Source organism: Nicotiana tabacum, chromosome 17, assembly GCF_000715075.1.
Source record: "Nicotiana tabacum cultivar K326 chromosome 17, ASM71507v2, whole genome shotgun sequence".
Lineage (NCBI taxonomy): Eukaryota > Viridiplantae > Streptophyta > Magnoliopsida > Solanales > Solanaceae > Nicotiana > Nicotiana tabacum.
The window spans coordinates 126318961-126391049 of NC_134096.1; the positions used below are offsets into that span (position 1 = coordinate 126318961).

At 39.8% G+C, this 72089-nt stretch overlaps 2 protein-coding genes across 3 annotated transcripts; one reads left to right on the top strand and one right to left on the bottom strand.

The window, feature by feature from the left end:
- Positions 1-10222: 10222 nt before the first annotated feature.
- LOC142172100 (uncharacterized) lies at positions 10223-11119 on the top strand. The gene is made up of 2 exons (XM_075235874.1): positions 10223-10550; positions 10758-11119. The coding sequence occupies exons 1-2, from the start codon at positions 10223-10225 to the stop codon at positions 11117-11119; spliced, it is 690 nt and encodes a 229-aa protein (XP_075091975.1).
- Positions 11120-21032: 9913 nt separating this feature from the next.
- Positions 21033-28347, bottom strand: LOC107783485 (protein REDUCED WALL ACETYLATION 3). Of its 2 annotated transcripts, none has more exons than XM_016604460.2 (16): positions 27874-28347; positions 27187-27278; positions 26706-26846; positions 26565-26621; positions 26413-26485; positions 25499-25657; positions 24977-25126; positions 24626-24881; positions 23949-24064; positions 23777-23863; positions 23568-23656; positions 23337-23399; positions 23114-23170; positions 22353-22449; positions 22080-22238; positions 21033-21482 (listed from the first exon to the last, which is right to left on the bottom strand). In XM_016604460.2, the coding sequence occupies exons 1-15, from the start codon at positions 27907-27909 to the stop codon at positions 22083-22085; spliced, it is 1629 nt and encodes a 542-aa protein (XP_016459946.1). In that variant the 5' UTR covers positions 27910-28347; the 3' UTR covers positions 21033-21482; positions 22080-22082. The 2 variants fall into 2 exon arrangements, with proteins under 2 accessions (XP_016459946.1, XP_016459947.1); XM_016604461.2 differs by having other exon boundaries at positions 26706-26843; positions 27874-28344.
- Between the last annotated feature and the right edge of the window lie 43742 nt (positions 28348-72089).

Consider the following 72089-nt stretch of genomic DNA (forward strand, 5'->3'; position numbering starts at 1 on the left):
CTGGATGTGAACCGCCACTGAAGAACTATAAATACCTTCTCATTTGTTCATTCAACTTTACATACAAACCTTCTGTCCTCGTACTTTGAAATTTCAACACTTTCTAGCACTTATACTTTGGTTATTTTGAGATCCTTTACAAGAACCCTTGTTCATTTCTATCTCAAGCCATCAAGTGTACTCCTTTAACTTCCTCTTTTCCCTCACTTTTCCTATATTTTCAAAGAAATAGCGAAGACTTAAAAAACCGTTCCCCAAAAAGAAACTCCATCTACCTTGCGGCTGGCTACCGAGAAGACCGTTCCGCATACTACTGTCGAGGAACCAGTACCGGAACCCCCATTAAAAATGTTCGCCCCTGGAGTATGCTCAGTAACCGCCGATTTCAAGGTCGAAAAACCTTCCCCAGTACAAGGGCGGTGTGAGAAGGTCTCGAATTATATATGCTCGATCACTGAAGAGGTCCTCCCTATGGTAAAAAAGGATTGTAACTGGGTCGACAAGAACGTGGTGGTTCCCGAGCCCGATGAAGACATCACCACCCACGTCGAGGGATATTTAAGTGTTTACACTTATCCTTTTACACTGGACCCATTGGATTCGGTCATCATCGACTTCTGCAAAAGATACGAGGTGTGCCTCGATCAAATTCACCCTTCATTTTGGAGGATCATGATCCTTCTTCGGTTCTTCGTGAGCAAGATCGATGGATGCCCGTTCACCTCGACCATCTCATGAACCTATACAGTCTCCGAATTTTATTTTTTTTAGGTGGGGGGGGGACTGATCAAGCTCGTACGTCGGACTAGTAAAGCCCCATTCTCGAGCATTGATGAAGATCAGAATCGAGGCTGGCTAGGTCGTTTTGTCCGAGTGAGGACCTCGGACTTGATCCCAACTAATCGCATGGAGTTCCTTGAAAAGTGAAATATATCATGTAAGTAAAATTTTCCTTACAAAATTTTATTTTATGCTTTTTTCCATCCTTCTCATCGGTGTTTTGTGGTGGTGTAGCTGCCGCTCGGGTCCCGAATGCAGTCCCTCGACTCAAGGAGTGGGTCGAGGGCATCGTGTTACAAAGGTCGTATTCTGAGCGTTCATGGCGCGATCTTTCAAAGGTCCGGTGAGAGGCCCGTTCTCATGGTGAGATTCCTTTCTCGTGTAAGTAACATTTGAGTTCCTCTCGTTAAGTTTTCACTTGTTTCATTTCCTTTTGCAGGTTTATCCAAGGACGTCACACTAAGTCCTCCATCCGGTGGCGAGAACTTCCCCGCCGAGTCCCTTCTTCTGAGACAGAGTGGAGAGAAGAAAAGAAAGAGGCCCTTGATTTCTCCGAGCTCGGAGAAAAAGAAAACAAAGCGAAGGCTGGTGTGCAAATCCAAAGAAAGCACGAGCGCTTGAGCACCATCTTCGGATTCACTCTATCGGTTAAGGGATGAATCCGAAGAAGAACAAGAAGAAGAATCCTTCAATTTGGTGGCCTGAGTGTCATTACGACTCGAAGGGCAAGGAGCCTCCGAACCGGAGATAGATGAGGCCGATCCGCCTCAAGTTAGGGAGGTCGACGAGGGGGCCGTGGCCGAAGCTTCTCGGGATGTGGGTAACGCCCGAAGAAGGCACTTGGTGTGATAGACATCACTGAGTCGCCTTCGTTCACTATGTCCATGTACAACGAGGCTTAGACGGTGAAAGAACGTCCCAACGAGGGGGGACACGGAGCGGACGACCCCTTCCGCTGCTTTTTTGATGGCATGAAATCTACCGCCATGGAGGATGTCACCGGATTGGGTGACATGGAGGTGCCGAAGAAGAGTCCGTCTTCGGGAACAAGCGGGCCTTCTTCAAGCCCGAAACTGGTCAACTGGTTCCTAGCTCAGAGTGTGGATCCTGACCGGAAGCGATCGATCGTCATCTCCATTCCAGAGAATACCCGGGTCCTTTCTTCCCCTGTAGAGGTGGCCAGCTACCTTCGGTGTTTGGTGACCGAGGAAGACCAAGCTAAGATGAACGAGGTGGATGCGCCCTGCCTATTCAATGAAGCAAAACAGGTGCTAAACTGGGTAACTTCAAATATCTTTTGATGACTTCAATTCATACTTAGAGTAATTTGTAGATAATCCTAACATTTTTTCTTTGTGTCTGCAGGCCTCGGTGCTTCATCATGAGACCTTTCTTCGATATCAGGATGAGCTGAACCAGCTTGAGGTCGAGGTCTGAGGGCTCACTGAGAAGAGAAATACTTACAAACTTTTCAGCGAGCAGCGCGAAGGGGAGGCTAAGAGCCTCCGAGCTGAGCTGAAGGTGGCTCGGAAGGAGCATGCTGACCTGGTCGAGCAGGTAACAATATTTGAGGTTAGTGACGACGAGCTAAACTCGGTGACTAATGGTCAGAATTCGCAGGTCCAATAACAAATCGACTGGATCGCCCAACTTCGAGCTGAGATGGATGTTGTCAAGGCCTTTACCGATGAATGGAGAGGCAGGATGGACCGTCTAGCCTTGGAAAAAGAGACTACTCGAGCGCATCTAACTTCGGTTGAGACCCAACTTCGAGCGGCAAAGGAAAAGGCCGAGGTGCAGGCCAAAAAGGTTGAGGAGCTCCAATCTTAGCTAAGTGCGTCCGTCTCTGATCGAGAAAATCTTGCCAAGGAGCTCAAAACGGCATAGTCGGTAGTCGTTGTGGTTAAAGCTGATGCCGACGAGATGGTGGCTCAGTATAAGGCCGATGCCGAGAGGGCCCAGGATCGGACGAAGGATATTGTCGAGCATGCAAAGTGGCAATCCCGTAGGGAGGCCCTCGAAGAGATTCATGCTCGAGGTTTCGACTTGTCGGCCGAAATCAAGAGTGTTAAAGGGCTCGAAGCCAAGTGTAAGAAGTTGTCGTATTTCGAGGATAATAAAGGCTATGAGGGTTCGAGCGGATCCGAGGGTGGAGGAGACTCCGAAGACTTTGGCGACGAGGCTGGCTCCGGTGAAAGACCAGGCCTTTAAGTGCCTTGTACATTTTTCTTTATTTTTTGTATATTTGCACTTTTGTATTTATGTACTTTTTTGTCAAGGTCGTTTGGCCTTTATAAAGACTTTCATGTATATATAATACAAGGCTTCCTTTTCCCTTCGACAATTTCTGATTTTTGTTTTTCCTTTGCTTTATTCTTTATGTTCGCAAAGTGATCGTTTGAACCCGGATAAAGGCGGCCCTTGGGCTCGATACCTTTTAGGGGATCGAATGTTGGAAATTCAGAAAGAAAAGAAAATTTTTAAGGGACAAAACGTTTATCCGCAAAGTAGAGACTACCTTTTATTTTTGTGCGTAATATATATGATTACATATGCATACAAGATTATGGTTAGGGCTCGAGAAGTCTATGTGGTCATGGTTTATTCAACCGTCTGGCCCTTACTGTAAATCCTATCGATCGAGCCGAGACCATTCAATCAAAAATTTTTTGCTAAAGTCGTTATCCGAGGGCGGTTTAGCACCTGTTGTGCTTCATTAAAAAGGCAAGGCACGTCCATCTCGTTCATCTTAGCTTGGTCTTTCTCGGTCACCAAACACCGAAGGTAGTTGGCCACCCCTACGGGGGCAGAAAGGACCCGGGCATCCTCCGGAACGGAGATGACGATCGACCGCTTCCGATCGGGATCCACACTCGGAGTTGGGAACCGGTTGACCAGTTTCAGGCTTGAAGAAGGCCTGCTTGTTCCCGAAGACGGACTCTTCTTCGGCACCTCCATGTCACCCAATCCGGTGACATCCTCTGTGGCGGTAGATTTCACGCCATCAAGGCGGAATTGTTTGCCCCTTGCCTTTGGCACCTTGATATTTTTTTTTTTGTATATTTGTACTTTTGTATTTTTGTACTTTTTTGTCAAGGCCATTTGGCCTTTGTAAAGGCTTTCATGTATATATAACACAAGGCTTCCTTTTCCCTTCGACAATTTCTGATATTTGTTTTTCCTTTGCTTTATTCTTTATGTTCGCAAAGATCGAAATGCCTTAGCATGAACTAGTTAGGTCATGTTCGGTGGTTAGAACATGCCTTGACTTTGACATTATTTTGTTTAATGCATCGTGGGAGTTCGGTATGACCAGAATGTTTCCCCAAAGTACTAATAATTTTTTAGATTATAGTTTGCTGAGGGTAGCCTTTAGAACCGGTTTAGAAAATTTTCAAGGCCTTATTTTTGGTTACGAGTTTCGGACGTCTTCGAGCTGTTTTAATATGGTCGTAGCCTTTTAGTTCGGGTGTTGCCAAGTGGTCTTGTCTCCTCGAGTTATCCGGACTTGTCTAAGATAACAGTCCCCGATTGGAGATGGCCGTAGCCTTTTAGTTCGGGCGCTGCCTAATAAATCTTGTGCCCCTAAGCTCTGATAGCCCGGGCCGTCTGAGTATGTTTCTAGACGGCAGTCCCCGAGTGGGAGTGATCGCTTGAACCGAGATAAAGGCGGCCTTTGGGCTCGATACCTTTAGGGGATCGAATGTAGGAAATTCAGAAAGAAAATAAATCTTTTAAGGGACAATATATGTATCCGCAAGGTAGAGACTTCATTTTATTTTGTGTGTAATATGTACGATTACAGATGCGTACAAGTTTATTGTCAGGGCTCGAGAAGTCTATGTGGGAACGGTTCATTTGACTGTTTGGCCTTTACATTAAATCCTATCGATCGAGTCGAGACCATTCAATCAAAAAGTTGCTTTTCTTTCTAAAATTGTTATCCTAGGGTGATGCCCCCCAGTGTTTGGGGTCGATCATAGAGAGGCCTCAAATATTGTTGTCAAGGTCCCCAATACCCGTTCGTAACTGGCCTTCAATTCTAAGTTAGAACGATTTACTATTGCCCCGTTAAAAACCTTGCCAGAATACCCATTTGGGACAAAATAGGTTCAAGGAAAAAAGAGTGCAACGCGCGCATTCAGGCCTAAAAGTTTTGTAGTTCTTTGACGGTCGCCTGTAAGCATTAGTTCAAAATGCAAATAAGTAAAATGAATGAATGGGGTCGTACCTTAGCAGTAATATTGCTTCAAGTGAGTTATGTTCTAGTTGTTCGGTAGTTGCTCACCGTTCATTGTTCCGAGTTTGTACGATCCCTTACCGGTGATCTCGGTAATTTGATAAGGACCTTCCCAGTTCGACCCCAACTTTCCTTTGTTCGGGTTCCGGGTACTTAGTGTGACCTTCCTTAATACCAAGTCCCCGGCATTAAAATGTCGAAGGTTAGCTCTTCGATTGTAATACCTCTCAATCTGCTACTTTTGGGCGGCCAACCGAATAAGGGCGGCTTCACGCCTTTCATCTAATAGCTCCAGGCTTGTATTCATGGCCTCCTTGTTCGATTCCTTTGTTGTATATCAGAACCTGAGATTTGGTTTTCCGACTTCAACCAGTATTATAGCTTCGGCGCTGTATACCGGCGAGAATGGGATGGTCCCGGTACTGGACTTCGAGGTCGTACGGTATGCCCATAGGACTTCGGGCAGGATTTCCTTCCATTTTCCTTTGGCGTCGGTTAACCTCTTTTTGAGGTTTTGCAGTATGGTTTTGTTGGTTGATTCTGTTTGTCCGTTCCAACTAGGGTGGTAGGGTGTTGATGGGATCCTTTTGATCTTATGGTCTTCGAGAAACTTGCTCACTTTTCTGCTAATAATCTTTTTCCTGTTGTCGCACACAATCTCGGTCGGCATTCCCAACCGACATATAATATGATCCCAAATGAAATCAATGACTTTTTTTTCTATGACCTTCTCATATGCCTGGGCTTTCACCCACTTAGAAAAATAGTCAGTCATAAATAATATAAATTGAGCCTTATCGGGTGCCCATGGAAGGGGGCTGACGATGTCCCATTCCCCACTTCATGAAATGCCATAGTGACAAAACCGAATGCAGTAGCTCCCCGGGTTGGTGAATCATCGGAGCATGTCTTTGACATTCATCACATTTTCGTACGAACTCCTTCACGTACTTTTCCATATCGATCCAGTAGTAACCGGCTCTGATTACTTTTTGAACCAATGATTCAGTGCCCGAATGATTTCCATAGGTGCCTTCGTGTATTTCCCTCAGAACGTACTCAGTATCACATGGTCCAAGACATATCGCGAGTGGGCCATCGAATGTTCTTTTGAACAGGGTTCCGTCTTCGGACAAACTAAATCGGGCTGCCTTCGTACGCAGGGCCCTCGATTCTTTTGGATCCGAAAGCAGTTTTCCGGCCTTCATATATTCTATATATTTGTTTCTGTAGTCCCAAGTTGGGCTTGTTGAGTTAATCTCGATATGGCCTTCTTCCACCACCAATCTTATGAGTTGTACGACTGCCCCCGAGTTGAACTCGTCGTCCTCGACCGATGATCCTAAGTTAGCAAGGGCATCAGCCTCACCGTTTTGATCCCGAGGTACGTGTTGCAAAGTACACTCCTTGAACCGATGTAATTTTACCTTAAACTTATCTAGGCACCTTTGCATTCATTCTTCTCTGACCTCGAACGTCCTATTAACTTAGTTCACCACGAGAAGAGAGTTGCACTTAACTTCGATCACCTCTGCTCCCAAACTTTTGGCTAGTTCGAACTTGCAATCATGGCTTCATATTCGGCCTCGTTGTTAGTCAATTTCACAGTCCTAATAGATTGAGATGTGAGACCCCAGGTGTTTCTCTCTTCTCTTACGTAATATACGTAACGTGGCGTGGTTATATTAGGTATATATGATTGGGTATAGCACATTGGGAGAATAAGATTGAAAATGTGTGGTAATATCAAGGAACTAAACTAAAGCTTTAAGTCAAAGGAATCCCTTAAACAAAGGTTCATGGTTAAAGAAATGGCTCGGGTAGCACCCCGCGCGTTTGGAAGGTTTAAGTTAACTTGCACCTGTGGGATAAGACTAAGAGTATATAATATGCTAATAATAATGTGTTATAAGGTATTATAATATCACACTGGTCACATGTTAAGTTTTGGAGTCAAGCAAGTTGCGAAATAAAGGTCAGCAAAAGTTATCGTAAATTTCTCTAATAGATTTTCTTAACTTTGGGTCAAATGTATCAGATCATTTTTCTCAATATATAAAGAGTTATGGGACCCACAACCTACAAAATCGAAGGTCTACGAGTCTAGTTTGCAACCAAAGAAATCTCACATCAAACCTACATTACAGTAAAACGTTATGACTATTTTACCGCGGACTGTCCGGGCTGAAATCGGGTCGCGAACCGGGTCGGGTCAAACAAGTGGTATAAGTCAGAAAATCCGACTTCTAAGACCCCAAAACATTTCATCTTCGTCCCAAAATAGTGAGAAAGCTTAAGAGAGGGTTTCATGGTGTTCTTGAGTGATTAATGTGCATTTTTAATGATTTCTATCATTAAAGTTTGCCCCCGTGCCTAGAAGCGCAATCTCTACGCTTTGCAATCGTTTTCCCCTTCTATTAGCTGTGTTTGGAGCTATTTTTGGAAGATAGAAAATTGTTTTTCTTGCTGGTTCTTTAGGATTTATACTTGGTTTGCCAAGGTAATCATCTTGGGACTCTTTTATGATCGTTTTTACAAAGTTCTACGGGCATTTCGTCAAGTTAGGGTCATATGGCAAATCTGCCGATTTAAACTCATTTATGAACTGTTTATAGGTGCATATAAGCTGCATATATATATAGTGGTTTTGAAGCTTAGGACGTAAGGAACAACTTTCGTGAAGGAACTACAGGCATTCGGATGTTCGTTGGAGAGGTATGTTAAGGCTAAGCTTCATCCCTCCTTTTAGCACGAATTTTGGGAAATTCCTAAGACGCCAAATGTGATATTTTACTATTCTGTTGCTAGAAAGACCTTCTGTGAAAGGCATTGGTATCGTAGCTGAAGTATTTTCATGATGCTATTAGGTTGATATTCCACTCGTTTGGTTAAAATGGGTATTCGACATCTATATATGTCATTTTGTCGGCTTTCTTAAATATATGTCTATATATATGAATTCTTATCCGTCTTTGGGTTGTGTGACTTAAAAATAAAGGCATTTAGTATTTGCGGTCGGTCCTTCTTCCTTGTTAAAGTGTATTTTAAAATCTCTAAAGTGACACGTCGATTTCAAAATTCTCAAATATAATTTTTATGTTTAAACTACTAAAACATTTGATTTTTTTGAAATACTTTCTTTTACTAATTATCAAGAAATCAGGTATAAGGACTAAGTGAAGCACCTTAAGCTTTTTATGAACATATTCAGAGTTAAGTTATCTTTCTAAAAGTCGAGTTAAGTTTTCAAACTTATTAAAAAAGATATGAGATTCCACGAGACATTTGTATGCGATACGAAGGTGATTATGAGATTATGAGAATAAGAGTACCAATGAGCCAAGGTTGGCTAAGTTCTTGTTATGGCCTATTATGTGCATTCAAAGTTCATATCATACATGACATATTATGCATGGACTTCGAGCTATAATCGGAGGTAAGGGGCCTATTTGCCCGAAAAACTATATATATTGTACAGATGGCCACAGGTTGGCAATATGATACCGGTTAGCTACCGGGAGAGACCGCCATTGCTAGCATTTGGTTGGGTATGTCATGCATTTACATCAATATATATGTATTCACGACATACGATTACACGAGCATACCATGCATATTTTATTACTATGAGGTCGGATGTCGGCCATGGAGGCTATCAGAGTTTCAGTGTCAGGTGGTATCTTTATTACCTTTTTACATCAGCTATGTATGATTCTACTTTCTGCCTTACATACCAGTACATTTTTATTCGTATTGATGTCCCGTTGCCTGGGGACACTGCATTTTTGTTTCGTGCATGCAGGTCCAGGTAGGGACTCTAATCGACCCCTCTGCTAGGATTTCGGGGTTCAACTGTGAGTTGGTAAGCTCCACCTCTTCTTGGAGCTTTCATAGGATGGTTACTTTTGTCGTACAGTTTGGGTATAGTTGGGGCCTTATCCCGACAGTGCTTATGACACTCTTAGAGGCTATTGTGGACACAATATTCTGGGTTTCTTTTTTTTTGCTGCTTTCAGTCTCCAGCCCATAGGCTTGGCATGTATATATAGGTGTGTAGGCATGTATGTCTTCAGTCGCGGCCTCGTCGGCCAGCTAGTATTTTATTATTTTGGCTTGTCTACCTATGTTTGTATGGCTTATTGTTATTCATGTCATAACCTTACGGTCCAGGCTTAGTATTTCAGATGTTGTGCTGCCCGATCTATTGGACCCCCAGTCTAGTTAGCTAGTATGTTTAGTGGCTAACTCGATCGAATACAGTACCGAGTGCCAGTCGTGCCTCCCCTAGTTTGGGGCATGACAAACTTGGTTTCAGAGCAGGTCGTATCCCAGGGAGTCCACAAGCCGTGTCTAGTAGAGTCTTGCTTATGGGTGTGTTGTGCACCACACTTATAATCAGGAGGCTATGAGGCATTTAGGAATAGTTACATTTCTTTCAATTAATAGATCGTGCTATAGAGCGAAGTTATAAGAACATATGAAATCTAGATCGTGCTTTGTGTTTCCTATCTAACAGGCTACCTATGCTCAGGAGATGGCACAACGAGAGATAGGTATGGATCCGGGAGAAGGTACCAGTCATTCCCCACCGGGTCAGAGGGATAGATTTCCCTTAGAGGCTCGCAGTGAGTCTCCAGTACCCCTAGTTTCAGCTTCCCCAGCACTTGTTGGAGCCCAGGGAGATGCAGTACCCCCAGCCTCACTAGTTCCATTGGTACCTGAGGCAGCTAGAGACATAGGACCTCCAACACCTATTGTTCCCCCATCAGAGACTGGGGAGCAAGGGATGAGGGAGTCTGTTCAGTTGCTGACTAGGATGGTTTCTATTCATGAGCGACAGCTAGAGTTAGGAGCAGATGCCCGGGGAGATCGGATAGGAAGCTCGACGGTACGAGAGTTTCTTCACTTGGCCCCTCCATTATTTACAGGATCCAGTTCCACTGAGGATCCCCAGGACTTTATAGACCATATGTATAGAGTATTGAGGGTGATGCATGCCTCCGTCATCGAGGCTGTAGAGTTGGCTTCTTTTCGACTACGTGATGTAGCCGTCCTATGGTATGAGGCATGGGAGAGATCTAGAGGACCTGATGCTCCGCCAGCAGAGTGGGAGGACTTCTCTGAGGCCCTTTAGCCCATTATTTGCCACGGGAGGTTCGGGAGGCCCGTCTTGACCAGTTTCTTAGCCTAAAGCAGGGGGATATGAGTGTGAGGGATTATAGCCATAAGTTTAATTCTTTGGCAAGGTATGCACCAGATATAGTACGTACCATGAGGGCTAGAGTTCATCATTATGTGGATGGTTTGGGGGATCATCTGATTAGAGACTGTAGGGTTGCATCCCTATCGGATGATGTAGATATTTCCCGCATACAGGCTTTCGCTCAGACTACAGAGGACCTTTCCCGTCGGATTCGTGATACTCGCAGGAATAGGGAGCAGAGTAAGAGGGCTCGTACTATGGGGTCTTATATGGAGCCACGAGTTGATTTTAGGCCCCCACTCCATCGATATCCACCCCGGTTAGCAGGTAGTTTCCCACCACACATGCAGGGCCAGCGATTTGATCGTTATATTCAGTCAGGACCGGGGTAGAGCTCAGGCCAGCCTGAGGGCTGTCGACAGGAGCGTTCTGCACAGATGAGACAGCTTACTCCTCCATGTACTCAGTGCGGTAAGCTGCATACCGGGCAATGTAGACAGGGTTCGAGTACATGTTTTCATTGTGGGCAGACAGGACATTATATTAGCCGGTGCCCGGGGTTAGGCAGAGGTACACCAGCTCAGCCTTCAGGATTCACAACAGCCTCTTCGCCCTCAGTCCGTGCTCCCCGACCAGGTCCACAGTCTACTCAGGGCCGTGGTAGGGGGAGAGGTGGAGGAGACACCTCAGGTTCTAGTGGTGGCCAGAACCGCTTTTATGCACTCACTGGCCGACAGGATTCAGAGGCATCCCCAGATGTTGTCACAGGTATATTGACAATACATTCTCATGCCATTTATGCATTGATGGATCCCGGCTCTACATTTTCATATATTACTCCATTTATTGCTGGTAAGCTTGACATGAGATCTGAGTTGTTGCCACAGCCAGTTTAGGTGTCTACGCCAGTTGGCGACTCTATTAGAGCTAATCATATCTATCGAGATTGTACAGTGTTAATTAATGATCGTCCAACCTCTGTTGATTTAGTTGAATTGGTTATGCTAGACTTCTATGTCATTACGGGTATGGATTGGTTGGCAGCTTGTTATGCTAATATTGATTGTCGTGCAAAGTTGGTCCGATTTCATTTTCCTAGTGAGCCTGTCCTTGAATGGAAAGGTAATGCAGCCACGCCCAAGGGTAAGTTTATTCATACCTTAGGGCTCGGAATTTTATTGCTAAAGGTTGTATATACCATCCGGTTCATGTTAGGGATATAGATAAGGAGCCAACGACTCTTCAGTCGGTTCCTATTGTGAATGAATTCCCGACGGTATTCCCTGACGAGCTTCCAGGAATTCCCGCCGAAAGGGAAATCGATTTCGCTATAGATTTGCTTCCTGATGCGCAGCCTATATCCATTCCTCCCTACAGAATGGCTCCTACAGAGCTAAGGGAATTGAAGGAACAACTGAAGGACTTGCTCGATAAAGGCTTTATTAGGCCAAGTACATCCCTATGGGGTGCTCCGGTGCTCTTTGTTCGAAAGAAAGATGGGTCCTTGCGGATGTGCATTGACTATAGGCAACTAAATAAAGTCACTATCAAGAATAAGTATCCTCTTCCACGGATTGATGACTTGTTCGACCAGTTACAAGGTGCCAAATGCTTTTCGAAGATCGACTTGCGATCCGGTTATCATCAGCTACGAGTCAGGGATATTGATATCCCAAAAACAACATTTAGGGCGAGGTATGGCCATTTTGAATTCCTTGTCATGTCTTTCGGGCTTACAAATTCCCCAGCAGCCTTTATGGATCTTATGAACTGGGTATTCAAACCATTCTTGGATGAATTTGTGATTGTGTTTATTGACGACATCCTGATATATTCACGATCAGAAGCCGAGCATGCGGACCACTTGCGAGCTGTATAGCAGACTCTCCAGGACTACAGGTTATATGCTAAATTCTCTAAATGTAAATTTTGGCTAACTTCTGTAGCTTTTCTTGGTCATGTTATTACCGGCGATGGTATCAAGGTTGATGGCCAAAAGATTGAAATTGTGATGACTTGGCCGAGGCCCTTGAATCCGACAGAGGTTCGTAGCGTTTTAGGCTTGGTAGGGTATTACCGAAGGTTTGTGGAGGGATTTTCCTCTATCTGTGCACCATTGAAGAAACTGACACATAAGGGAGCTAAGTTTCAGTGGACTGAGGCATGTGAACAAAGTTTTCAGGAACTAAAGAAAAGGCTTACTACGGCACATGTCTTGACTCTTCCGGATGGCACCGAGGGTTATGTTATATATTGTGATGCCTTGAGAATTGGCCTAGGTTGTGTTCTTATGCATCATGGTAAGGTTATCGCGTACGCCTCCAGACAGTTGCGAAAACATGAATAGAACTATCCTACGCATGATCTTGAGTTAGCCGCAGTTGTATTTGCCCTAAAGATTTGGTGGCATTATCTATATGGGGTTCATATTGATGTTTTCACCGACCACCAGAGCCTTCAGTATTTATTTAAACAGAGGGAGCTGAACCTACGACAAAGAAGATGGCTAGAATTACTAAAGGACTATGATGTTGATATTTTATATCATCCCGGCAAAGCTAATATTGTTGTTGATGCCCTTAGCCGGAAGTCCATGGGCAGTCTAAGCCATGTTGAAGCTGATAAGGTCAAGATGACCAAATATCTATGCCAGCTAGCTAGTTTGAAGGTGCGTTTGGTGGATGCAGAGGGTGGACGCATTCTCGTTCAGAATACGGCAAAATCTTCTTTTGTTACTGAAGTGAAAGAGCGACAACACGAGGATCCTGAGCTTATAAAACTGAGGGAAAGTATTCCACAGCAGCGACAACCTTTATTTGAGCTAACTGGAGATGGAGTCCTTAGATACCAGGGTCGCTTATGTGTACCGTCAGTAGGAGAGCTCCGTGCCAAGATTCTTTCGGAGGCCCATTATTCTAGATATGCAGTTCATCCCGGAGCGACAAAGATGTATCGGGACCTTCGACAGATCTATTGGTGGAATGGAATGAAAAAAGATATCGCGGAGATGGTAGCCCAATGTCCCAACTGCCAGCAAGTTAAAGCCGAACATCAGAGGCCTGGAGGCCTAACTCAGTGTATTGAGCTTCCATTATGGAAATAGGACATGATAAATATGGACGTCATCATTGGTTTTCCTCGCACTCCACGGAGGTATGATTCTATTTGGGTAATTATTGATAGGCTTACAAAATCTGCTCATTTCCTGCCAGTCAGGACGACATATTCAGCCGAGGATTATGCCAAGCTTTACATTCGAGAGATTGTTCGCCTTCACGGAGTGCCATTATCTATTATCTCTGATCGAGGGGCTCAATTTACAACATATTTTTGGAAATCTTTTCAGAAAGGTCTAGGCACGCAGGTAAATCTTAGCACCGCTTTTCATCCGCAAACTGATGGACAGGCAGAGCGTACTATTCAGACAGTTGAGGATATGTTATGTGCCTGCGTGCTAGATTTTAAAGAAAGTTGGGATGATCATCTACCTCTTATTGAGTTCGCTTATAATAACAGCTTCCAATCTAGTATTCAGATGGCTCCTTACGAAGCACTATACGGGCGGAAGTGTAGGTCGCCGATCGGTTGGTTCGAGGTCGGGGAAGCAGAGTTGCTAGGTCCTAACTTAGTCCAGCAAGCAATGGAAAAGGTAAAACTTATTAGAGACCAGCTGCATACAGCACAAAGTCGGCAAAAGTCTTATGCAGATGTTCGACGACGAGACTTAGAGTTTGATGTAGAAGATTGGGTTTTCCTGAAAGTATCGCCTATGAAGGGCGTCATGCGATTTGGAAAGAAGGGGAAGCTCAGCCCCAGGTATGTTGGACCGTATAAGATTATTCGGAGGATTGGTAGGGTGGCGTTCGAGCTTGATTTGCCTTTAGAATTGGAAGCAGTCCATCCTGTGTTTCATGTATCTATGTTGCGGAAGTGCATTGGAGATCCTTCACGTATTACGCCCATTGAGGATATTCACATTGCTGAAGACTTATCTTATGCAGAGGTACCAGTAGTTATTTTAGATCGGCAGGTAGGGAAGCTTCGAACTAAAGAAGTGGCTTCCGTGAAAGTGTTATGGCAAAATAACAACATCGAGGAAATGACCTGGGAAGCTGAGGAGGAAATGAGGAAGAAGTACCCCCACCTATTTACGACTTAAGGTGAGTCGCATTTAAATAATTACCAATTATTTCTTTACAACAACTTAATTGGATTTTAAATGACTTGAAAGTGCAATTTAAATTTTTTTTTATTGCGAGATAGCTATACGAAGCCTAGTAGTTGGAATCTTCAGAATTTGATTTATGCTTTGCAAATGTAACAAATAAAGCCTCGCAAATAACGTATTAGCGGACAAGAAATGAAACCAAGGAATTGACTTGACCCATTCGCAGACGAATGTTCTTAAGGGGGGGAGACTGTGAGACCCCAGGTGTTTCTCTCTTCTCTTACGTAATATGCGTAACGTCGCGTGATTATATTAGGTATATATGATTGGGTATAACACATTGGGAGAATAAGACTGAAAATATGTGGTAATATCAAGGAACTAAACTAAAGCTTTAAGTCAAAGGAATCCCTTAAACAAAGGTTCATGGTTAAAGAAATGGCTCGGGTAGCAACCCGCACGTTCGGAAGGTTTAAGTTAACTTGCACCTGTGGGATAAGACTAAGAGTGTATAATATGCTAAGAATAATGTGTTATGAGGTATTATAATATTACACTGGTCACACGTTAAGTTTTGGAGTCAAGCAAGTTGCGAAATAAAGGTCGGCAAAAGTTATCGTAAATTTCTCTAATAAATTTTCTAAACTTTGGGTCAAATGTATCAGATCATTTCTCCCAATATATAAAGCGTTATGGGACCCACAACCTGCAAAATCGAAGGTCTACGAGTCTAGTTTGCAACCAAAGAAATCTCACATCAAACCGACATTGCAGTAAAATGTTATGACTGTTTTACCGCGGACTGTCCTGGCTGAAATCGGGTCGCGAATCGGGTCGGGTCAAACAAGTGGTATAAGTCGGAAAATCCAACTTTTAAGACCCCAAAACATTTCATATTCATCCCAAAACAGTGAGAAAGCTTAAGAGAGGGTTTCATGGTGTTCTTGAGTGATTAAGGTGTGTTTTTAACGATTTCTATCGTTAAAGTTTGCCCCCGTGCCTAGAAGCGCAATCTCTACGCTTTGCAATCGTTTTCCCCTTCTATTAGCTATGTTTGGAGCTATTTTTGGAAGATAGAAAATTGTTGTTCTTGCTGGTTCTTCAGGATTTATACTTGTTTTGCCAAGGTAATCATCTTGGGACTCTTTTATGATCGTTTTTACAAAGTTCTACGGGCGTTTCGTCAAGTTAGGGTCATATTTCAAATCTGCCGATTTAAACTCATTTATGAACTGTTTATAGGTGCGTATAAGCTGCATATATATAGTGGTTTCGAAGCTTAGGATGTAAGGAACAACTTTCGTGAAGGAACTACAGGCATTCGGACGTTCGTTGGAGAGGTATGTTAAGGCTAAGCTTCGTCCTTCCTTTTAGCACGAATTTTGGGAAATTCCTAAGGCGCCAAATGTGATATTTTACTATTCTGTTGCTAGAAAGACCTTCTGTAAAAGGCATTGGTATCGTAGCTGAAGTATTTTCATGATGCTATTAGGTTGATATTCCACTCGTTCGGTTAAAAAGGGTATTCGACATCTATATATGTCATTTTGTCGGCTTTCTTAAATATATGCTCATATATATGAATTCTTATTCGTCTTTGGGTTGTGTGACTTAAAAATAAAGGCATTTAGTATTTGCGGTCGGTCCTTCTTCCTTGTTAAAGTGTATTTTAAAATCTCTAAAGTGACACGTCGATTTCAAAATTCTCAAATATAATTTTTATGTTTAAACTACTAAAACATTTGATTTTTTTGAAATACTTTCTTTTACTAATTATCAAGAAATCAGGTATAAGGACTAAGTGAAGCACCTTAAGCTTTTTATGAACATATTCAGAGTTAAGTTATCTTTCTAAAAGTCGAGTTAAGTTTTCAAACTTATTAAAAAAGATATGAGATTCCACGAGACATTTGTATGCGATACGAAGGTGATTATGAGATTATGAGAATAAGAGTACCAATGAGCCAAGGTTGGCTAAGTTCTTGTTATGGCCTATTATGTGCATTCAAAGTTCATATCATACATGACATATTATGCATGGACTTCGAGCTATAATCGGAGGTAAGGGGCCTATTTGCCCGAAAGACTATATATATTGTACAGATGGCCACAGGTTGGCAATATGATACCGGTTAGCTATCGGGAGAGACCGCCATTGCTAGCATTTGGTTGGGTATGTCATGCATTTACATCAATATATATGTATTCACGACATACGATTACACGAGCATACCATGCATATTTTATTACTATGAGGTCGGATGTCGGCCATGGAGGATATCAGAGTTTTAAAAATTAATTATTTTTAAAATGTACATTTCACACTTAGTCATATTCGTCCATTGTGAGGATATTTATGGGATCGGGGTTGCCCCCCTGCAGCAGGCCTTACAGGCTTTGCTATTTTATGTATCGGGGCTGCCCGCCTGCAGCAAGCCTTATAGGCTTTATTATTATACTGATCGGGGATGCCCGCCTGCAGCAGGCCATAATTGCTTTATACATTATTATTATATGGATCGGGGCTGCCCGCCTGTAGCAGGCCTTACAGGCTTTGCTATTTTTATGAATCGGGGTTGCCCGCGTGCAGCATGCCTTATAGGCTTTATTATTATACAGATCGGGGCTGCCCGCCTGCAGCAGGCCAGAATGGTTTTATACATTATTATTATTATATGGATCGGGGCTGCCCCACCTGCAGTAGGCTTTACAAGCTTTGCTATTTTATGGATCGGGATTACCCGCCTGCAGCAGGTCTTATAGGCTTTATTATTATACGGATCGGGACTGCCTACCTGCAGTAGGCCATAAAGGCTTTATATCACGCTTGGGTTGAAGGAGCCCCTCCAGAGTCTGTACACACCCCAGTGAGCGTAGATGATTATATATATATTCGGGATGGATTTCCTAGGGCATGGACTTGACTTACTTATTTATATTGTAATGAATTTACCTAAATATGGATCTTGTCTGTATCATTTATATTTGGGGATAAATTACCCCAAGGCTGGATTGGCCTTATACGGTACTGAGTGACTGACTGTCAGTCGATGTGATTTATATACGGGTTGGAACACCCCTGGGCTGGATTGTCCATAAACTGTACCGAGTGACCGAATAATTTGTGACCAGTATTTACCTGAGGTCTTTCTACTGAGATGTCATATTCCTCATATCATGCAGTGTTGATCTATTTTACTTGTACTGAGTTTAACTGTTGAACTTGAAAGCATGCCTACATTTTTGTACCATTATTTATACTGGACTGTACCTGCGGAGTTCATCACTACTTCCAGCCCAGAGGTTAGTATTGTTACTTATTGAGATAGTTGTACTCATACTACACTCTCCACCTCGTGTGCAAATCCAGGTGCTCCCGGATATGGCGGCTGCTAGATTTCGAAGTTAATTCTGTTGGGGACTATCAAGGTAGCTGCTTGACGTCCGCAGACTCGATTCCTTTCCTGTTTAATTATTATACTGTTCTATATTTACAGACAGTGATTTTTTTTCGTCAGACTGTGTATTCATATTAGATGCTCATGTACTCAGTGACACCGGATTTTGGGAGTGTTATATTTAAAATTATGAGTTTCTTCCGCTGAATGTAATTATTTTATTTTCAAACTTAAAAGATATGGTGGTTTATTGAGATTGTTGGCTTGCCTGGTATTGAGATGAGCGCTATCACGACATGTGAGATTTTGGGTCGTGACAATATTATGCTAACTAGCAATTTTTAGAAAAAAGTTAATTGGCATTTTAGTATAAAATCTAAAAATATTTTAGACAAATCCAATCTATATATATATATATATATATATATATATATATATATATATATATATATATAGTGTGTGTGTGTGTGTGTGTGTGTATATTATTCTTGACCCCACTCAACACAAGCTAGCTTACATGCTCAACTTTATGAACCTACTCCTACACCCATGACACCATACATGGTGTCCCAGTTTTGTTTCTAGTATTTATTGTTATGAGGACTAATTAACTGAAATTGAACATTCGAGTCTTTGTATCTTTTGAATTATGATGAGAAAATTCATACAATGGATAATACATAACTAAAATCATAATAGATAAAGTCAAAAATAAAAATTTATAGTACAACGAAAGAATTTCAAATATTATAGTAAAAATTTAAAATATAATTAAATTTCTCATATAGTAAATTTTAATAATGAAAGCATTTTGAACTATAGAACCAAAGTGTAACAATCAATTAAATTTTAGGAGTAAGAAATTCATATTTATCTATGTTTTTATAAGGAGGTAATAATTAAGCAAGAATATTAAGTCTAAAGATAAATTAATAAAAAACTCACATGACAATACGACAATATTAAGCGACGAATAAAACAATAACGATAATATACCAACGCATGGCGTATCATACAAATATATCAATAATTAAAAAACCGATAGCTTTAAACCAAAAAAATAATAAAATCGTAATTTCGTATTGAATATAGATATTGTCTAAATTATAGATGAAACACTAAATGAGGATAACCAATCGATTGAAAATTGTACAAAGTGAGGGATAGAGATAATGTGTGGATATTTATAATTTGAATTAGTTTAAAATAAATAAAGTAAGTTTAAAAGTAATATTGATACATTTAGACAAATGGAATAAATTCTTCAAGAAAAATAATTTAGGAGTAAGAAAAAAAAATTATATATATACACACACATATTATATTACAAAAAGAGCAATTGACAAAAACATAACACAAGTGACGAGCTAATAAAATATTATATAGCAAACAAAATAATATTAAATATAGTAGATTATGTAATAAAGAAAAATGAAGAACTAAAAAGTGATTCGATAATTGTAAGAATCGTTTTCTAATTTCTTAAGATTCTTAGGTATGTTTCACTGGATAACAAAAAGGTAGTTAAAATCTAATTCAAGCAATATGATATAATGTGCTCAAACAAGTTAGCTCACATAATATAATTAATATTCTCCGCGCATCGCGCGGGTACCAATACTAATTTTTTTTATCTAAAAACTACCTTTTAAAAAAAGTTTTTAGCTTATTAGTGATCATTTGGAAATATCAGATAGTAATTAAAGTACACTTGCAGCTTTTATTCTTCCATATTATATCTAGTATATTTGTTTTGGAAGACTCACAGAAACACAAAATTATATTAGAATTTCCTTCTCCTTTTTACATTTCCTGGATCTACCTATCCCAAACCAATTTAGAATGATAATAAAAACATTCTTTAACCGAACGGAAAAATTATATAGCAGATGCATAACGTAAGAAAGAAGAAGGCAAATTTTTTGTATTATTTTGAATTTCTTGTTAATATATTGCTATTTTTAAAAAAAAATACATTATTGTTACTTTCCACTAAATTCTGCCGAAATTTTAGGCTGATTGTCAATGTTTGGAGATGTTTTGTGTAATTTTAATACGGCATCAACTATATGTGAATTAAAAAAGAATCTGAAAGTAACATCAGAATCATAGAAGTAATCTTCATCTTGATTTGTTTGCTTTTTGATATACTGCAACTAGCTTAGTCAAAATAATTTTAATTCAGATTTGGTTAATAACTTATCTCAATAATGTGCTTTTGATCTTATTGTACAGTCATCCAGTGTGTGTTATTACTTAGCTCCCCACAGATTTTTATAGTTAATAATCTATTATCTTGATTTTCATCAGTTATCAAATAGTCTAGAAGAGTGAGGAATTAGCAGAGGGCTTTATACAACATTGGGCTTCAATCGGTTCATAATTGGGTGAAATTCAAAAATAGCCAGATTTATAAGTGATATTTGAAAATGGTCACAATTTCAAAAGTAATCAAAATTTAGTCACTTTTCATGTAAAGAGTCAAAATCCGAAAAATATTCCAGCATAATATACTGGAGTTCGAATTTTTTACATGTGAACTTCCAGCATAATATACTGGAGTTCCAGCATAATATGCTGGAAGTTCATACACAAGTACTCCAATCTCCAGTATAATATACTGGAACTTTTCGTGTGCTGGAGTTCCAGCATAATATGCTGGGAGTTCATACACAGGTGCACCAATCTCCAGTATATTATACTGGAACTTTTCGTGTGCTGGAGTTCCAGCATAATATGCTGGGAGTTCATACACAGGTGCACCAATCTCCAGTATATTATACTGGAACTTTTCGTGTTGCAGCAAAATAGTGGCTATTTTTCAATAACTTTGCAAACGCTGACTATTTTTCAATTACCAGTCCGAAAACTGGCTAGCCCGTGCTATTTTTACTTCATAATTGGCTCATAACTTTTCAAAAGTGCATGTAGCCCAATTAGCGAGTTAATACGTAGAAATGACAAATGTCGTTGTCTTGAAGTTAAAATTTTTAATTTAAAACAAAATAAATATTGGCTAATTCATAAATAGATATTTGTGTACTTCCCAATTTCGATGTAGTTGTTAATTGTTAAATAGTTTTCACTGTCATTATATTATTGTTGCAAGCATGTTGAATCAAGACAATATCTCTGTAATCCTCTACAATTTCGGACCATGGAATAGCAATCTGAGACGTTGAAAAATGTCTCCTTCAAGACTTCACAAACGATAAAAAAAAAAAAAAAAAAAAAAAATTGTTCTCATAGAAAAAAAACAATTGCATAAGTTATGAATCATTCAAGTCTGCTGATTAGAGAACACAAGTAAACTTATCATGCCTACATTTCTTTCTCTTACACTGATTAATTAACGTGGAAACATATATGACTGTGAAAGGTAACGGCAAAGAGAAGAAAAAATTGAATACACTTGGCAATTGATATCATACAAACTGGTTGTCACGCAGGTTTTCGTTGAATTTCGAAGTAAAATCTGAAAATAATTCCTTGTACTTGAATTTAGTAACTGCAAGTGATACTCCACAAAACTGTTGGCATGCTTTGCAAGCTAGCTTTGAATATCAACATCTCTATACCATTCAAGAAATAATATAGACTGATTCTCATTTCCACATATAGTTTATATCTTTCTAGAGTAATCTACGACTGTGTCATCCGAGCTGTGGCCATACAACTTGTCTCAGAATGAAGCTGTTCAGACAAATGGTTCTACCAAATTATTCCAAGCAGGAAAGTACACACTAGGATGATTCATGTAATTATGTATTGCTAGAGATCATATACAATTTGTTGAGGGAAGGGGAATGAGGTGACAGAGCAGATGCCATCAACTATGCATTGTCAAATAGAATAAGAACTTGACATGGAGGAAAATGTTTTCCATAAAAAAAGTTCAATGGGGAAATATTTTATCTTGAAAAATGATTTCTGGATCATTTTCAATGTTTGATTAAATATAAGACTCGGTAAAATATGATAACTGTATAAGAAAGGTATAAATAGTGTTTTGAAAATATATTTGATTACTAAAGGTTGATAACAATATATAAGTGTTGGTTGGTATGAAACAAATGATATGGAGTAGGACATGACATATCTGTAAGTAAAAGAAGACATTTTCTCCCTTTAGTAGAAAGTAGTGTCCTTAGAAAAACATTTTGAAAATTCAACATAACCAAACACTTTTACATCATTTTCTTGAGAAAAATACTTTTTAGCGAAAACATTTTTTCATCATACTAACATACCACACTTTTTTTTTTTTGGATCAGTTGGATAAGTACTTACACATCAATGAGGGATCTGAAGAAGAATAAAGGAAAGGCAATATATGCACACAGAAATCACAACCCCAGCAATGAAGTTGTGAAGCAGCTTCTGATTGTCTCTCGTAGGTACGAAAACTGTCTTGAGTGTGTTGGTTAGCTCAAAGAGCCTATATGATATCTGCAAAAGAAAAGTTGTAGGCCCGATTGAGAACACAGATGGAGAGAAAATGGATCAGATGAGATCATAACTAAAAACGTTCAGGACAAATGAAAAGAGAAACCATAAGCTTACCAAAACATAAATTGCAGTGACAAGCATAAAATTAAGCATAGGATAGTCTGGAATAAAGGACAGGAGCCACTTAGGCTGTCCATTCGGCATATTTGACCTGCACATGAAATCAGGAAGCACTAAGAACTCAAAGCATGCTGACCTTATCAACACAGCCAACATCTATTAAACATTCTCTGACAAGATGCAAGCATTGAAGAAAAATTACTCTAGAGGCATTATAAGGAAACTAGGTAAAAATCATTACAAGGAAACTTTAGAGACAGGCTGGGAAATAAAGTATATTATGTAAGATTAAGGATGTCAGTCATTTACAGATATGGAATTGGTACAGTAATACCCCTGTGAATTTTAACCACACGGGAAATGCTTAAGTTTAGCATATTACTTGGGAAACATCCCAAGGTGATAGAATGTTTTGGATAGATCACAAATGATTAAATTGAGGGGGCAACTATTGAATTGCTCGAACAGCCTCCATTTAAAAGTTTAAATTGTTAAGAGAGGGAAACTTCTGTTGATATATTTTTGAGTTTGACATGTACCCCCTTATGTGCAAGCTGATTCCTTTTCTTAGGCCAAGCATGTGGAACGTGTTGATGGGTGACAGTGAGACTTGAATGCAGGAACTCATAAATACCAAATTAAACTGTGCGAATTGGCCCATGTAAAAGCTCAATTATTAAATGTGGGACTTCATTTATTTATTTCAGTCTGAAACAACAATCATTATACTTAGAAGAACAGTAAAATCCACACACCTCAGCCAGATGTGGAACTGGGAGATATACGTTTCCAATGTGACTTTGCCCAGCCACCTAGAAAAATTGAGCACTTAACCGTTAAAGAAGAGGAAATAAAACACAGCTCCAACTATGTTTAAAACAACAAACGAAAAGATTAATCTGATGGACAGGAAAAGGAAGGGATAAGGTCTATGAATGAGCACCAACACTAAAACCAAATGGGTCAATAGAATCTTACGCAAAGAGAGTCAAAGAGAAATTCCGTAGCTCCTGAGTAAAATTCCGCAAGCAGATGTAAACACTGAAAAAAGGAAAATTAATGAGAAAGTAGCACAAGACTTCAGGAGAGAAATACAACATACTTTCTTTGGTTCGGCATATTGTAGGCAAGCAATAGTTGGTGTTGTATACAAGTTCACATTCAGAAATAAAGGGCTAAAATAGAATTTAAAGAAAGTTTAATACACACGTTATGGGAATCCACGAGGTGTAGGGGTGGAGCTTGTTGTATGCGGTCTTGTCCAGCTTGTATATGTATTCATACCATAAGTACCCAACCTAAGGAAGACGGAATGAAAACTTTACGAATTGGAGGAAGAAAAAAAAAAGGAAAAAGAGACACGCTGCAGCAGCAAATATAGTTGATGTTATGTTAGAAACAAGATAAATCCTACTCACAGCTACAGCAACTGCAACAACTGATGACTTGATTGTTCGTCTCCGCTTAGGTTCAGACTCCTCCAGTTTCTCCATCCACTTCTCAACCTGAAAGGATAAGATATTCCAAATATAAGTCTTACAGAACAAGTGAAAGACAAACAACTAGGAATTAGAGTTTTATTAACATTACATTAGGGTGAAAGTAGGCATATATCATGCCAATAATCCATATATAGCGGTCCAGTCCAGATCTGAAATGCCATTCATACAAGCGAGGGAGATCTGGCTTGGCTGGATCACTGTATCCTACAATTTGAGAAAGTAGAAAACTATAATCAGGTGATAAGGGCTTACACAAGAATCCATAGAATGATACAAAAAGAAAGGATGACAAGAAAAAGGGGGAAAAGATTCTTTAGCGCTCATACTATTACTTGAAACACAAAATACACTTGAGACAGTTGTTTAGCATTGACACACAATTACATATGTGACTTTTCTTGCATATAATGAATGAACCTAAGATAAGCACCTCTTAGCATGAATATTGGTCCATAATTTTGTTCCATATAGGTGATTTTCATGAAGACATCAAATCAAATTCTGCAACTATTTCTGAACCATGTCACTTACGGTGATATTAGTTTTGAGAACTACTTATAACCGAACTTATAATGATGGCATTTGCCATTACTTGGAGCCATACGTATTTGTCTTAAGCATAATATGGCATGAAAGAGTGGGTAGCATTTTCCACAACTTAGTTGAAGAGACTTGCAAACCGAAGTTCCTTGTCCAAGCACACAAAACAGTAAATACTAACAGCAATTTTGGAGAAAGAAAAAGAGTAAGTGCACCGTAACCAACCTAACATAAATGCGAAAGGACCCCAAAGAAATTCAAAAACTCCAGGAATCTCCCAAATCAGGATAACCACGACAAAGCACATAACTAGCTTCAGAGCCATCACTGATCTTTTCTCGTTGTAGTTGTGGCCAATGCCAAGGGCTCCATACACCATGAGAGTAAAAAGTGTGTGCATTGGGCAGATGTAATACAGCATATAGTCATTGTTAAGAACAACACAACAAAATATAACGAAGAAATTCAGCCTCCACATCATCTGCACACAGGACAAAGTTTACCCTATTAACAACACTGAACCTAAGAAATGTAAGATACCATTTAAGGTAATAAAGTATTAACACATAATATTACCTGAGCAAACCGAGCCAGACTAAAATCTTTTCTGATGTAATAATAGGAGAAGTTCCCAAAACCAGTCATCCAAACATATGCAGCAATGAAAACACGAATGGCATTATATATCTCTGTTGCAGCAAAATAATGATACATCAAAAAGAGGACCTGTTTCAAACAAAAGGATAGATTATTTAGACTGTGCAAATGTGGAGACCATCACAAACTGTAGGAGTATATACAAAGAGCAGTCCAAATGTACAGGAAATAAAAATATACACATGAAATGTTGGGATACTTGAACAGAAAAATTCTGAGTATTCAAAAGAGAATCTGCATGATTTACTGCTTCTTAATATAACACACATTGAACAGAGATGTTGTGCAAGAATCAAGTAACTACTTTGTAACACACTCACTGGAGAGACAGAGGAACAAAGGGTGCAAATGGAAGGTATTTCCCTAAAGAACTGTCCATATTTACTTCTCACAAAACTGAAGAATAAGTAGATCAAGAAAAACGTGATAGAAAACACTTGCCTGCATCCATCCTTTCCACTCCTCTGTCTGATGACGGTTAAGATAAAGCAAGGATTTTCCAGATAATGCTGATGTGTCGTTGTGTTTCTTGAAAGAAGTCATTGCTGAAACTATGATCAGAAGACAATACAGAAAGAGGAAGAGGTCCCGATTGTAGCTCTGATCAAGGAAAACAATATCAAACAGCACATTGTTACTTTGAGCTGCACTTGCTGGGTTGCAAATATACATCTTATACATCCACAATGGAGTTCGCATACTTAAAAGTATAACTCAGCAATGATGCAGAAATCATTGGACATCATGTCCTTCATTCTAGTCAATTACCAATGCAGATCCTGTACTAAACTCTCAATACCAAGAACTACATACAAAACTAAGGGGATGAGCACAAGAAAGCAAAGAAGACAACAATTTATCAAGAATGAGTTTGATGCTTGTGGTAAAACATTTAAACATGGAAAATTTGAACTTTCCAAAATAAACCAATTATAGTAGAGAAGATCCAAAATTTTCTAGAAAGTACGAATGAGTTTACACATTAGCATGCATATCATATATACGCTAGTACATCTTCTCTAGAATAATACTAAAATTAGTTCCTTTGGAGCAAAGCATGCTAAAGTTTTGATAAGATATTTTGAAACAACATTAAGACAAAAGTTACTCAGCACAATTTTCACATCCAACAGTTCAATCAGGATATCACATACAGGGGTGAATAATGCCCAAGATTCCGAAGTAACAAATCATTTAGGCTGAACTGGCTGTGTATATTTAACACAGTATGCAGAGAACACATTACTCTAGGCGCACCACAAAGTGCTCATGCGCCATTATCCATGAGGTTAGTCAAAAGCATGATCTAGCAAGCATATCATGATGCATTATTTTTCAGTTAAAAGATTATGAACCTTAGTAGAATCTGCGAAGAAATTTGTGCGGTCACAGATATAGAAATAAAAAAGGATTCCCCCAAATTCGGACCTGTATGAGATTGAAGAGAAACAGGTTAGTATGAGGAAAAAAATGCATCCTGCATACTGAAAACAACCAAGAGACTCACATTGCCCTTAAAGTTGCTCGATTTTCGAGCAAAAAGGAGTCCTCCATTGTTAGAAACCTATAAAATAATTAGAAAAATGTTTAACGAAGAATGAATTAAGAAAGTTCAAGGAAAATCAACCAATCTGCACAGTGCACTGACCTAACTATATTTGTTTTTATTGATGAACTTGACAACTTCGTAGATGCAGAATTTGACAGACCTCCTTCCAGCAAGACAGCTCGATCTTCTTCCTTGATTGTTGCATTTTCCAATTCAACTAGATTATTATCTGAATGACTGCTGTCACAGGGAAGCCAACAATATAAATAAGACAACTAATAATATAGGATAGTACAATTGCTCCTATGGTTTTTGTATAGCTAAAACAACCAAAGCTGCTTTCAGAAATCAAGTAGTCTAATGATACTGCTCACTAGTGATTAACAAATAGCAGCCATTTCTCAGTATTCTACAAAGCTCCATAGTGAAGGGGATATATGAGCTTGCAATACTTTTTCCTTTTCCTTATCGGATGGAGATCAATTGGGTGGTTATTTCCATGTAGAAAATTGTGTAGGTCAACTTAGTGGGGAAGGGGGGTTGGTCTACTTCACGGCAAGTATTGAGTTGTTTCACTTACACTTTAGACGGGAACAACCACTTCTTGTACTCCAACCACTCAGAGTATAACCATGCAACAAGGACGGGGATAAATCCAAGCAGAAATGACACCTGAGACATGAAATGGGAAATTGTTCAGTAGATTCTACGATAAATTTGCCTTAAACGGAATAAAGAACAAAACAATCAAACTAAAGAACAAGATGAATAATGTTCGACATTGCGGCAGCGCAAGTGCAGTACATCTTACTCCAAAAAAACTAATACGCAAAGATAATTCCATAAGAACAGCCATTTCGGCCTTCAAATTCCATCTTCGTTAGCAAAACATGAATAATTTGTTTACCGACAGTTAATAACCCCCAACAGCAACAACAATAACATGCCTTCTGCTCTTTACTAGAATAAACATAAAAACTCAGAGTTTCCGAAATTTCACAGGAAATGAATCTCCTCATATCAGTGCTCTTAGATCAAAATTCATTTTAACTACTAATACACTTCTTTGAAGTTGTACACTCCCGTAGTTCAACTCCCCAACGGATCCGGAACCAAAAGAACTCACAATTATTACTACAATCCCACATTTCCGTTGTTTAACTCTTATTTAAATGATCCGAATCCAAAAGTAAACTTCATTTAACTTCAAAAAGAAAAAATCAAACACATCACTATAAAATGAAACGATCAACACAAGCATTAGTACCTGTCCAGGCGTCAGAGGTCCGGAAACTGCCGCCATTTTCCAAAACAAAAGAAATGTATATAGGGATCACCGACAAGTGAAATGCGCTGAAATAGGAGAGAGAACAAATGGAATGGATATTCCCGCCTGATTGAAGCTCAGCAATGAGAATGTGTATTCACATACATTATATGTACGTATATTGACTGGGAGACGATGAGATTATATATAACAGGAGAAGAATTTGGTTGAAACCTCCCCTATTATGGAATAAAATGGAGAGATCTGAAGCAATGAAGAAGATGAAGAAGGAGAAACCCCAGTAGGGGGTTGGGTGAAGTGGGTGGGTGGGGGTGGGGTGAGGTGGGGTTGGGGATGTAACGACGTCGGTCGCTACGCGTTTCTGTATTTTGGTTTTGGATTCAGATTTTATTCAGAAGAAATGTCTGTGTCCCTTTTTCTTTTCACTACCAACCGTTGATGGTAGCGGTTGTGGTTTTGGGGGATGGGTTTTCTTTTTCTTTTTCCCTTTAATTAGTTGCTAGTACATTGTTTTCATACGCGTTAATTAGCTGTTAAGGTTTAAACTTAGAAATTGTATTAAGATTACCACATTCTATTTACTCTCATTCTATTTACTCTCAATACATTGAAGATATTAAATGGATAACTTTCTTAAATTCATATATATAGGATTATATATATATATATATATATATATATATATATATATTTAGCCTTCTTAAGAGATATATTAGACCCTCAATCATAAAAATTTAAACATGTTTCCTTCTCACTTAATTAGAACAAAACAAATTGGAAAAAGAAAATCTTTTGAGAGGAAATAGTTCTGACTATGTTAGATATGTAATGAGGATCTCGTTTGATTATGATATGCATTGAACAAAACTTAATTAAGTAAAATACTGGAGATAAGCTGATTGAACTCTACCACATGGACAATTAATTACTGAGATATCATCATATTTAGAATTAATTGTTGTCCTTTTGTTTTAAGAAGTTTAATCACGAGTGCACTAATAAGCAAGCCAATAATTAAGTCGTACTCCCGCCTGCTCATATACAAAAAATCATTATCGTTACTGAATTCTTTGTGGATTTGGGCTACTTGCATTCCCTATTATTCTAATATTGCCATTTAAGATAACAAGGCTCACTTGGAACAGAGAATATATAATTCTAATGATAAGCTTAATGCAGTGCATATAAGCTCATTAAATTAACATGATTAATCCATACTTAATTTGCTCTATGAGTACAAATAAAGCAACCACTTTGTTAGGTGGCTTAAAGAGATACTGAAAAGAGATTTTAAGTTTTTTTGGAGTTGTTTTTTAAAGTTTAGAGTTGAGCTAGTAGTGAATGTAAACTTCTGCCCAAAGGTGAGGGAAGTTATTTTTGTGGAAAATGTACTCTTTCAAAAAATATTTTTTTGGCAATTAAACACTAGCAAATAACTTACTTTTTAAGATTTTGTTTTTCCTTATGCTAAACACACTATACCCTTTAAATCATTTATCAAAAAGGGGTGAACTACATTGGATTAATCGAGGAAGAGCAATGCGGCTGTTGCAATTCAATTAGTGAAACCAATCAAATTGTAACGATTCGGCCGGATGTTTTGAGTATTACAACCATGTTTCCTCATTTACTGCTCAAATTATACTTTACATGTGACTTGCCGGGATAATTGGTTCGGGTCCGGTGAGGTTTTGGAATGAATTGAAACACTTAGTTCCAAGGTTTAAATCTTAAGTTAAAATAGTGACCGCATATCGACTTATGTGTAAACGATCCGGAATGGAGTTTTGATGATTCCAATAGCTCCGTATGATAATTTTTGGACTTAGGAGCATGTCCGAAAAATTATTTGGAGGTCCGTAGTGGAATTAGGCTTGAAATGCCGAAAGATGAATTTTTGGGAAGTTTGACTGGGGGGTTGACTTTTTGATATCGGGGTCAAAATCCGATTCTGAAAATTTGGAATAGGTCCGTAATGAGAAATGTGACTTGTGTGCAAAATTTGAAGTCATTCTGGATTGATTTGATGTGTTTCGGCACAAGATATAAAATTTGAAGTTTCAAAGTTCAATGATTTCGAATTGAGGTGTGATTCGTCGTTTCGATATTGTTATGTGTGTTTTGAGGCCTCGAGTAGGTCTGTGTTATGTTATGGGACTTGTTGGTATGTTCGGACGGGATCCCGAGTGACTCGGGTGAGTTTCGGACGAGATTCAGAGCATTTTGGAAGTTTGGGCTAAGGCTGAAATTTTCTGTTACTGGTGTCTTCGCACCTGCGGAAATGGGCTCGCAGGTGCGATGGTCGCAGAAACAACACTCAAGTCGCAGAAGCGAGGGAGTGCTGGCTGGGAAGGCATCGCAGGAGCGGAAGCCGGGGCGCAGAAGCGCTTGCGCAGGAGCGGCCCAACGCGCGCAGAAGCGCGATCGCAGGTGCGGTCCTTGGCATCGCAGAAGCAATGAAGGCTAGCCAAGCGAGGGTCACAGGTGTGACCCCTTTTCCGCAGATGCGGAAATCGCTGGGATAGAACCTTAAATTCGAGGGTTCGACATTTTCACCCATTTTCGAATTTTGGAGCTCGAGTTGGGCGAGTTTTGGAGAGGAAATTTTCCACACAACTTGGGGTAAGTGTTCTTAACTCCCTTGTGATTATATTCCATGAATTAATCTTCATTTTTGATGTAAGATTATTGAATCTTCAAGAGAAATAGAAGGAAAATTTCTATAATGTCACAAAATAAATTTTTCAAGTTTCAATACCGATTCGGAGTCGGAATTGAGTGAAATTAGTATGGTTGAACTTGAAATTGAATGGGTTGTCGTATTTTGTGAGTTTCGTCGGATTTCGAGATGTGGGCCCCACAGGAGATTTTTGGGGCTAATTTCAGATTTTTGGAAAATATTAATATTTTGATATGGAATTAATTCCTATAATTTTTGTGGGCTATTCGAGCCGTTTGGAAGTTGATACGTGCATAATAGAATTTCTGGAGCATTGCTTAGCTTGCTCGATATTGGATTTGACTTGTTCGAGGTAAGTAACTCTTCTAATCTTGGAGTTGAGGGTATGAACCCTCAATATATGTATTTAGTAAATTGTTGGGAGGTGACGCACATGCTAGGTGACGGGCGTGTGGGCGTGCACTATAGAAATTGTGACATAATTATTTCTGTGGAATTTTGTAGTTAAATAATCTGGGCATTTTCCGTGCAGTTTTATGTGTTAAAGAAATTGAGCTGAAAAGCATATTAAAAATCATGTTGAGGCTATGTGCCAGTATTATTGGGACCAACGGAGGTCATATTGCTGTGAACTATTTGTTTAAATTGAAAATTATACTCAGTCATATTCATGTCATTACATATCATATCTCGGTCTCTGTTATTATTTATTGATACATCATATCATCATTTTGGGATATTCTCATGACATTGTGAGCCCATGAGAGAGAGACTAGAAAGATTGATGACTGAGGGAGGCCGAGGGCCTGATTGTGAGTATATTTTTGGGATCGGGCTGCACGCCGCAGCATGCCATGTTGACTTTATATATATTATATTATTGCACGTGAGTTGGCCGTGCAGCACGTGAGTTGGCCGTGCGAATCCTTATATTATTATTGCACATGAGTTGGCCGTGCAGCACGTGAGTTGGCCGTGCGGATCCAGATATTTATATTATGGCACGTGAGTTGTCCGTGCTTATAGCGCTTGGGCTGTAGGAGCCCCTCATGAGTCTGTACACACCCCCAGTGAGCGCAGTCGACTATAAACAGGGATCGGGCTGCACGCCGCAACAGGTATTATATAACGCTGAGTGATTGAGTGTGCTGAGCATACTGAGAGAGAATGCGAGAGAGTGAGATTGAGTACTCTGAGAGTTTGAGTACATGAGTACAATCTCAGAGATACATTGCATTGATATGCACACATGACATATATGCATAGAGATGTGTTTTTCTCATGATGTACGGTATCACATTATTCATGATTTCTCACACATGTTGACAGATAGGCATAGTGATGCATTTGTTTTACACGGGTTATCTGGAAAGAAAATTAAACATATATTATTGAAAGGATTTTGGGAAAATTATTCATATTTCTTTTGGAAATTTCGGTAAATGATTTGGGTTTTTCACTGATGTACTTGAAAGGAAGAACTATTATTTTTGAAATCATGATTTTGTTGAGCATTTCATCTCTGAGATTACTTCTGGTATTATTTGCTTTATGTTGTTATGGACTGTTGTGGACTAGTGATTTTGGACCCGACCTTGATAAAAGCTCGTCACTAATTTTAACCTAAGGCTAGATTTGTTACTTACTTAGTACATGGGGTCGGTTGTACTAATATTACACTTCTTCACATTGCGTGCAGATATTGGCTATTGTTGTTTCTGTGCTCGATGGTTGCGAGATTTGAAGATGTACTTGCGTTCCTGTTGTAGCTGCCTCTTGTTCAGGATAAAGGCTCTATTTATGTATTATTCAAACAGACTATGTATTTATTTTATTTCTGCTTTATATACTCTATTCTTAGAAGCTCATGATTTGTACTACCAGTTCTTGGGAAAATATAATGATTTCATATATTTTCTTTAATAATTGTCTCGTTAAATTACATTGGAATTGGATAGTGAATAGTTGGCTTACCTAACGGGTTGGGTTAGGTGCCATCACGACTAGTTGGATTTTGGGTCATGACAAGGTGGTATCAGAGCTCTAGGTTCATAGGTTCTACAAGTCATGAGCAAGTGTCTAGTAGAATCTTGCTGATTGGTATGATTGATGTCCATACTTATCTTCGAGAGGCTACAGGGCATTTAGGATATATACTTCCCATCTTTCTTTCTTTATCGTGCGGAATTGATTCAGCTTGAGACATAACTCTTTGAATTCCTTTCACGTATTCGTATGCGCACATGAGAGCTCAGTATCAATTGTGCATTGCCGGCTTGTGATTCTATGAATGAGGTTCGAGATATGTATTCTGTGTTTTGGTGATGGGCTAGTCTGGAGGACTTGAGGCCAGGTTTAGACTGCAGCTTAAGCTCGGCAGCTTTAGTTATAACTTGTACATTTGGACTCATATGTACGGTAATGTCCCTACATGTGGAATTTGTAGATCGATGAGCGGTAGAATGGCCTTGTGATGAGTACGATGTAACTGCGGGATGTGCTAAGAGGAATTGAATGTGACGAGAAGTATTTTTGTAAATGTAAAGGAAAGGCCATTGGGTGCTTGATTTTCATTTTGATGTGACGTACAGTCTTGAGTATGAATATTTTGAAGGATCTTTTACATTATTAAATTTTGGGACAAATTAAACTCTCATGTCTGGTTAATGAGTTTGGACTCAGATAGACTAAGTGATTGCATAGTGATTGTGACTGCGAAAGGGTATAACAAGATACCAGTTTGAGACTAAGCAGGTGGGTTATCCCCTACGGAGTAATCTACGTAGGTGTATTCCTTATGATGTGAGTAGAGAGTTTTTTTTTCTGCCGACGGGGCGTATGTGTGGAGATTTGAATTTGAATCTGGATGAGAAAGTTGACTTGAGTGTCAAGAGAATGATTGCGAGCTTAGCAGATAATTTGGGGTATTTTTATGGTTGGTGTTGCATGAGTTTGAGAAGAAGTTTCATTGAACTGACTGTGGCATTATGACAGTAATAGAGTATTGGTATTGTGAGTTATGGAATGTTTTAATCTATGGCTTTGAGCCAAGTGAGGGAGTCTGCTATTGACAATTTGATTTCATGGTTAGGTGTTAAATTTTAATTTTTGTCTGAGGCATACTTGTGGGTTGGTTATGACTTGCAGAAGTTGAGATCGAGGATGACTCGAATAAGAAAATTCCTAGTTAAGGATTATATTGCACGTATGAGTATATGAAATTCCTGGGATGAGTGAGTTATTATTGGTGAGTGATGTAGTGCGCACGGAGTATGAATTTGATATGTGGTGTTAAAGTAGAGTTACTTCTTTGAGTGTTGTTGTGCTAATGGGGCACATGTCTTTTGGCCCATTTGGACGGTGTAAGGTGGATTTGAACAAAGGGGGCGACTCTCGAGAAAGTTCTAATGGATTCGAGATTAATATGTAACAATTGAAAATTTTTGGCGTATTTGTTTATGGCTAAAATCTGAGATTTAAGTTGGATGGTGTCGAGACTTGTGGCATTTTTGTATATCATTATGGATTTTATATTTCGGTATCAGAAAGGTGAATGAAACGGCCTTAGACTCAAATAAGGTATTTTCAGAGTGGGTGTTTCAGTTGTGGTATTTATAGAGGTAATTATGATGTGGTAAAACTCTACAGATGTTTTGGTGGCAATATTTTTGGGTTTGGTGACCTACGTGGTTTGGTCGAGTTAGAAGAATTTAGTTCTAATAGATTGGTTATGTGAAAATGGATTTCAAAGTGTTCTTGATGGTTTCTACCATGGATTGAACTGGATATTATCTACTGGTGTGGGAAACGTGTTGTGTATTGTGATTTCCTCCTTGAAAGAAGCAAGAGGAAGGTTTCTATCTAACCAGGTATGTAATTTGCTGGTGACTCGGAGTTGATAATGGAATTCTTGTGCTTGTCACATGATGTCATAATAGATGTGATGTGTTGTGCGGGATTAGGATTTACATGTACAGGGTGACAGTTCAGTCTTGAAGAGAATATAACGAATGTTGGACAGCATGGTCAGTTTCAGATATTTTGATGAGTGTTATAACTGCTTGGTAATTCGTGAGAAGAGTGCGCATTTCAGAAAGCGCGTTGTGTTTTGACTTACGAATGTAAATCGGTATTGCAGTACTCACCTGGTTGATAGACTGTTGATATTCAAATTATTGCTATTGTAACGACCCGGCCGGTCATTTTGAGTATTACAATCCCGTTTCCCCATTTACTTCTCAAATTTTACTTTACAGTTGTTGTGTGAATTGCCGGGGTAATTGGTTCGGGTCCAGTGAGGTTTTTGAAGGAATTGGAACATTTAGTTTTAAGGTTTAAAGCTTAAGTTAAAATAGTGACCAGATGCGAACTTATATGTAAACGACCTCGGATTCGAATTTTGATGATTCCAATAGCTCCGTATGGTGATTTTGGACTTAGGAGCGTATTCGAAAAATTATTTGGAGGTCAGTAGTGGAATTTGGCTTGAATTGCCGAAAGTTGAATTTTTGAGAAGTTTGACCGGGGGTTTGACTTTTTGATATCGGGGTCGAAATTCGATTCCGGAAATTTAAATAGGTCTGTAGTGTGAAATGTGACTTGTGTTCAAAATTTGAGGTCAATCGAACGTGATTTGATAGGTTTCGGCGTCATTTGTAGAATTTGAAAATTTGGAAATTTATTAGGCTTGAATCCGTGTGTAGTTCGTATTTTTTAGGTTGTTAGGTATGATTTGAGGTCTCGAGTAGGTCTGTGTTATGTTATGAAACTTGTTGGTATGTTCGGACGGGGACCCGAGGACCTCGGGTGAGTTTCGGATGGTTAACAGATTGATTTTTGAATTTGGAAGACTGCTAGAAGTTAAGCCTTCAGGTGTAATCGCACCTGCGGAAAAGTAGTCGCAGGTGCGAGCTCTCAAGTGCGAGCAGGAGTGTGCTGAAGCGAGGTGCGCATGTGCGGAAGATGCTTCGCAGGTGCGCAATCGCACTTGCGCGAGAAGGAGCGCAGATGTGGGCAGAAAGCTGTGAGGCATTCGTCGTAGGTGCAAGGGAAAATTCCGCACCTGCGTGAGCGCAGATGCGGACGGATGCGCGTAGAAGCGGAAACTGGGCAAGCGAGTAGAGTCCGCAAATGTGACGTTTTGCTCACACAAGAGAATGCACAGGTGCGCAAATCTTGTCCGCAGATGCGGAAATCGCTGGAGCAGAACCTTAAATTAGAGGGTTCAACATTTTCATCCATTTTTGGATTTTGGAGCTCGGGTTGGGCGATTTTGGAGAGGAAATTTTCCACGCAACTTGGAGTAAGTGTTCTTAACTTCCTTGTGATTATATTCCATGAATTAATCTTCATTTTTGGTGTAAGATTATTGAATCTTCAAGAGAAATAGAAGGAAATTTCTATAATGTCACAAAACGAATTTTTCAAGTTTGAATACCGATTTGGAGTCGGATTTGAGTGAAATTAGTATGGTTGAACTTGTAATTGGATGGGTTGTCGTATTTTGTGAGTTTCGTCGGATTTCGAGATGTTGGCCCCACGGGTATTTTTTGGGGCGTAATTTCGGATTTTACGAAAAATGTTAGCGTTTTGATATGGAATTAATTCTTATAAATTGTGTGGACTGAGTCAAATTATTGTGACTAGATTCGAGTCGTTTGGAAGTTGATACGCGCAGAATGGAATTTCTGGAGCATTGCTTAGCCTGCTCGACATTGGATTTGTCCTGTTCGATGTAAGTAACTCTCTAATCTTGGAGTTGAGGGTATGAACCCTGAATATATGTATTTTGTGAATTGTTGGGAGGTGACGCACATGCTAGGTGATGGGCGTATGGGCGTGCACTATAGAAATTGTGACATAATTATTTCTGTGGAATTTGTAGTTAAATAATCTTGGCATTTTCCATGCAGTTTTATGAGTTATTGATATTGAGCTGAAAAGCATATTAAAAATCATGTTGAGGCTATGTGCCAATATTATTGGGACCCCCAGAGGTCATATTGCTGTGAATTATTTGTTTTAAATTAAAAATTCATACTCAGCCATATTCATTTCATTGCATATCATATCTCAGTCTCCATTGTTATTTATAGATACATCATATCATCATTTTTGGGCTATTTTTCATGACATTGTGAGCCCGAGAGACTGGAGAGATTGATGACTGAGTGAGACCGAGGGCCTGATTTGTGCGGATATTTATGGGATCGGGCTGCACGCCGCAGCATGTTGCATATTTATAGGATCGGATTGCACGCCGCAGTATGTTTGATATCGGCTGAGGGCCTAATTGTGAGGATGAGTGTGGATCGGGGCTACCCGCCTGCATCATACTTTATTATTATAGCACGTGAGTTGTCCATGCAGCACGTGAGTTGTCCGTACAGATTATAGCGCTTGGGCTGAAGGAGCCCCTCCGGAGTCTGTACACACCCCCAGTGAGCGCAGGTACCTACTAAGTGCGAGTGCCGAGTGCCGAGTGCCAAGTGCTGAGTGAATGGGAGGCATGAGTGATTGTGAGGTATACCTGAGTGGCAAGAGTGATTGTGAGGTATGCCCGAGTGGCAAGAGTGATTGTGAGGTATGCCCGAGTAGCACGAGTGCCTGTGAGGTTTGCCCGAGGGGCTGTATATGAGTGATGTTCTGCCGGAGGGGCTGTTTATGATTTTATCACTGAGTTGCATCGCATTGGCATGCACACATGACATACAGGCATAGAGATATATTTTTTTTCTCATGCTGTACAACATCACATCATTCATGATTTCTCACGCATTTTGACAAATGGGCATAGTGATGCATTTGTTTTATACGGGTTATCCGGAAGGAAAATGAAACATATTATTTATTATTGAAAAGATTTTTGGAGAAATTTATTGTTTACAAACTATTCATATTATTGGCAACTTCGGCAAACGATTTGGATTTTCACTGATGTATTTGAAAGAAAGAACTACTATTTTTGAAATCATTATTTGGCTGAGTATTTTATCCCTGAGTTACTTCTGGTATTTTTTGCTTTATGTTGTTATGGATTATTGTGGACTATTGATTTTGGACCCGACCTTGGTGGAAGCTCGTCACTACTTTCAACCTACGTCTAGGTTTGTTACTTACTCAGTACATGGGGTCGGTTGTACTGATACTACACTTCTGCACATTGCGTGTAGATGTTGGATGCTGTTGTTACTGTGCTCGATGGTTGCGGGATTTGAAGATGTACCTGCGTTCTTGTTGTAGATGCCTCTTGTTCTGGGTAGCCTTAGATTTATAAAAGCTCTGTTTATGTATTATTCAAACAGACTATGTATTTATTTTATTTTCGTTTTATATACTCTATTCTTAGAAGCTCATAATTTGTATTACCATTTCTTGGGGATTGTATAAGATCATGATCTTTATTCACTTAAATTGCTTTAATAATTATCATTGAAATTGGTTAGTTGGTAATTGGCTTACCTAACGGGATGGGTTAGGTGCCATCACGACTAGTTGGATTTTGGGTCGTGAAAGCTATGTAGCACGGAATAATTATGAAAGTATTCCTCATGGGATTATCGTGAATGGAAGATGTGTTAGTCATTTTAGTGCTGGAGTTGGGATCAGTTACGGTGATTCACGTGTTCGATGAATTTGGAGACTGAGAGTTCTCAGAAGTATATTGTTTTGGGTTGTGGCCTATTTGAGGTGAGTATTTTATTTTAACTCAGTGGATGCACTAGTTGCGTTAATTATTTATGATAGCTATGCGCTATAAGTGTGCATATATCTGAGGTTTGAGATAATGTGCGGGCATTGGGGCAGGTATTTATACTCGAAAGAATGCTCAGGCTATGATTTGCCTAGAGTTAACTATTAAGCATAAAGTTATAATGTTTCTCATGTTCTTACCTTTTGTCACGACCCCAAATTCCCTCCGTAGGATGTCGTGATGACACCTAATCTCTAAGACTAGGTAAGCCTATCAATGCGAAATAATAATAAATATCTGAAATAATTAAACTACAATTCAAATAATTTCAACTCCCAAAATCCGGTAGATATAAGTCACAAGCTTCTAAGAATTTATTCTCAATGTCTCTATATATCAAGGTCTAAATAAAATATAAGGAAGCAACATAAAATGATAGAAGGGGACTCCGGAGTCTGCGGACGCTGGCAGATATACCTCGAAGTCTCCGTGCGCAGGTAACTTACTGACGTCTAGGCTGGTAAAATGTACCTGGATCTGCACAAAAAGATGTACAGAAGTGTAGTATGAGTACACCACAGCGGTACCCAGTAAGTGCCAAGCCTAACCTCGGTAGAGTAGTGACGAGGTCAGGTGAGGCCCTACTGGAATATAATAATGGCATGGTAAATTGTTTAACAATATAGTAAAATAAAATGACATTGGAAATGAATCAAGTAGTATGTCACCATTTAATTACGCAAAATAATGGCAAATAATATTTCGTGGAAACAAAATAGAATTTCCTTTCAACATTAAGAAAATCACAACAAATAATCAAGGTAACTGCGGCCATAAATCAATATCAACAAGGGCACTCCCGAGGTACCGCCTCGTAGTCCCAAATCATAAATAAATTTACAATATCTCATTTCCTTATCTCACTACGGCCACAATTTATTTTAAAGAAAATATTTTTCCTGAAATAGCATCCTGCGTTTTAGCCATCCTTATCACACCGCATGACTTCTAGTAGTTTCCCCTACTAGCCACGCGTATCAAGCCACCCTTATCTCACCGTATGCGTTTCAATACCCAGACCTTATACCACCGCATGCGTATCAATATCACAATATATCACACTTTGCACCTCAAGTGCTCAAATAATTTATCTTGTCAAAATAATTTAACAATAATATTTTTCCACAATAAAGAGCTCACGGCTCATGCCAAAATAAATCATCAATAATATTTTCCACAATAAAGAGCTCACGGCTCCATCACAATGAGTACAAAAATCTTACAAAAATATTCAAGAATAAATAATTCAGGAAAATAATATTTAAAAATCTTTAATACGTTGCATTCGATATCAAATTTAAAAATGTCAAATACTTCATATTAACAATGTTTAATTTAAAGAAAATCACCCTTCAAATAATACACCGAGTAAAAGAAACCAACTTTCAACTAAACAGGTATAACAATTAGCAGAAAAAGGTCAAACAATTTAAAGTATATATCTCAGACCAATGATGAAGAATATAACAAGATAAAATAATTTAATAAATGCGCAACAGTGATCTACACAATTTAAAAATATAATCTTTCACATTTAGACCGTGTACACACTCGTCACCTCGCGTACACGACTTTCAACACATTTCAATAATCACATCAATATCAATTCTAGGGAAAAATTCCTCCACACAAGGTTAGACAAGTCACTTACCTCGACTTGCTCCAATTTAACCAACTAGTATACTTTTTCCTCGATTTTCCGATTCCGGTCGACTCGTATCTAGTCATAATTAATTCGATACAGTCAACAAAAATTATAGAATTAATTCTATAAGAAAATACTATATTTTTCAATAAAAATCCGAAATTAACTCAAAAATAGCCTGTGGGACCCACGTCTCGAAATCCGGCGAAAGTTACGAAATATGAACGCCCATTCAACTACGAGTCTAACCATACCAAAATGACTAAATTCAAATAACAATTTGACCCTCAAATCCTCAAATCTATCCAAGAGGGCTTTCAAATTTTTCCAACTTAAATCACCAATTAAATGTTAAAAAAGTGATGGATTCAGGTAATCTAACCAAGATTGAGTTAAGAACACTTACCCCAATATTTTTTCTTGAAAATATATCAAAAATCGCCTCTGCTAAAGCTCCAAGTTGTTAAAAATGGCGAATGGGACAAAGCTCCCCTGTTTCTATAATTTACAGATCTGTCCAGGCTGACCTCGATCGTGGAGTCCGATCCTGGACCACGATCATGGGAGTCCGATCATGGGGAGTCCGATCATGGCCCTCGACCCTGGGGCTCGATCACAGCCATCGATCCTGGCTATCGATCATGGCTTCAATCTTTATGGCCTTCGATCACTGGCCTTGGTCATAGCCCTCGATCTTGGGCCTTCGATCAGTGGCCTTCGATCACTGGCCTTCGAGCTTGCCTTCGATCATGGCCCTCGAGCCTTGCCTTCGATCATGGCTCTTGAGCCTTCCTTCGATCATGGCTCTTGAGTCTGCCTTCGATCATGGATCTCGAGCCTGCCTTCGATCCTCGGCTCGATTTCTAGCCTTCGATTTTTGGGCTCGATTGCACAGCATAAGAAAATTTGCAACAGTTGTTTAAGTCCCATTTTTGATCCGTTAACCATCCGAAACTCACCCGAGGCCCTCGGGACCTCAACCAAATATACCAATAAGTCCTAAAACATCATACAAACTTATTTGAAATCTCAAATCACATAAAACGACGCTAAAACCACGAATTATGCTCCAATTCAAGCTTAATGAAACTTAAAATTTCCAACTTCTACATTCGATGTCGAAACCTATCAAATCAAGTCCGATTGATCTCAAATTTTGCACACAAGTCATAAATGATATAACAGAGCTGTGAAAATTTTCAGAACTGGATTCCGACCCCGATATCAAATAGTCAACTCCTCGGTCAAACTTCCAAACTTTAAATTCCTATTTTAGCCGTTTCAAGCCTAATTTCACTACGGACTTCCAAATAAAATTCCGATCATGCTCCTAAGTTCAAAATCACCATACGGAGCTGTTGAAATCATCAAAATTCTATTCCGGGGTCGTTTGCACATAATTCGATATCCGGTCACTATTTGAACTTAAACTTTTAAATTTTTCATCAAAATTCCATATCTCGGACTAGCGACCTCGGAATTTGATTTCGGGCATACGCCAAAGTTTCAAATCATGATATGGACCTACCGGAACTGTCAAAATACTAATCCGAGTCCGTTTGCTCAAAATGTTGACCAAAGTCAACTTAGTTGAGTTTTAAAGCTCTAATTCATATTTTAATCCATTTTTTTCACATAAAAACTTTTCGAAAAATTTCATAGACTGCGCACGCAAGTCAAGTAATGATAAATAGTGCTTTTCGAGGTCTTAGAATACAAAATTAATTATTAAATTTAAAGATGACATTTTGGGTCATCACACCTTTGTTGAAAACTCTTAGGGCTACACTTGTGGTTACAAAGAGGCTAATTCTCTGAATAAACGGGGTAGTTACTATTTCTGCATTAAATTGCCGATTTGAAGTGTGATAGCGGTCTTTGCACATGCTTACACTATGGCATTTATACCAGTACAGAAGCATGAGAATCTTATTTTATTATCATATACACGTGTACTTGTTTAATTGCTCCTGTATGATATGCTGGGACTAGAGGCATGTGACCATGCCGGACGATTCATATTATTGGCACGTGAGTCATCCATGACGTGTGTGGGAATTTTATTTCTATGATAATTTATCTGATTCATTAATTTCCTTCCTCTACAATTGTGCACATGCGCCTACGGTTATCCTTGTCACAAAATTTGAGGAGTTGGTTGTAACATTGTGGTTGTGGTAGTGCTTGTTGAACTTGCAATATAGTTCTCTTCATTGAGGCATCTCCCATATTTAGGTACACGGATTGCGCAGTGGTGGCTGGAGCTATATTGATGTGGCGTGTCTGTGGGATAGTTGTGTTTAATAATATAAGGTTATTGGACCTAGAATGAGTACTATCAGGTTTGAAACGATATATTCGGGAAGATAATATTAAAATTCGGTTTAGAAAGTGATTATGGTTCTGGTTGGGGCGAGAGAGCTCCACTACTTGTTGATCTGATAAGGGGTCTTGAGATTTCTTTCACTACTAGAAAGTGATTATGGTTCCGGGTTACTTTGGAGTAGTTAATATGATAGAAAATGGTGCGGCGAGCATGCGAGTTGTGTAGTATGTTAAGTGATTATATCTGGGGTTATGGTTATGGCTCAATACAGCTTGTTCAAACTCATACAGCATGTTGATGTGAGATTCAGGTCTTGAAAAGAAATTCTGAATGTTGGAAATTGAATTCCAAGGTTTATGGGCTAAGGGTGAAGTAATGATTTTTAATTATGTTGTGTTGTCAAGCCTATACAATTTACACGGAATAGGGTGGCGTGGGATCACCCGGGGTACGTGTGTGGTAAGATGGAACAGTGATTTGATGGCTTGGAAACAACCCTTGGCACGTTCAAGGACGAACGTATGTTTAAGTGGGGGAGAATGTAACGACCCGGCCGGTGAGTATTACAATCCCGTTTCTCCATTTATTGCTCAAATTATACTTTACAGTTGTTGTGTGACTTGCCGGGGTAATTGGTTCGGGTCCGGTGAGGTTTTGGAATGAATTGGAACACTTAGTTCCAAGGTTTAAAGCTTAAGTTAAAATAGTGACCGGATGTAGACTTATGTGTAAACGACCCCGGAATGGAGTTTTGATGATTCCAATAGCTCCGTATGGTAATTTTTGGACTTAGGAGCGTGTCCGAAAAATTATTTGGAGGTCCATAGTGGAATTAGGCTTGAAATGCTGGAAGATGAATTTTTGGGAAGTTTGACCAGGGGGTTGACTTTTTGATATCGGGGTCAAAATCCGATTCTTGAAATTTGGAATAGGTCCGTAATGTGAAATGTGACTTGTGTGCAAAATTTGAAGTCATTCTGGATTGATTTGATGTGTTTCGGCACAAGATATAAAATTTGAAGTTTCAAAGTTCAATGATTTCGAATTGAGGTGTGATTCATCGTTTCGATGTTGTTATGTGCGTTTTGAGGCCTCGAGTAGGTCCGTGTTATGTTATTAGACTTGTTGGTATGTTCGGACGGGGTCCCGAGTGATTCGGGTGAGTTTCAGACGAGATTCAGAGCATTTTGGAAGTTTTGGCTAAGGCTGGACTTTTCTGTTGTTGGTGTCTTCACATCTGCGAAAATGGGCTCGCAGGTGCAATGGTCGCATAAGCAACACACAAGTCACAGAAGCGAGGGAGTGCTGGCTATGAAGGCATTGCAGGAGCGGAAGCCAGGGCGCAGAAGCGCTTGTGCAGGAGCGGCCCAACGCGCGTAGAAGCGCGACCGCAGGTGCGGTCCTTGGCATCGCAGAAGCGATGAAGGCTGGCCAAGCTGTTCTTGCATATGCGAGATTTTTCCCATAGAAGTGAAGGCCGCAGGTGCGACCCCTTGTCCGCAGATGCGAAAATCGCTGGGACAAAATCTTAAATTCGAGGGTTCGACATTTTCACCCATTTTCGGATTTTGGAGGTCGAGTTGGGCAATTTTGGAGAGGAGCTTTTCCACACAACTTGGGGTAAGTGTTCTTTACTCCCTTGTAATTATATTCCATGAATTAATCTTCAGTTTTGATGTAAGATTATTGAATCTTCAAGAAAAATAGAAGAAAATTTGTATAATGTCACAAAACGAAATTTTCAAGTTTGAATACCGATTCGGAGTCAGAATTGAGTGAAATTAGTATGGTTGAACTTGAAATTGGATGGATTGTCATATTTTGTGAGTTTCGTCGGATTTTGAGATGTGAGCCCCACAGGTGATTTTTGGGGCGTAATTTCGGATTTTTGAAAAATATTAGTATTTTGATATGGAATTAATTCCTATAATTTTTGTGGGTTAAATCAAATTAATTGTGACTAGATTCGAGTCATTTGGAAGTTGATACGTGCATAATAGAATTTCTGGAGCATTGCTTAGCTTGCTCGACATTGGATTTGGCTTGCTCGAGGTAAGTAACTCTTCTAATCTTGGAGTTAAGGGTATGAACCCTCAATATATGTATTTAGTGAATTGTTGGGAGGTGACGCACATACTAGGTGACGGGCGTGTGGGCGTGCACTATAGAAATTATGACATAATTATTTCTGTGAAATTTTGTAGTTAAATAATCTAGGCATTTTCCATGTAGTTTTATGTGTTAAAGAAATTGAGCTGAAAAGCATAATAAAAATTATGTTGAGGCTATGTGCCAGTATTATTGGGACCAGCGGAGGTCATATTGCTGTGAACTATTTGTTTAAATTGAAAATTATACTCAGTCATATTCATGTCATTACATATCATATCTCGGTCTCTGTTATTATTTATTGATACATCATATCATCATTTTGGGATATTCTTATGACATTGTGAGCCCATGAGAGAGAGACTAGAAAGATTGATAACTGAGGGAGGCCGAGGGCCTGATTGTGAGGATATTTTTGGGATCGGGCTGCACGCCGCAGCATGCCATGCTGGCTTTATATATATTATACTATTGCACGTGAGTTGGCCGTGCAGCACGCGAGTTATCCGTGCGGATCCAGATATTATTATAGCACGTGAGTTGTCCGTGCTGATCCAGATATGATATTATAGCACGTGAGTTGTCCGTGCTTATAGCGCTTGGGCTGTAGGAGCCCTTCATGAGTCTGTACACACCCTCAGTGAGCGCAGTCGACTATAAACAGGAATCGGGCTGCACGCCGCAGCAGGTATTGTATAACGCTGAGTGATTGAGTGTGCTGAGCATAGTGAGAGAGAATGCGAGACAGTGAGATTGAGTACTCTGAGAGTTTGAGTACATGAGTATAATCTCTGAGATACATTACATTAACATGCACAAATGACATATATGCATAGAGATGTATTTTCCTCATGCTGTACGGTATCACATTATTCATGATTTCTCACACATATTGACAGATGGGCATAGTGATGCATTTATTTTACACGGGTTATCTGGAAAGAAAATTAAACATATCATTTATTATTGAAAGGATTTTGGAAAAATTATTGCTTTCAAACTTATTCATATTATTTTTAGAAATTTCGGTAAACGATTTGGGTATTTCACTGATGTACTTGAAAGGAAGAACTATTATTTTTGAAATCATAATTTTGCTGAGCATTTCATCTCTGAGATTACTTCTAGTATTATTTACTTTATGTTGTTATGGACTGTTGTGGACTAGTGGTTTTGGACCCGACCTTGATAGAAGCTCGTCACTACTTTCAACCTAAGGCTATGTTTGTTACTTACTTAGTACATGTGGTCGGTTGTACTGATATTACACTTCTGCACATTGCGTGCAGATGTTAGCTGCTGTTGTTGCTGTGCTCGATGGTTGCGAGATTTGAAGATGTACCTGCGTTCCTGTTGTAGCTGCCTCTTGTTCAGGGTAGCCTTAGATTTATAAAAGCCCTGTTTATATATTATTCAAACAGACTATGTATTTATTTCATTTCCGCTTTGTATACTCTATTCTTTGAAGCTCATGATTTGTACTACCAGTTCTTGGGGAAATATAATGGTTTCATATATTTTCTTTAATAATTGTCTCGTTAAATTACATTGGAATTGAATAGTGAATAGTCGGCTAACCTAACGAGTTGGGTTAGGTGCCATCACGACTAGTTGAATTTTGGGTCGTGACACAAATACTCCCTCCGGTTCACTTTAATTGATTTTTTGGCTTTTGTTTTTGTGATTAACTATATTTAATTAACTTCTTTTATCCAAAGTTGCACTTGAAGTAAAGAGTCTAAGAATGTTTGTTATATTTTCAATGAACAAATTAAGGTTAATATGGTCAATTTGCTTGTTAATTAATGCTAAAAGATTGATTCCTTTGTATGTGTAAAAACAGTCAAAAAATCAATTAAAGCGATCCGGATGGAGTACATTATTAAATTCTCCCCCTCCCCCCCCCCAAAAAAAACCATGTAACCACCTCAATCTAGTCGAGGAAACATAAGAGGTTAAATGGTCGTTAAATTTACATTACAGGTGCTTATTTCCTTTTGTTCCACTCTCCCCCTTTCTCTTTCTTTATACACTTATACTTACTAGTTCTAGAGTACTTGCACTGGTTGCCGGTTAGAGTTATGCATATATTAGTTATACATGTATTAGTTATGCAGGTATTAGTTATGTATGTATTAGTTATGCAGAAATAAGTAATGCAGGGATTAGTTATGCATGTATTAATTATGCAGGGATAAGTTATGCAAGGTTGAGTTATGTCGGGATTAGTTATGCATGAATTAGTTATGCGGTAGTTATATAAGGATTAGTAATATAAATGTAATGTGAGTGTTATTTATTATTAGCTTACTTTATTTTATTAAAATTGTTAGTATAGTTTAAATATATATTTTTAAACAAAAAAATACAAGTTTAATAAAGGGTATTCTTGTCATTTTGTATTTTAATACAAGTATTACTAATACATGTATAAGTTATTCCACCTTCTATCCTGCATAAATAATACATAGATTCCCTCATAACTTATACATGTATTAGTAATGCGGAAAAAAAAACATGAACCAAACATTGTATTAGCAATGCTATATTTTATGTGGAAAAGAGGAAAAAATAACCAAACATTGTATAACTTATGCTAGCTTCTATGTGGAGATTATTTTTTCCCCTTCTTTTAACCAAACAATGTATCAAGTTATCCTAATTTTAATACATAAATAACTCCTCTCTAACCGGCTACCAAGCGACCCCTAAGTCTTAAATTTCTGCTATCACAAGTTGCTCCTTATTTCAAAATAAAATTATATTTTGGGCACAAAAAAAAAATAGATAGAGCTAATACTATTTAGCGAATGCTAATCCAATAATTCTTTTCAGTTTTGATTCTTTTTTAAGTTTTTGAGTCTTCATTATCTTTTTGGTATGTTTGTTCGCTTTTATTTCTTCATATTCAATTTCTACTATATCAACTGTTGCAACTTGGTGTAACTCCTCAACAATTAAATGTCTTCCAACTTGATGGCCTCCATTATTGTATTTAGTTTGAAACGAAACTTGAACTCTTTATTATCACTCAAGATCATTTTATGATAAAATGTGGACTTTTTTTTCTATACCAAAAATATAACAGGTTAGTTAAAAATAAGGACTATATATTTAGTGTCTTGTTAAAATTAAATGAAAAGGTGATATAGCTTTTTGTGAGATTAATCTTATGTACGTTGTATTGTTTTTTTAACTTCAAAAAGTCTATTGTTCTATGTCTATAATATCAAATACCTCAAGTATCATATATCTAGAAAGTCATATTCTTAAAAAAGTGCAACAATAGTAGTTTATTTAGGATAAAATTTTGGATTGATCAGAAAGCACGTCCCTAAATATCCAGTAAAAAATTTAGACATATCTCTTAATAAAACAGTTAGACAAGATAGTTTTATTGTCAAAAGAAAAAGGATCGAAATACTCTCTAAAATCTACACCAGTTAAAAGTTATTGGGACCAAATAGCCTTAACTTTAAAGGAAAAAAGTTATAAGAAAGAACCTTGAAGGAATTACTACACCACCAATCATCAATTTTGTTGGGCCTAGGAAATGTAACCAAAAAATTCACAAATAGTATAAACACGTAATATATATCAGGAAAAAATGACAATTTATAAAGATTATTATAGGTGGATTCATGTTTGAAACCAATAGGGGGCAATTGATGTTACACTCCACCGGCTTAAGTTGATATCATGCTATGCTGCTTGATATGATCTAATTGTTGGATATAAATCAAAACACTAATGGGTCATTAATTTAATTATATTTATGTACGGGTAAAATCGAGCTCATGGTACACCCCGACTTTCGATACGCTAAACCGAGCTAGAGACATGATGACAAGGGACCGAAATCAAGGCATGGGTCTCATCGAATCGAGAGTCCGGGGGCATGACACCCACCTTTGAGAATATCGGGGTCATGATCCGGGATCGATCCAAATTCCAAAGGACTTCGGAGAACATTGTCAGGCAACCAAGCACGACCAACAGAAAGTCGTAATATCCGCGACTGGCCGGATATCACGGTGTGGATCTCGGCACGTATCGATGGAGAACCGGTGATCAGTTAAACAGAAGCTTTTTTACCTTTTGTAGAATTGTACTTAGGGTAAAACTCCCCTACTATATAAAGGGGAGTGTGATTATTAATTGAACACATTGTAACACACGCATACCAAGGCAATATACTATCATTTTCACTATTATTGAAAGCTCTTATTCTTGTTCATCAGTGCTGGCTATTGTAAGTCCAGATCGAGGGTGGATATTTCGTCAAGGCTGGAATTATCCTCCTCACGTTGTTTGAATTTACTATATCTTTATTTATTTAATCTAACGCAATTTATCGTTTGTATTGAATTAATCTGCATATCCTTAAAACCACTTATAAATTTAATTGTTATCCATTTTTTTATGGTAAACAGTTTCACGCCCACCGTGGAGCTAAGGATAATAGTGGCAATTTGATACAAATTTCCATAACACACCCTATTTTACACTTGTTCTTTGAAGTATTTTTAATTTCAGGTCAAAGTTTAAAATGTCGAACTCCCAATCTGCCCCTCTAAATATGGACGCTGAGTCCGATCATCATGGCGATAATAACGATATGATACCCAATAATGAGGTGCCCTTGTCAATTCCAACGGAGTTCCGGCCGCAGACCCAATCGACACTAATTCACATGTGGCTATCAATGTGAATTTGCCTACCGATCCTGAGAACAACGTTCGCGGGGGAGTCCGATCGGTAGACTAAAATACACACTACGGTGAAGGAGATGGGATCAAATTGCGAGTGATCTTCGAGATGCTATAGGCTCAACATGCAGCGATAGCCCATCTGCAGAACCAGAGTCGCGACCCAGCAGAGTTGAGCACGAACTGCCCCGGGAAATCGCTCGCAGAAACGAACCAGTCACGGAGAGGCCGAGTGATGTCGAACCAGAGACTAACCTCAAGATCATAAAAATGCTCGAGGAGTTGACAAAACGGGTAGAATCGGGAGAAAAGAAAATCGAAGCCAATGAAAACAAAGGTGGAAACCTACAATTCCAGGGTCGACCAAATCCCAGGAGCACCACTAATATTGAAGGGCCTGAATTCCAAGAGGTTTGTTCGAAAACCTTTTCCTCCAAGTGCAGCTCCAAAGCCAATCCCGAAGAAGTTCCGCATGCCTGAGATTCCTAAGTACAATGGAACAATTGACCCAAATGAACATGTGACCTCCTACACGTGCGCCGTCAAAGGGAACGATTTGGAGGATGATGAGATCAAGTCCGTCCTGCTAAAAATATTTGGGAAAACTTTGTCAAAAGGAGCCATGATATGGTATCACAACTTACCCCCTAATTCTATTGACTCGTTTGCTATGCTTGCAGATTCCTTCGTGAAGGCACATGCCAGGGCCATCAAGGTCGAGACCAGGAAGTCAGACCTTTTCAAAGTGAAATAGAGAGATAATAAGATGCTCAGGGAATTCGTGTCCCAGTTTCAAATGGAACAAATGGACCTGCCTCCGGTCGCAGACGATTGGGCCGTACATGCCTTCACCTAAGGATTCAATACTCGAAGCTCACTGGCTTCACAACAGTTGAAGAAAAATCTAATAGAATATCCGGTTATAACTTGGGCCAACGTACATTAGGGTCGAAGGTGATCAACTTAGGGACCCTTTCGGGTCTATTTATCCCGTCAGAGCTATCGACAGATCCAAGAGAGACATTGATTGTGAACAGATATAAACCCTGTGAGAAGTGAATGGAGAAGCGATTGAGGTCAAAATAGTCGGGGACTCATGAGCAAAAACGATTTCGACAGGCCCATCGGGCCTAGGGAAGCGCCAAAGTTATCGGAGTACAACTTCAAAGTCGATGTCGCTGCCATAGTATCTTCCATCGGACGCATCAAAGACACCAAGTGGCCTCGACCTCTAGAGTCGGATCCATCCCAAAGGGACCCCAACCTAATGTGTAAGTATCATGGCACTCACGACCACAAAACGGAAGATTGCTGACAATTGAGAGAGGAAGTAGCCCGGTTATTCAACAACGGACATCTCCAAGAGCTCCTGAGCGATCGATCCAAAAACCATGTCAGGAATAGGGACTCTAATAAGCAGATCGAGCAGGAGGAACCTCAGCACGTCATAAAAATGATCATCGGCGGGGTCTACGTCCCCCAGTGGATGATGTTAAAGCGCACCAAAGTGTCCATCACTAGAGAAAAACAGACTCGAGATTACGTGCCAAAAGAAACCTTATTTTTCAATGACGAGGATGCTGAAAGCAGCGTGCAGCCACACAACGATGCACTGGTAATATCTATACTCATAAATAAATCTCGAGTTAAGCGTGTGTTAATTGACCCAGGTAGCTCGGCCAATATCATCAGATCAAAGGTCGTAGAGCCGCTGGGTCTACAAGACAAAATTGTGCATGCAGTCCGAGTTCTAAACTGATTCAACATGGCATGTGAGACCACTAAAATGGAGATAAAACTACCAGTGAACACCGCCGGAACCATTCAGGAAGCAAAGTTCTACGTGATCGAAGGGGATATGAGATACAACACTCTGTTCGGGAGGCCGTGGATTCACAACATGAGGGGGTGTCCTCGACACTGCACCAAGTGTTGAAATTTACAATGGCAGGAAGGATTAAAACAATGTACGGTGAATAACCGGCCGCAAAAGAGATGTTTGTGGTTGACGAGGTGGTCCCGATATCCGCACTTTCTACACCAACGGATCCGAGTTCGGTAGCCAAGAAAGGAACCAAATAGCAATCACCGACCCCGACTGAACCGGAGAAGCAGAGGACGGATGAGGACGATGACTACAGAGTTCCCAGATCTTTCATAGTCTCCGACGACGCCACCAAATCAACAGTCAAAGAACTGGAGCAAGTCATATTGATCGAGCACCTGCCCGATTGTATGGTATACCTGGGCACGGGATTAAATCCCGAGCTTAGGAAAAAACTCATTAAATTCCTTATAGCTAACATAGATTGTTTCGCTTGGTCCTACCTCGACATGACAGGGATCTCGCCGGAAATAACTACACACAAGATGAGCCTCGATCCAAAGTTCCACACGATCAAACAGAAAAGGAGGCCTCAGTCCGAAGTCAAGCACACATTCATCAAAGACTAGGTATCTAAACTCCTTAAAATAGGGTCAATTCGGGAGGTTAAGTACCCGGATTAGTCAGCAAACGTAGTGGTAGTCCCTAAAAGGGGAATAAATTAAGAATGTGTGTAGATTACAAAGACTTGAATAAAGCATTCCCTAAAGATTCTTTCCCTTTGCCAAACATCGATCGCATGATCGATGCGACGACTGGCCATGAGATCCTCAGTTTTCTCGATGCCTACTCCCGGTACAACCAAATTTGGATGGACCAGGACGACAAGGAAAAAACTTCCTTCATCACTAAGTACGACACCTACTGTTATAATGTGATGCCATTCGGACTAAAAAATGCTTGTGCCACTTACCAACGCCTAGTAAATCGGATGTTCGAAGAACAAATAGAAAAATCAATGGAGGTTTACATTGACGATATGTTAGTTAAGTCCATGCGAACAGAGGACCATTTGAAACATTTGCAGGATACCTTCAACATATTGAAGAAATATAACATAAAGCTGAACCCAGAGAAATGCACATTCAGAGTCGTATCCGGGAAATTTCTTGGATTTATGGTGTCTAACCGGGGAATCGAGGCCAACCCCGATAAAATCAAGTGCATAGAGGACATTACAGTGGTGTCAAGGTTGTTCAAAGTTTAACCGGGCGCATAGCCACTTTGGGCCGATTTATTTCAAGGTTTTCCAATAAGAGCCATTGGTTCTTCTCGTTATTGAAGAAGAAGAATAATTTCTTATGGACCCCAGAGTGTCAATAAGCCTTGGAAGAACTCAAGCGGTACCTTTCAAGCCACCTCTTCTTCATACTCCGAAGGTAGATCAATAGTTGTACCTATACTTAGGGGTATCCAAGATAACGATAAGTGGAGTCCTAGTCCGGGAAGAAGAAGGTACGCAATTTCCTATCTACTGTGTTAGCAGTACTCTAGGCGAGGCCAAAACTAGGTATCCTCACCTAGAAAAATTAGCGCTCACTTTGCTAAGCGCCTCTAGGAAGTTAAAACCGTATTTTCAATGCCATCCCATATGTGTCATGACTACTTACCCATTGAGGAATATAATTCATAAGCCCGAACTGTCGGGACGATTGGCCAAATGGGCCGTGCAAATCAGCGGATACAATATCGAATATCGACCCTGAACTGCCATCAAATCTCAAATTTTGGCGGACTTCGTGGCCAACTTCACACCAGCCCTAATACCTCGGGTCGAGAAGGAGTTGTTGTTAAACTCGGGGACCTCCTCTAGAATTTGGACCCTTTCTACGCACAGTGCCTCGAATGCAAAGGGGTATGGACTTGGCATTGTGTTGAAGCCACCGACGGGTAATATAGGTAGGCAATCTATTAGAACTGTAAAATTGACTAACAACGAGGCCGAGTATGAGGTCATGATTTCATGTCTCTAACTGGCTTAAAGCCTGGGGGCCATGGTGATTAAAGCTAAGTACAATTCCCTCCTTGTAGTGAACCAAGTCAATAGAACGTTCGAAGTCAAAGAGGAGCGAATGCGAAGGTACCTGGATAAACTACATGTGACATTACATCGGTTCAAGGAATGGACTTTGCAACATGTACCTCGAGATCAAAATAGTGAAGCCGATGCTTTTTCCAACTTAGGATCGTCGGTTGATGACGATGAATTCAACCCGGGAACGGTCGTACAACTCATGAAATCGGTAGCAGAGGAAGGCCATGTCGAGATAAACTCGACATGCTTAACCTGGGACTGGAGAAACAAGTATATAGATTACCTGAAGACTTGAAAACTGCCCTCAGACCCTAAAGAATCAAGGGCTCTACGCGCGAAGGCGTCCAGGTTCAGCTTGTCCGAAGACAACAGCCTATTCAGGAGAACGTTTGATGACCCACTCGCCATATGTCTGGGACCGGGAGATACCAAGTATGTTTTGAGGGAAGTTCACGAAGGCACCTGCGAGAATCATTCGGGTGTTGTATCGTTGGTTCGTAAGATAATCAGAGCTGGATACTACTGGATCGACATGGAAAAAGATGCATATGAGTTCGTACGAAAATGCGACGGATGTCAGAGACATGCACCGATGATTCATCAACCAGGGGAGCTGCTACATTCGGTCTTGTCACCCTGGCCATTCATGAAATGGGGAATGGACATCGTTGGCCCTCTTCCATGGGCACCCGCTAAGGCTCAATTCATATTATTTACGACTGAGTATTTTTCTAAATGGGTGGAAGCCCAGGCATTTGAGAAAGTCAGGGAGAAAGAAGTTATTGACTTCATTTAGGACCACATAATATGCCAGTTCGGAATGCCGACCGAGATCGTGTGCGACAATGGGATGCAATTCATCGGCAATAAGATGAGTAATTTTTCAAGGACCATAAGATCAAAAAAATCCTATCAACACCCTATCACCCTAGTGGGAACGGGAAGGAGGAGTCCACGAACAAAACTATACTCCAAAATCTTAAGAAGAGGTTGACCGACGCCAAAGGAAAATGGAAGGAAATTTTGCCCGAAGTCCTGTGGGCATATTGAACGACCTAAAAATCTAGTACCGGGGCCACCCCGTTCTCGTTGGTCTACGGTGCCGAAGTGATAATACCGGTCGAGGTAGGAGAATCGAGTTTCCAGTTCCGATACGCAACCGAAGAGTCAAACGACGAGTCCATAAACACAAGCTTGGAATTGTTGGACGAGAGGCGCGAGGCTGCCCTCATCCAGCTGGCTGCTCAAAAACAACGGATCGAGAGTTATTACAACCAGAGAGCCAACCTTTGACACTTCAATATTAGGGACTTGGTGTTAAGAAGAGTGACACTAAACACCCGGAACCCGAACGAAGGCAACCTGTGACCGAATTGGGAAGGTCCATATCGAATTATCCAGATCACCGGCAAAGGATCATACAAACTCGAAGCAGGGAACAGTGAGCGACTACTGAACAACTGGAACGTGACCCACTTAAAATGGTGCTACTGCTAAGGTACGACCCCATTTATTCTTTTCTTTACCTATATTACAAATTGAACTAACAATTGCAGGAAACGGCCAAAGAATGATGTAGTTATTAGGCTTAAAAGCACGCGTTGCACTCTTTTTCCCTTGAACCGATTTTGTACCAAATGAGTTTTCCGGCAAAGTTTTTAACGAGGCAACTATAGATCGTGCTAACTTAAAATTAAAGACAGGCTATGAACCTGAGTCGAACCTGAGTCAAGGGTCATATCAATAGTATCCGAGCCCTCTCTATGATCGACCTCGAATACTGGGGGCCATCATCCTTGATAATGATTTTAGCAAGAAAGGGAACTTTGAACTCGAATAGTCTGAGCTTTGTGGATATGATTTATTGTAAGGGCCAAATGGTCAAATGAACCATGCCCACATAGACCACCTAAGCCATAACATGAAGCTTGTACATATTTTTCATCTTGTATGTTGCGCGCAGTAATGAAAGAAAGTCTCCACTTTACAGATACATATTTTGTCTCTTAAGAACTACCACATTTTGCTCCTCAAGAACATCGGGCCCAAGGGACACCTTTATCCGGATCCAAGAGATCACCCCACTCGGGGACTGTCGTCCAAGGCAAACTCAGACGGCTCGGGCTATCGAAGCCCAGAGGCACAAAAGCCTATTAGGCAGTGCCTAAACTTAAAAGTCTACGGCCACCCCCACTTGGGGACTGTTGTCCAAGACAAGCTCGGATGGCTCGGGAATCGATGCCCGGGGTAATAAGCCTATTGGGAATATGCGAACTTAAAAGGCTACGACCATCCTAGAAATGGCTCGGAGACGTCCGAAACTCGAAACCAAAACATAAGGCCTTTGAAATTTCCAAACCGGTCCAAAGGCTACCCTTCGCAAAATTATAATATAAAAACTTCTAAATAAGCACTTTGGGGAAAGATTCCAGTCATACCAAGCCCCCACGAGTTATAAACAAAATCACATCGAGAACAAGCCTTGTTCAGATCTCCAAACAAGATCTTATTACTACGTGGTAAGGCATTTAAAATCTTTGCAAGCGTAAAGAAAAAGACAAAATAAACAAAATTGAAAATTGCCAAAGGAAAAAAAGAAAAGCCTTGTATATATATAAAGATATTTACAAAGGCCAAACATACAAAAATACAAAAATATATAAAAATCTACAAGGTGCCTAAGCATGATCTTTGTCGTAGCCGCCTCATCACCGGGACCATCAAGGTCTTCTCCGCCCTCGGATTTGTCAAAGCCTTCCTCGTCCTCGAGATATGCCAACCTTTTGGCCTCGGCCTCGAATCTCTTAACGTTTTCGATCACGGCCATTAAGTCAAAACCCCGGGCATGAACTTTCTCGAGAGCCTCCATTCGGGACTGCCACTTCACATATTCGGCAATAACTTTCAGGCGATCCTAGGCTGCCTCAACGTCAACTTTGTACTGGGCCACCATCTCTTCGGCATCGGCCCTTCTTATTTCTGCCTCTGACTTGGCTGCTTTAAGCTCCTTGGCAAGGGTATCCCGTTCGGCAATGGCCGAGCCCAGTTGAGACTGGAGGTCTTCGATATTTTGGGATCGGGCCTCAGCTTTCTCCTTTGCCTCTCGAACTTGGGCCTCTACTAATGCCAGCTGCTCCCGGGCAGTCTCCTTTTCCGAAGTCAATCGGTCCATTTTGCCCTTACACTCTTCGGCAATAGTCTTGACCTCGTCCATCTTGGCTCGGAGCTGGTCGACCCGATCAACCTTCTGCTGGACCTGCGGGTTCTGACTATTAGTCACCATGTCTAACTCGTCATCACTAACTTCAAAGATCTTTACCGGTTCCACCAGGTTGGCATGTTCTTTCTGAGCCACGTCCAACTCGACTCGAAGGTTCTTGACTTCTCCTTCGCATTGCTCGCTGAGAAACTTATACATGTCCCTCTTTTAGCAAGCTTTTTGACTTCGACCTCGAGTTGGCTAAGCTCATCCCGACACCGCAGAAAGGTTTCATGGTGAAGCACCGAGGCCTGCAAAACAAGGAGAGGAAAAGGCATTAGAGCCATCAAAAATTGAACCCGAAGATAAAAGAGTGTGATAACACCTTACCCGGTTCAACGCCTATTGTGTTTCCTTGAACAAGCATGGAGCATCCACCTCTTTCATTTTTGCCTGGTCTTTTCGGTTACCAGGTACCGGGGGTAACTAATTATCCCTACAGGGGCGGAAAGAACTCGGGCATCCTACGGAACGGTGATAACAATAGATCGCCTCTGACCAGGATCTGCGCTCGGGGCGGGGAACCGATTGATCAATCTCGGGCTCAAGTTCGACCCACCAACATCCGAGAATGGACTTTTCCTCGGCACCTCTAAATCGCCCAACCTAGTGAAGTCTTCCAGGGTGGTTGAGTCCACACCATCAAAGAAGCATCGAAGGGGATCGTCCGCTCGATGAACCCCTTCGTTGGATCGCTCCTTCATCGCTCGGGCTTCGTCAAACATAGACTCCGCGAACGAAGGCAAACTTGAAATCTTTATGACACTGAGTGGGGCAGAGCCGGCATCTCGAGGAGTCTCGACCCTCGTCCCTACGCCAACCTCGTGCACTTGAGGGGGATTGACCTTTGTCATTTCCCCCTCGGCTTCCACCTGCTCCTTAGGGACAGACGACTCGTGGGGAACAAAAATTTCGTCCTCGGACTCGTCCCTAAGTCGGAAGAGTGAGTCCGAGTCAGGCTCTTGGGAGCTGAAGCTTTCCTTTGTCTTACGAACCAACCTTCTCATTGGTTTCTTTTTCTCTGAGCTCGGGGATTTTGGGGCCCTCTTCCTTTTCTTCTCTCCGGCTGTGGCTCCAGGCTGCCCCGAAGCAGAAGAATCAGTGGGCAAGTCCTCGTCCCCGACCGGAGGCCTAAGTTCGACGGTCTTAGGCAAACCTACAAAAAGGAGATAAAAGAAGTAAGAACGTGATGCTAGAAGAAGAAGCTCAATGCAACTTATTCGGGAAAGAAATATTACTGAATCGATTTTTTAAGGGTAAAATGATCAATAAATATGTATCTAATTTTTAATGAACTAATGCACCACAAAGAAGAAGAAGAATAAAACCTTAGGATATTTAAACTAAAGAACTTTCAACCATTAAGAAAAGAAACATAAAGAGAATTGTCTAATGCACCACAAAAGAAAATTTACGTTAGAAAAATTGAACTAAAGAACTTCAAACCATCAAGAAAGATACATTAAGAAAAGCAACAACTTATGTACAATATTGGCTTCACATACTCTTACTAATTATGTGAAGGAAAATAATTAGTATAAATTAGACACGAAAGTCATATATAAAGTTGCCAGTTATATATAAAGTTACCATAATTATCATTCTGAAGCCGGTGTAGCTTTTATTTACAATTTTATTTTTTTCCTGCACTCTTTTATTTTCTTTTTTTGAAGGTTGTACTTTTTTATTTTCTTTCTTTTTTCGGATTGGCAAATTTTTATTAATTATAGAAAACTCTCCTAAACCTAAAAGGAGGAATTTAATACTCCTAAATATAAATCGAGTTCAAAGTTAACAAAACTTTTATAGTGTGATGTCACGACTCAATTTCTCCTATAGGCCGTGATGGCGCCCAACGTCGTCGCTAGGCAAGCCAACGGTGATCTAACCATGTAATTGTTCCTTTTAATAATTCCAAAGTAGTTGAATTTCATTTATTAAGAAAATAAGGAGTAGAAAATTTAATAAAATAAGGCGAAAACCAATGTAAGAGCAAATGGAGTGAGATAAATGCTCAAAAACCATAAAGTCTACTAGCATGTGTTCCAAGACCTGGTGTCACAAGTGTATGAGCAACTAGTAAAATATACAAAACACTAAGCTACTATCTGAAATAGAGTAGACAGAAAATAAAATACAAAAGAGAGACTCTTGGTGCTGCAGGGCGGACTCAAAAAGCAGCTCACCACTAAGCCTCGGGGTATCGGGGGTGCGCGCCGGAATGAATGCCAGATGTACCTGCCTTAGATCCTGCACAATTAGTGCAAAAGTGTAGCGTGAGTACATAAATAATATGTACCCAGTAAGTATCCAATCTAACCTCGAAAAAGTAGTGACGAGGGATCGACATCGACACTTACTATGGGCTAACAATGAAATACAGAAATGCTAAATAAGCGTATAAAATTTGGATAATAATATCAACACAATAGCAACAGTGATTAAATGGTTCTTTAACTAATAGTACATTCCAAAAGTCTTCCACTAACACATACTAATTTCAAGTAAATCTCAATCAATCAAATAATTATAACCTCTCAATTCATGAAAATAATATCAAATGTGTTCGGGCTCCAAGCACTAACACGCACGATTTATGCCGAGGTCGTACGACCCGATCCAAAATAATTTGTACATTATCGAGGGTCGAGTGACACGAACCATAGATGCCTCTATTATACTGCCGAGGCGTTCTGTCCACTCCACAAAAAGAGAGAATAATCTATGAACATCCGATTTAAAAGATATTACCAACCTAATACACAAGGAAGCACAATTTTTGTTAACGGTCAAGTAACCCGACATAACTTGAAGTAAGTAAAATTTGGCCATTACGAATCCTTTATCAAGTTTCAATATAATTTAGGCACTTAAATTAACAAGTAGAGTGCAAACAATACAAGTATTTCATGGTTTGGGTTCTAAAACTACTCGGACTTGAGCAGAATTAGTAGCTACGCACGGACTCTCGTCATCTCGTGCGTGCATAGTCCCCACAAGATGACCCCCTCCCCTTTTTGCTTCTGCGAGCGGGATGCCACACCTGCGGTGCCACTTTTGCGTCCATTCCTACCGTAGGTGCGAACGCACCAGATGCCAGCCACCATCAGTTCTTCTCCAAAGAGCAATCAAGCTCCGTCGACCCTCCGAATCCTATATGGGGGCCCCGAGGCCTCGACCAAACATACCAATGAGTTCGTGAACATAAAACGGACTCACTCGCACCCCCGGATCAGCGAAAATAATATCAAAACTAAGAATCACAACCCAAAACCAAATAGAATCAACTTATGAACTTCAAGTTCTTCCAACTTACTCCGAACGCGCCGAATCATGCTTAAACTATTCGGAATGGCATCAAATTTTGCGTGCAAGTATTAAATCACCATACAGAACTATTCCGGGGCTCAAAATCCCAAACGGATCTCGATAACATCAAAACCTACTCCAAACCAAATTTAAAGAACTTGAAAAACCTTCAGTGTACAAATCTTCAATATTAAGCGGTGAAACACTCCCGGATCATCCAAAACTCGATCCGAACATATGCCCAAGTCCAAAATTATCATACGAACCTATTGGGACCGTCAAATTCTGGTTCCGAGGTCGTTTACAATAAATGTCGACCAAAGTCAAACTTACCCCTTTTTAGCCAATATTAAGGAACTAAATATTCCGATTTCAACCCGAACCCTTTCAAATCTGAACTAACCATCCCCGCAAGTCATAAAATAGTAAAAGCACATATAAAGAGTCTTATTTAAGGGAATGGGGTTCTAGGAAGCGAAACAACCGATCGGGTCGTTATATGTGAATAGTTAAGTGACTATCCTTAAATAGTTGGAAATTAATGAAATAATTATTCCTAAATATTAAGAAATGATCAAATGACTATTTTGTCCAATATGAACTCTATTTTTGTCACGACCCAAAATTCTCACCTTCGGACCATGATGGCGCCTAACATTTCACTTGCTAGGCAAGCCAACGTTAGAATAATATTATCCATTTTAAAAACAATTTTAAATTTATTAATAACAAGGAAACAAATGCAGAAGCAAAGTTTGAAATATAGTGAAATAATCCATCAAACAACGGTGTCTAAATACCATCCCAGAATTGGTGTCACAAGTGCACGAGCTTCTAGAATAAATACAAATAAAGGTCTGAATAATATAAAGCTGTCTGGAAAGAAACACACAGCTAAAGTACAATAGTCGGGGACTTCAGAACTGCGGATGCCATGCAGTTATACCTCAAGTCTCCTTTGATAGCTGAAATCCGAGCAAGTCTATGGTACGCCGCTGGGACCAACTCCAAAATCTGCACAAGAAGTGCAGAGTGTAGTATCAGTATAACCGACCCCATGTACTGGTAAGTGCTGAGCCTAACCTCGACGAAGTAGTGACAAGGCTAAGGCGGTTCACTTACATTAACCTGTACGCAATATTAGTAACAATAACAATAATAGGAATAAATCAGGTAATTCATTTATAATAATTGAAGGCAACTCAGCAGTCATAACCAATTATCATTTCCATTATTTCTGTTGCAACGTGCAACCCGCTCTCACAATATATCCACATTCAGTTCTGTTGCGGCGTGCAACCCGATCCTCCAATATTAACTTTTTTAATAAGTCTGTTGCGGCGTGCAACCCGATCCTCCAATATTAACTTTTTTAATAAGTCTGTTGCGGCGTGCAACCCGATCCTCCAATATTGACTTTTAATAAGTCTATTGCGGCGTGCAACCTGATCCTCCAATATATTCATTATAATCAATCCTGTTGCGGCGTGCAACCCGTTCCTCCAACATTTTCATTTATCAATTCTTATAGAAGAAATTTTTTCAATAAATGTAACAATTAATATAGAATTTCAAGACAACAAGCATACAATAATTATGGTTTAATTATGAAGCAAACAATGACAAATAGCAAATTATTATGGAAATCATGGAGTAAATAGGCAGTTTAATATTTAATATGCTAAATGTCAAATAACAATTAAGGCACATAATTCAAATAGCATGTAACAATTAATGCAGGAATTCAAGAATTTACATTTGCAAAGAATAAGAGAGAAACAATTAGTATAATAATTAATTTAGGATTAAAAATAATTTATGATTATTCAAGTAAGCAGGAAAATAATTAATTTGATGACGTATAGACACTCGTCACCTCGCCTATACGTCGTTTACTTGCAATTCACATAACAAACAATTTAAGGGTTCTATTCCCTCAAGTCAAGGTTAACCCCGACACTTACCTCGCTTTGCAAATTCCAATCAATTATTCAACCATAACTTTTCCTTTTAAATTTGCCTCCGAAAGCTTCAAATCTATTCACAAACAATTCAATATATTCAATACTAATCATAGGAATTAATTCCATATGAATTTATAATTTTTCCGGATAAAAATCCAAAATTCTTTAAAATATTCGGCAGTGGGACCCACATCTCATATCCTGAAAAAATTCACGTAGTCTGAACACACGTTCCGATACGAGTTCAACCATACCAAATTTGTCCAATTCCGATATCAAATGGACCTTCAAATCTAAATTTTTCGTTTTTGGAAAGTTTTACAAAAATTCCAATTTCTTCCATCTAAATCCGAAATAAATGATGAATATAGACATGGATTTGTAATATATATTCACTTTATGATAAAGAATACTTACCCAGTTCAAAGTTGTGAAAATCCGCCTTTAAATCGCCCAAATCCGAGACTTAAAACTCAAAAATGAGTAAAAATGGCTAAGACTCGATTTTATGTATTCTGCCTAGCATTTTCGCATTTGCGGGCTATATTTTCGCACCTGCGGTCTCGCATAAGCGAGACAAAGCTCGCATTTATGAAGTGGGGCTGCCAGGCGAGGTTCCGCACCTGCGGACAAAATGTCGCACCTGCGACGTCTGCTTCTGCGCAAAAGGGCCGCATAACTCAAAATTTCAGATTTTGCTTAAGTCCAATTCTTGTTCCGATTTCAATCCATTTTACTCTCGGGGTACTCGGGACCCCGCTCGAATATACCAACAAGTCCCGTAACATAATATAAACTAACTCGGGGTATAAAATCACGTCAAACAACACTGAAATTACAATTCACACCTCGATTCGAACTTTGAGTTTTAAACTTTTAATTTGCAAATCTAGTGCCAAAAATATATTAAATGAATCCAGAATGACTTCGAATTTGGCACACAAGTCAAAAATGACATAACGGAACTGTTCAAATTTTCAGAATCGGATTCCGTCTCCGATATCAAAAAGTCAACCCCCGTGGTCAAACTTGGAATATTTAGCCTTTAAATTGCTAATTCCGTTAAATGGTCATAACTTGAGCTAGGGACCTCCAAATTAAATTCCGGGCATACGCCCAAGTCCCAAATCACGATACGGACCTACCGGAATTTTCAAAATACTGATCTGGATCCGTTTTCTCAAAATGTTGACCAAAGTCAACTTAGTTGAGTTTTAAAACTCTATTTCCCATTTTAATCTATTTTTCACATGAAAACTTTTCGGAAAATTTTACGGACTGCGCACGCAAGCCGAGGAATGATAAATGTTGCTTTTTCGAGGTCTTAGAATACAAAACTACTTATTAAATTTAAAGATGACATTTTGGGTCATCACATTCTCCACCTCTAAAACAAACGTTCGTCCTCGAACGGAGTTAGAAAAAGTACCTGAGCTGGAGAAAAGGTGCGGATATTTACTCCTCATCTCCGACTCGGACTCCCAGGTAGATGCCTCTACCGTCTGACCTCTCCATTGCACCCGAACTGAAGGATAACTCTTTGACCTCAACTGTCGGACCTGCCGGGCTAAAATAGCCACCGGCTCCTCCTCGTAAGTCAAATCTTTGTCCAATTGGACTGAGTTGAAATTTAACACATGGGACGGATCACCATGATATTTCCGGAGCATAGACACATGGAACACCGGATGAACTGCTGATAAACTAGGTGGTAATGCTAGCATGTAGGCTACTTCACCCACCCTTTCAAGAATTTCAAAGGGTCCGATATACCTAGGGCTCAACTTGCCCTTATTTCCGAACCTCATTACACCTTTCATAGGTGAAACCCGGAGCAATATTCGTTCTCCAACCATGAATGCAATATCACAAACTTTATGGTCAGCATAACTCTTTTTCCTAGACTGAGCTGTGCGAAGTCGATCCTGAATAATCTTGACCTTATCCAAGACATCCTGTACCAAATCGGTACCCAACAACCGAGCCTCTCCTGGTTCAAACCAACCAACTAGCAATCGGCATCACCTTCCGTATAATGCCTCATATGGAGCCATCTGAATGCTCGACTGCTAGCTATTATTATAAGCAAACTCCACAAGCAAACATATCTTCCAATGTCTGAATAGTGCGCTCTGACTGTCCGTCTGTCTGTGGATGAAATGATGTACTCAACTTCACCCGCGTGCCTAACTCACGCTGTACAGCCCTCCAAAAATGTGAGGTAAACTGCGTACCTTGATCTGAAATAATAGACACGGGCACACCGTGAAGGCGGACAATCTCACGAATGTAAATTTCAGCTAACCTCTCTAAAGAATAGGTAACTGCCACTGGAATGAAATGGGCTGACTTGGTCAACCTGTCCACAATGACCCAAACTGCATCAAATTTTCTATGAGTCCGTGGGAGCCCAATAACAAAATCCATTGTGATACGCTCCCACTTCCACTCAGGAATTTATAACTTCTGAAACAAACCACCAGGTCTCTGATGCTCGTACTTAACTTGCTGACAATTCAGACACCTAGCTACATGTGCAACTATATCCTTTTTCATTCTCCTCCACCAATAATGTTGCCGCAAATCTTGATACATTTTTGCGGTACCTGAATGAATAGAATACCTGGAACTGTGTGCCTCTACAAGAATTAATTCATGAAGCCCATCCACATTAGGCACACAAATACGGCTCTGCATTCGCAGAACTCCATCTTCCTCCATAACAACCTGTTTAGCATCACCGTGTCGTACCGTGTCCTTAAGGACAAGTAAATGAGGATCATCATACTGCCTCTCTCTGATGCGCTCATATAAAGAAGATCGAGCGACTGTACAAGCTAGAACCTGACCGGGTTCTGAAACATCTAACCTCACGAACTGATTAGCCAAAGTCTGAACATCTGCAACTAATGGCCTCTCACAAATCGGAATATACGCAAGACTGCCCATACTCACAGCCTTTCTACTCAAAGCATCGGCCGCCATATTGGCCTTTCTGGGGTGATACAAAATGGTGATATCATAGTCTTTCAACAATTCCAACCATCTTCTCTGCCTCAAATTAAGATCTTTTTGTTTGAACAGATACTGAAGGCTACGATGATCAGTAAATACCTCACACGAGAAACCGTAGAGGTAATGCCTCCAAATCTTCAGCGCATGAACAATGGCTGCCAATTCTAAGTGATGAATAAGATAATTCTTCTCGTGAACTTTCAACTGCCGCGACGCATATGCAATTACCTTGCCATTTTGCATTAATACTGCACCAAGCCCAATGTGAGATGCGTCACAATATACCGTATACGATCCAGAACCTGTGGATAATACCAATACTGGCGCCGTAGTCAAAGCGGTCTTGAGCTTCTGAAAGCTCAACTCACACTCGTCTGACCATCTGAATGGAATACCCTTCTGGGTTAGTCTGGTCAATGTGCTTGCTATAGATGAAAACCCTTCCACGAACCGACGATAATAACCTGCCAAACCTAGGAAACTCCGGATCTCTGTAACCGAAGTAGGTCTAGGCCAATTCTGAACAGCCTCAATCTTCTTAGGATCCACCTTTATGCCTTCTGCCGATATAACATGTCCCAAAAAGGCAACTGAGTCTAACCAAAACTCACATTTTGAAAATTTGGCTTATAACTGATTATTCTTCAAGGTGTGAAGCACACTTCGAAGATGCAGCTCATGCTCCTCTCGACTGCTGGAGTAAATCAAGATATCATCAATGAATACAACCACAAAAGAATCCAAATAAGGCTTGAACACCCGATTCATCAAATCCATAAATGCTGCTGGAGCATTTGTCAACCCAAATGACATCACTAGGAACTCGTAATGCCCATAATGAGTCCGAAAAGCTGTCTTAGGGACATCAGATGCCCTAATCTTCAACTGATGGTAAATAGATCTCAAATCAATTTTTGAAAATACCTTGGCACCTTGAAGCTGATCAAATAAGTCATCAATTCTTGGCAGCGGATATTTGTTTTTGATAGTGGCCTTGTTTAACTGCCGATAATCTATACACATCCGCATCGAGCCATCTTTCTTCTTTAAAAATAATACTGGTGCACCCCAGGGCGAGACACTGGATCTAATGAATCCCTGATCAAGCAAGGCTTGTAACTGCTCATTCAATTCTTTGAACTATGGCGGGGCCATACGGTATGGTGGAATAGAAATGGGCTGAGTGCCCGGAGCCAAATCAATACAGAAGTCAATATCCCTGTCAGGTGGCATCCCTGGCAGATCTGTAGGAAATACTTCTAAAAATTCAAGACCAACTAGTAGTGAGTCCATAGAAGGGACATCTGCACTGGGATTGCGAATATAAGCCAAATAGGCTAGACACCCTTTCTCTACCATACGCCGAGCTTTCATATAAGAAATAACCCTGCTGGCAGAATGGCCAGGAGTTCCTTTCCACTCTAATCGAGGTAACCCCGGCATAACTAGGGTCACTTTCTTGGCATGACAGTCCAATATAGCATGATAAGGAGACCGCCAATCCATACCCAAGATGACATCAAAATCTACCATATCAAGAAGTAGAAGATCCACACTAGTTTCAAGATTACCAATAGTAACCACACACGAACGATAGATATGATCTACTACCACAAAGTCTCCCACCGGTGCAGATACACACACATAAGCACTCAGAGAATCACAAGGCACAACTAAATATGAAGCAAAATAGGAGGACACATAGGAATAAATAGATCCTGGATCAAATAGAACTGAAGCATCTCTATGGCAAACTAGAATAATACCTGTGATCACAGCATCAGATGACTCGGCCTCAGGCCTAGCTGGAAAAGCATAAAATTGGGGCTGGGCCCCGCCACTTTGAACTGCATCTCTGGGACGGCCTCTAACTGGCTGGCCTTCACCTCTAACGGTCTGACCTCCACCTCTAATGGCCTGACCTCCACCTCTAACTACCTGAACCCAAACTCTAGCTGGCTGAGCAGGCGGTGAAGCAATCGGTGTCGGTATGATGGCACGAGAATCTTGCCTAGATATGTTACTCACCAATCTAGGGCAATACCTCCTGATGTGACCAATATTCCCACACTCATAACACCCATCCTGATGCCGTGGCTGCTGAAGTTGAAGTTGACCTAGATGGGCCGGATAACCACTGTAGTAACTCTGGAGTGGTGGTGCACTGATAGGAGCTGAATGTGCACTGAATACTGGCTGCCCATAGTAAGGCATAATAGGACCGTGACTCCCTGAAGCACCATGAGATACATAAAGTGCTGAATAAAATAGTCTGGGAGGATGACCCCTACCAAGATTACCCCAGCCTCCAAACGAGGCACCACTGTAACCACCAAATTGACGAGGCCTCTTATCGGACCTCTGCCCTCTTTCCTGTGCAAGAACCATCTTGATCCTCCTTGCGACATTAGCAGCTGCCTGAAAAGAAATTTCACCTCCAGTCTCCTTGACCATCTAAAGTCTAATAGGGTGTGTGAGTCCCTCAATGAACCTCCTCACTCTCTCTCCCTCCGTAGGTAGTAAAAGGAGAGCATGACGGGCCAAATTCACAAAACAGGACTCATATTGAGTAACAGTCATACTGCCCTGCTGTAGACACTCAAATTGCTTGCGGAATTCCTCTCTCAGTGTGATAGGGAGGAACTTCTCCAGAAATAGCTGAGAGAACTGCTCCCAGGTAAGTGTAGGTGATCCGACTGGTCGGGTCAATGTATAATCTCTCCACCACCTCTTGGCAGAACCCGTCATCTGGAATACAGCAAAATCAACTCCATTGGTCTCAACTATACCCATGTTTCGCAGCACCTCGTGGCAGCGTTCAAGATAATCCTGTGGGTCCTCAGAAGGTGTACCACTGAAGTGAACTGGAAAGAGCTTAGTAAACTTATCCAGTCTCAATAAGGCCTCAAAAGACATGGCGGGCTTATCACCGGTCTGTGCCGCAACAACTGGCTGAACTGCCCCAACTGGCGGGGCTGTTGGAGCCTGATTCTGGGGAGCCATCTGCTCCGGGGCGGGAGTAGTGGGAGTTTGTGCTCCTCCCCCAGCCTGTGAGATGGCTGGTGCCACTGGAAACGTACCATTCTGGGCCACACCCTCCATAAGACTCACCAATTGGACTAGAGCGTCCTGAAGCACTGGAGTGGCTATGAATCCTTCCGGGACCTGAACTGGTCCAACTGGTACATTCTGAACTGGGACCTCATCTTGAAGGTCTACCTGAGGTTCTACAACAAGTGCAACTGCTCGAGTTCTGGACTGAGCTCTACCTCGGCCTCTGCCTCAGCCTCTAGCATGACCTCGGCCTCGACCTCTACCCCTGGCCATAGTTGCCATCGGGGGTTCTGGTCCCTGTCCATCGGTAGAAGTATTACGTGTTCTCACCATCTGCGAGAGAATAAGAGTAGAATGGTTCAATCAGCGATGATAGAATAAAATCGCACGACAAAATAAGAAAGAAGTGATATTGTTCCTAAACTTCATAGCCTCTGAGAGATAAGTACAGACGTCTTCGTGCCAATCCTTCAGACTCTACTAAGCTTTCTCGTGACTCGTGAGACCTATGTAACCTAGTGCTCTGATACCAACTGTCACGATCCGAAATTCCCACCTTCGGACCGTGATGGCCCCTAACATTTTACTTGCTAGGCAAGCCAACGTTAGAATAATATTATTTATTTTTTTAAAAATAATTTTTAAATTTATTAATAACAAATAACAAATGTTGAAGTAAAGTCTGAAATGTAGTGAATAATCCATAAAAACAACGGTGTCTAAATACCATCCCAGAATTGGTGTCACAAGTGCACGAGCTTCTAGAATGATACAAATAAAGGTTTGAATAAAATAAAGCTGTCTGGAAATATACACACAGCTAAAGTAAAATAGACGGGGACTTCAGAACTGCGGACGCCATGCAGTTATACCTCAAGCCTCCTCTGGTAGCTGAAATTCGAGCAAGTCTATGGTGTGTCGCTGGGACCAACTTCGAAATTTGCATAAGAAGTGCAGAGTGTAGTATCAGTACAACCGACCCCATGTACTGGTAAGTGTCGAGCCTACCTCGATGAAGTAGTGACGAGGCTAAGGCGGTTCACTTACATTAATCTATACGCAATATTAGTAACAACAACAATAATAGGAATAAATCAGGTAATTCATTTATAATAATTGAAGGCAACTCAGCAGTCATAATCAATTATCATTTTCATTATTTCTGTTGCATTGTGCAACCCGCTCTTACAATATATCCACATTCAGTTCTGTTGCGGCGTGAAACCCGATCCTCCAATATTGACTTTTAATAAGTGTGTTGCGACGTGCAACCCGATCCTCCAATATATTCATTATAATCAATCATGTTGCGGCGTGCAACCCACTCCTCCAACATTTTCATTTATCAATTCTTATAGAGGAAATTTTCCTAATAAATGTAACAATTATATAGAATTTCAAGACAACAAGCATACAATAATTATGGTTTAATTATGAACCAAACAATGACAAATAGCAAATTATTATGGAAATCATGGAGTAAATAGGCAGTTTAATATTTAATATGCTAAATGTCAAATAACAATTAAGGCACATAATTCAAATAGCATGTAACAATTAATGCAGGAATTCAAGAATTTACATTTGCAAAGAATAAGAGAGAAACAATTATTATAATAATTAATTTATGATTAAAAATAATTTATGATTTTTCAAGTAAGCAGACAAATAATTAATTTGACGACGTATAGACACTCGTCACCTCGCCTATACGTCGTTTACATGCAATTCACATAACAAACAATTTAAGGATTCTATTCCCTCAAGTCAAGGTTAACCCCAACACTTATTTCGCTTTGCAAATTCCAATCAATTATTCAACCACAGCTTTTCATTTTAAATTTACCTCTGAAAGCTTCAAATCTATTCACAAACATTTCAATATATTCAATACTAATCATAGGAATTAATTCCATATGAATTTATAATTTTTTCGGATAAAAATCTAAAATTTATTAAAATATTCGGCAGTGGGACCCACATCTCAAATCTCGAAAAAACTTGCGAAGTCCGAACACCCGTTCCGATACGAGTTCAACCATACCAAATTTGTCTAATTCCGATATCAAATGGACCTTCAAATCTAAATTTTTCGTTTTTGGAAAGTTTTACAAAAATTCCAATTTCTTCCATCTAAATCCGAAATAAATGATGAATATAGACATGGATTTGTAAAATATAATCACTTTATGATAAAGAACACTTACCCAGTTCAAAGTTATGAAAATTTCCTTTGAAATCGCCCAAATCCGAGACTTAAAACTCAAAAATGAGTAAAAATGGCTAAGACCCGATTTTATGTATTCTGCCCAGCATTTTCACATTTGCGGGCTTTATTTTCGCACATGCGGTCTCGCATTTGCGAAGTGGGGCTGCCAGGCGAGGTTCCACACCTGCGGACAAAATGTCGCACCTGCGACGTCCGCTTCTGCGCAAAAGGGCCGCACCTGTGAAGACCGCATCTGCGATACAAGTCTCGCTTCTGCGAGCTCGCACCTGCGGTCAAAATTCGGCAGGTGCGATTACACCAGAACTCAAAATTTCAGATTTTGCTTAAGTCCAATTCTTGTTCCGATTTTAATCCGTTTTACTCTCGGGGTACTCGGGACCCTGCTAAAATATACCAACAAGTCCCGTAACATAATATGAACTGACTCGGGGTCTAAAATCACGTCAAACAATACTGAAATTAAAATTCACACCCCGATTCGAACTTTGAGTTTTAAACTTTTAATTTGCAAATCTCGTGTCAAAACATATTAAATGAATCCGGAATGACTTTAAATTTGGCACATAAGTCATAAATGACATAACAGAGCTGTTCAAATTTCCAGAATCGGATTCCGGTTTCGATATCAAAAAGTCAACCCTGTGGTCAAACTTGGAATATTTAGCCTTTAAATTGCTAATTCCTTTAAATGGTCATAACTTGAGCTAGAGACCTCCAAATTAAATTTCGGGCATATGCCCAAGTCCCAAATCACGATACGGACCTATCGGAATTTTCAAAACATTGATCCGGATCCGTTTGCTCAAAATATTGACCAAAGTCAACTTAGTTGAGTTTTAAAGCTCTATTTCCCATTTTAATCCATTTTTCACATGAAAACTTTTCGGAAAATTTTACGGACAGCGCACGCAAGTCGAGGAATGATAAATGGTACTTTTACGAGGTCTTAGAATACATAATTACTTATTAAATTTAAAGATGATATTTTGGGTCATCACAATTTTAAAAGGGTAAAAAAGACGAACGATATTTCGTTAAGGGCCTTCGTGCTTTTAATATAGTACTAGTTTTTATGTACGTGAGTTGGCACGTGTATTTCTTATCAATTAATTTGAATTTTCTATAACAATGATAAATTTACTTGCATGTAGACCTCACGTATATCCCTTATCAATTAATTTGAATTTTCTATAACAAAGATAAATTTACTTGTATGTAGACCTATTAAATTTAACAGAATTGAATATTGTTCGGACCTTTAAAAATAGAAAATTAACTTAAATTAATTAGATATTTTTTTCTTTCACTCTATATTTTTAAATAATTTTCTAATTATGGAATGCCATGCTACAAAATGTATTTTTTCTCTTTTTTTTCCGCTAATAATAAAGTTCCGAAGCAATTTGGAAAAAAAAAGAGGTCTTATGAATCAAAAAATATTCATATATTGGTGGAGATTAGCAGATCAAGTTTTGTTTGTTTGACTAATGTTACCGAGATTCTGTTACCTTCTTTTAGTTTAACCTTTATGCATGTCAGAACTGAAAGTTAAAGAGTTTAGATGTAAATGGTATTATAGTTACAAAGATTTCTGAATACATGACCCAAAGCTCCCCTCTAATGTCTCAAAGATCTTTGGTACCCATGCATACAAAGATTTCTGAATACATGACCCAAAGCTCCCCTCTAATGTCTCAAAGATCTTTGGTACCCATGCATACTACTCACGGTCAAGTCACCCATGATAGTCACTATATTAACTTTCAAATAAATTTGTATTTGGGGACTTTATATCTCTATGATTAGATCAGTATCTATGGGTCAAGTGAAGACCGTCTATAGCAAACATGTGATGTGTCATATTGATTACCCGCATAATTCTAATATTTCGTGTCCGAATACTTTGACAAGTCCCAAACATCTCCAAGAATCAGTGTTTGTCCCTAATTATTGACCGAGTCAATAATAAATTTATCATAATTAGAGAAAATTAATGGAGATTATAAAAGAAGATGGAGAAGTCACCTAGTGAGATCTCACATTAAAGGTAATGATAGAAAAATTTTCCTTAAAGAAATATGTATCGTCAACCCATTGTTTCAATTAGATCAAGTATCATGAATTAGGATAATGATAGTACAATACTAATTCAATTGTCACGTTACATAAATAAGGAGTCTATTATCTAATAATGGCAAAACAATTCCTCCATTTGTATGCAA

Coding starts and splice junctions, on each gene's coding strand:
- LOC142172100 (XM_075235874.1), top strand. CDS start 10,223: ATGAGTGTGAGGGATTATAGCCATAAGTTTAATTCTTTGGCAAGGTAT. Junction 10,551..10,757: donor ATATCCACCCCGGTTAGCAG/GTAGTTTCCCAC, acceptor GTGGGCAGACAG/GACATTATATTAGCCGGTGC.
- LOC107783485 (XM_016604460.2), bottom strand. CDS start 27,909: ATGGCGGCAGTTTCCGGACCTCTGACGCCTGGACAG. Junction 26,486..26,564: donor CGAGCAACTTTAAGGGCAAT/GTGAGTCTCTTG, acceptor AATCTCATACAG/GTCCGAATTTGGGGGAATCC. Junction 22,450..23,113: donor CAGTTCCACATCTGGCTGAG/GTGTGTGGATTT, acceptor TTTCATGTGCAG/GTCAAATATGCCGAATGGAC.